The sequence below is a fragment of the Coptis chinensis genome, chromosome 1 (genome assembly GCF_015680905.1).
Source record: "Coptis chinensis isolate HL-2020 chromosome 1, ASM1568090v1, whole genome shotgun sequence".
In the NCBI taxonomy this organism is placed as follows: Eukaryota; Viridiplantae; Streptophyta; class Magnoliopsida; order Ranunculales; family Ranunculaceae; genus Coptis; species Coptis chinensis.
Window position 1 is genome coordinate 58181640 of NC_141456.1, and position 72089 is coordinate 58253728.

General features: G+C 38.0%; 1 protein-coding gene and 2 long non-coding RNA genes across 4 annotated transcripts; 2 read left to right on the plus strand and 1 right to left on the minus strand.

Annotated features, from left to right (window-relative positions):
* Positions 1-5895: 5895 nt before the first annotated feature.
* Positions 5896-30325, plus strand: LOC147524692 (anthranilate phosphoribosyltransferase). 2 transcript variants are annotated; one of them, XM_086604047.1, is made up of 10 exons: positions 5896-6747; positions 6817-7295; positions 9079-9236; positions 9498-9581; positions 9662-9714; positions 21218-21299; positions 22314-22421; positions 22555-22678; positions 22839-22924; positions 29996-30325. In XM_086604047.1, exons 2-10 carry the CDS (start codon positions 6884-6886, stop codon positions 30215-30217), a joined length of 1329 nt encoding a protein of 442 aa, XP_086460173.1. In that variant the 5' UTR covers positions 5896-6747; positions 6817-6883; the 3' UTR covers positions 30218-30325. The 2 variants fall into 2 exon arrangements, with proteins under 2 accessions (XP_086460173.1, XP_086460177.1); XM_086604051.1 differs by lacking the exon at positions 5896-6747 and having other exon boundaries at positions 6793-7295.
* LOC147524693 (uncharacterized) lies at positions 11328-14033 on the plus strand. Its single transcript, XR_015197085.1, has 2 exons — positions 11328-12553; positions 12627-14033. It is a non-coding gene; the product is annotated as an uncharacterized LOC147524693 (long non-coding RNA).
* A 2081-nt stretch (positions 30326-32406) lies between the features above and the next one.
* LOC147524694 (uncharacterized) lies at positions 32407-34004 on the minus strand. The gene is made up of 4 exons (XR_015220376.1): positions 33648-34004; positions 33085-33186; positions 32932-32996; positions 32407-32723 (listed from the first exon to the last, which is right to left on the minus strand). It is a non-coding gene; the product is annotated as an uncharacterized LOC147524694 (long non-coding RNA).
* Positions 34005-72089: the final 38085 nt, after the last annotated feature.

Sequence of the window (72089 nt, forward strand, 5' to 3'; positions counted from 1 at the left end):
ACCGCTCAGGTCGGTAGGGCTAGCTAGGAATGTGGATAGTTATCAACATGTTGTTAGTTTTATTCTCCAATACCCACACATCTACCTCTTTTAAGATGTAATCTCATAGAGGAGAAATTTTCTCATTTACACAAATTCAAAGACAGAAACAACTAAACACCTTGCTCAAGCCCAAGCTTAGATCTGGTTTAGATCCAGCAAAATATTGCTTTTGGACGTTTCTTTTTTTACCAATGTTCTACGAAATTGGAACCCCTGAATCTAACCCCAGTTTCCTTTACTGTCCTTTCAATATAAGGAACTCAACTTTCTGCTCTCTACTTTTTGATCGACCAGGGCAAAAGGGGTTTGTAAGTTTAGTTCTCTTCAAAGCTTCTAAAGTAAAAAAAAAAAACTTTGCTCTAGTTTTGGCCGAAAGGGGCAGCTGATTGGTTTTGATTAGTCATCATTTTCCCATCCGAACTCTTAAGATTTTCACTTTGCATGCTTGATTGTTTCGAACATGTTTTACAGGTTATCTTTTTCATTGATTAAGCACATCCTCCCACAGCTTAACCGACTGCCAGTGCTCCGCTGAATCTGCAATCTTTCTTAAGTTGATTGTATATTTGTATTGAGATGGATGGTGGAGTAAGAAGAGTTCTTTTTTTAAACAAATATGTATTACATTTTATATGAAGCAGAGTCATTTGTACCAGAAATCGTAGAAATCAGTCAGATCGTACCTGTGCAACTGCATTGAGGCTTGTTTTAGCCACGAATTGTCCATCGATTCTAAAAGTTGTTTAACAAGAAACGCCAATGTAGTTGGACTTTCCGAATGATAGGAAGTTTTCTCTTTTTTCCTTATAGCAAATCAGTCTTTCTTAGCACAGGTATTTGTGTTTGTTCTGTTTAATGTTTGTTCTGTTTAATGGAGATAACATCTCGAAGGTTCTAGAAGATCAAACAACTCAACACTTGAAGACAACTCAGCGAGATTAGTTATAACAAACTAACAATTTTTTGTAACAAACTAACTGATTGTGCAACTATGAAAACCTCTTGTATATATAGAGCATGTGATCTCAGAGAATGTAACTGAATACAATCTATTTTTCTGTTTTGAGTTCAATCTTCTTTTCTCAATTCTTGTCATGGTATCAGAGCCATGAAAGCCAAATGGCTATCATCTTCTTCTCTTCAAAGCTTCCGCCATTACACTTTACTACAAAGCTTCAAAATTAATAAGTTTCTTTGATTTGATCATTTCATCATCAACCTTAACTACAAATGGCTATTTCAAAGGCCACCAACACTACATCTCAAAACCAAACATCTCAAAATCAGACAACTCAAAATCAGAATTCATCAGTTCAACTGAACTAGACAACGAATCAAAACTCATCATTGATTCTTCAAAATATTGGAAATCTAGTTCCAATCAAACTCACTCGAGATAACTATTTGTTATGGAAATCGATTTTTTTACCTATTCTTCGAAATTTTAATATGTTTGAACTTGTTCTTGGAAGAGAAGAGTGTCCATCTCAATTCATTATTGATGATAAAGGAAATCTAACAACACAAGAAAATCAGGCATTTTATGATTGGGTGAAAAGGGATCAAACCCTACTTATCTGGTTAAATGCCACGCTATCTGCTGATCTTCTATCTTATGTGGTTGGTATCTCCACGTCAAAAGAGATGTGGTCTATTCTTGAAAGAAGATTCTCTACACTCTCTAAAGCTCATATCAATCAGCTGAAAGTCATATTCAATTAATCAAGAAAGGTAACTCAACTATATCTCAATACTTACATTCTATTAAACAAGTTTCAGATAGCTTGGCAGCTGCTGGTGATGCAGTTAAGGATGAGGATTTGCTGTGTTATGTATTATCTGGATTAACTGATGATTATGGACCATTTACTACTTCCATTCGTGTAAGATCAAATAATGATCCAGTAACACCTGACGAACTGCATAGTTTACTTTTAAGTGAAGAATTAGCCTTAGAACATAGAACTGCTCATATCCAAACTAATGTATCGTCAGAACCTACTTCTCATGCTTTTATGGCAACATCTCAAAACAATAATATATCAAATAGAGGAGGTTATCAAGCAAACAGAGGGGGTTATAGAGGAAATAACTTTCAGAATAGAGGTGGTCGTGGTAGAAATGGTTATGGCAGAGCATACTATCAGAATACTAGTTCTAACACAAGTGGAAGTTCTAACACAAATGGAAGAGGTAACAGACCAATGTGCCAGATCTGTAATAAGTCTGGTCACATAGCAGTGGACTGTTATAGTCGTATGAACCATTCATATGTTGGGAAAGTTCCACCTGCTTAACTTGCAATGATGGCAACTTTTCAAGATAATGCTTATGTCCATCAAGCTTATGGACCATCCTCATATAACAACAACTCAGCACCATTAAACAATTATGTAAACAATAACTCTGAAGGTTCTACATCCTATGATCCAGCTCATTATTCATCCAACAATAATCCAACATCTTATTTTGCTTCATTTGCAAATGCTTCTACCAATTGGTATGCGGACACAGGTGCTTCTCATCATATTACTTCAGACCTCTTTAACATCTCTCATCCTTCAGACTACAAAGGAAAGGAAAAAGTCATGGTTGCTAATGGACAAGGTCTGCACATACTTCACACTAGATCCTTTTTAGTAACTCCTCATACTTCTTCTTCCACTTTTAAACTAAGAAATATTCTACATGTTCCTAAAATGACACACAATCTGTTATCTGTTAACAAATTTGTTACAGATAATAACTGTTCATTAATTTTTGATTCTACTGGTTTTTCTATGAAGGACAATGCTTCACAGAGGATTCTTTTCAGAGGTAGTTCAGTCAATGGTCTATATCCACTGCCTTTCAATTCCACTGCATCAACCTCTTTTCCTACTACTACTGCATTCATAGCTGCTAAAGCTTCTACACTCACCTGGCATCAACGTCTAGGGCATCCATCTCATCAGATTTTGCATTAAATTTTTACAAGGAACAACGTGATTTCTGAAGATGTTCAATCTAAGCACATTACTTCCATTTTCTTTACTGATTGCCAACTTGGCAAAAGTCATAAGCTGTCTTTTTTGTCTTCTGTTGTCAAAACTGTAACTCCTTTACAAATGTTACATGTAGACTTGTGGGGACCAACTCCAGTTGCATCCATAAGTGGTTTCAAATATTTCACTACTGTTGTAGATGATTTTAGTAGATATTGTTGGATACTTCCTCTTACTACAAAGTCAGAGTTTCATCTTACATTTGTTTCATTCAAAACAATGATAAAAAATCAAATTGATTACAAAATAAAGTGTGTGAGAACTGACTGTGGTGGTGAATTCACTAATCAATCTTTCAACAATTATCTGGTTGACTCGGGCATTCTCCATCAATACACTTGTGCTCACACCCCAGAGCAAAATGGGGTTGTTGAGAGAAAACACAGACATCTACTTGATATGAGTAGAACTCTCATAGCCTAATCTCACATGCCAAGACAATTCTGGCTTGAAATCATTAACACATCCTCTTTTCTAATCAACAAGCTACCTACTGCCATTCTTAACAATATTTCTCCATATCAACAACTCTTCACACAAACACCTAACTACTCTTTTTCTAAAGGCCTATGGTTGTAGTTGTTTCCCATGGTTAAGACCATATGCCCAAAACAAATTTGATTTTAGAAGTAAACACTGTGTTTTTCTGGGTTACAGCTTAAACCACAAGGGTTATAGGTGTCTTGATCCTCTTACTGGAAGGATTTACATTAGCAGACATGTAATTTTTAATGAGAATCAATTTCCATTCAAAACAAAAGTTTTCTTTCCTTTGAATGAAAATAAGTTTTCTAGTACTCCATCATTTCTGTTTTTTCAATCCTTTTCTAAAAATCATGCATCTCATCCCAGCACTACATCTTGCATATCTCCTCTTTCTACTTCTATACATGATTCTCCTACTGTAACCCCTTCCATGTCACCTGCCACCTCTTCTGACAACTTAATCTCTTCTACTACTCCAATTCTTTCTTCTGATAATTCCATCTCAAATGCTCATTCAATGAAGACACGATCCAAGTGTGGGGTTTACAAACCAAAAGCTTACTATGCCACTAAGCATCCTTTATCAGTTGCTCTCATAATTTCTTTACAAGATATTCTAGCAACTCCTACTTCTTATTCACAGGCTGTTAAGGATCCAAATTGGAGAGCTGCTATGACTGAAGAGTTCAATGCTTTAATCAAAGCAAAAACTTGGATATTGGTACCCCCACATCCCTCTCAGAACATGGTTGGACACAGGTGGGTATTCAGATTAAAACAAAAGGCATATGGGAGCTTAGACAAACACAAGGCCAGATTTGTTGCTAAAGGGTATCATCAAAGGTCTGGTGTTGACTTCACTGACACATTTAGTCCAATGGCCAAAGCCGCCACAATTCAAATGATTCTAGCCATAGCAATGCAAAGAGACTGGGATATTCGACAGTTGGACGTTTCAAATGCATTCTTACATGGCCATCTCAAGGAAGAGGTATATATACAACAACCTACTGGTTTTATAGATCCTAATAAGCCTAACTATGTATGCAAATTGCAGAGATCACTCTATGGGTTGAAACAGGCCCCTAGAGCCTGGTACGAAGAGTTAGTACAAGCTCTTTTATCTCTTGGTTTTGAGTTTCCAAAAGCAGACCCTTCTCTGTTCATAAAAGCATCACATAATACCCTCACTTACATGCTCATCTATGTTGATGATATTCTTCTAACTAGTTCTTCCCCATCATACTGTTCCACAATCATCAGACAACTCAATAAACTCTTTCCAATTAAAGACCTTGGTTCATTAAAAAATTCCTCGGAATGGAAGTCAAAAGGAACTCTCAAGGTTTGTTTCACTCACAGACTAAGTATGCATTTGATCTTCTAAATAAGACAGACATGATTGGAGCCAAGTCTTGTATGACCCCTTGTTCCAGTTCTATAAAACTCGACCCATACAATGGTGAACTTATATATGATCCAAACAGAGTACGATCTATAGTTGGATCTTTACAAGATTACCTCACTTGGACAAGACCAGATTTGTCCTTCTCTCGTTAATCAAATATGTCATTACATGCAAGCACCTACTACAACTCATCTCACTGCGGCAAAAGAGTGTTAAGATATGTCAAAGGCACTTTGGACAAAGGCTTATACTTCACAAAAGGTCCCACTACAATGAATCGCCTTTTCTTATCTTTGTCAAGGGATATCCTAATTGACGACGATCAACTTCGAGGTATTGTGTCTTCTTAGGTTCCAATCTCATTTCATGGTGTGCTAAAAAGCAAACCACGCCTCTAGAAGTTCTCTTGAATCGAATATAGAAGCCTAGCACACACCGGGCCATTGAACTCTATTGGATAGGAGTTTACTCAAAGATCTTCACTTTCCAATATCCGCGACCACCTCTTACGTGGTGTGACAACATCAACAAGAATATCATTAGCCAATAATCCAATCTTTCATGCCAGAACCAAGCATGTAGAAGTGGATTATCAATATGTCAAAGAACTTGTAACTGCTAAGCAACTTGATATAAAGTTTGTGTGCACGCAAGACCAACTGGCTGATGTTTTCACCAAAGGATTGTCTAGTAATCGATTTAAATTCCTCATTTCCAAGCTTACAGTATGCAAATCTCCCTTCAGCTTGGGAGAGGGTAATGGAGATACTATTTCGAAGGTTCTAGAAGATCAGACAACTCAACACTTGAAGACAACTCAGCAAGATTAGTTACAACAAACTAACAGTTTTATGTGACAAACTAACTGATTGTGCAACTGTGAAAACCTCTTGTATATATAGAGCATCTGAGCTCAACTGAATACAATCTATTTTTCTGTTTTGAGTTAAATCCTCTTTTCTCAATTCTTGTCACTGTTACACCCTGAACATAAAAAACAACTCTTTTTGCGGTTTTAACTGTTTCGTGGAGAGAGATTTAATATTTCACAGCTCCATCATGCCTGTACTGCACGCTCTACGGTCAAAGCTGTAGCTAATACTGTAATCTCAGCTTTCCTCAACAGTGTTGGCCCAGCAGAAACTCCAATTTTTTCAGTTTATATACAGCATCTCCAACTATCCCAAGTTCTCCTGAAGATCTTGGAAGATCAGGTTCTCAATTTCAAAACCTTTAGTAACACTGCTTAGTCATCATCTTAATCTCTTACACGGTCAATAAATACGGTTGCAGATCTTTAATCATGTAACCAGTTCTAAAATATCATTTCTCGAACTAATTTTTTCCCATTTCTTCATCAAAACAATCAAAACCCAAAAATCTACAAATTTTTTGCAATGAAATCACTCTTAAATCCAATCTCATTTTCCCTTTCTTTAATCCAAAAAAACAAACCCCAACAAATCTCAACAAACTCACAAACCCAACTTTCTTTTACCAAAAATAATAACAACCTTAACTGTCCCATTTCACATAACAGAAACTTTTTCATTCCAAAAGTTGCATTAGACTCAACAACAAATGATAACGAATTGGGTCTATTTGAAACCAATCCTGAAATTTCAACATCTTATCGAAGTTTGAAAATACCAAAACCAAATCAAATTGTATTAGATGCCCAGGGTAAAGTTTGTACTGGACCAACTCAAACTAGACCACTTACTGAGGAACAAGCTTATAAAGTCTTGGACACCATTTTGAGATCAGGTATGAAATATTTTAAGTTAGTGTGTATTTTTTTTACTGTTTGTTGACTTGGGGTGTGTGTTTGTTTAGCTAAGGGGAGCTGAGAGATGGTGAAGAGATAGTTTCCAGAGCTCAACTGGGGGCGTTTTTCGGGGCAATGACGATACGGGCAAATGTGTTTCCTGAAGCTACTCAATGGAGTGAAGGGGAGAAGAAGGCAATGGATGAATATTGGCCGGTTTTGGTTAGGGTGTTACCACATGATGTGGTGTTTATAGCTGATCCGGAAGGTTCGATAATGGGATTTGGTAGTTCTATTGGACCTCAGTATGTTGGAAATGGAAGTGCTGAGATGAGATTAGTTGGTGCTCTTAGGGAAGTTTTGGCTGGTGGGCATCTTGGTTTTGATGAAGTGAAGGGAGTTTTAAGAGATGTTCTTCCTTTAGAAGATGAGATGGTGGGAACTGTGAGAGAGTCTTTGCTTTCGGCCTTTTTTATTGGACAAAGGATGAATAGAGAAACTGATCGCGAACTTAAAGCGCATTGCCTTGCTTTTGATGATGAATTAGGTAATAGTTTTTTCCAACTTTTTTTAAATTTTGTTTATAGAAGTGAATTATGATGTTGTCATGAACTCAAAAGTACACTTATGCACAATAGGATCCAAATGGATTAATGTTAGCGTCTTTCGTAGGTGCTTGCCTTGCGCCTAATGTGCTTGAATATCAATCTTGCCATTTCAGGGTTAGCTCTATAGTCTATGCACTTACTAAAGACAAGTGACAATCCCTTTAAAGTTAAAATTGTGACCCTTATTCATATATCTCAACATTCTATATTTGTTATGAGTATTTTAAGTAAATCCAGACAGCTATTGCAGAGTAAAGAATCAAACTTAGTTATGTATTTTGTTTGTATGGGATAACTGTATATACGTAGTCAAATCCTACTAAGTAAGCAAGTTGTTTGGCGTTACCTCTGCTGATGTTTCATATGGAACACATGTTTCACAAAGTAGTTGTACAGATATGCAGGTCTTACATGATGGAATGTTACATGCCAAAAGTCATACTGTTTGATAATCAATTAATAATTATTCTATGTGCTAGAAAATCTCCCCAGAATCAAACTTTAAAGAACTATTCTTAGAAAGATTAAATTTGACATGTCGCAGAGCAATTAACTAACTTTCCGTTTGTTGGTCACTAGAGTGTGATCTGTCGTAGCTGTATACTGTATCATTAGTACGAAATTTCTAATGCCATTTGAAATTTAAGTTACTTTTTGTGATTTCTTATATCTATAGAAAACATTATATAGTCTTGCATAGACTAAAGTATCAATATATAACTGTATTCTATTTCCTATAAGCATATAATATAAGTGTTACAATATATCATTATATTCTACAGGATACAACTGCAATATATGATATCTTCTAGATGATATATATTCTAGCTGCATCTTATAGAACATATCATATATTGCAGCTGTATCCTGTAGAATATAATGATATATTCTAACAGATAGTTGCTTAATCATAGTCATGTAAAGTCTATCCTTACAATCTTACTTTTCAATGCAGAAGTATGATCTATAGGAATCAAAATACGTCATATTTCACTCGCTCATTTAGGTTTCATATGGAATTTTATTTATCTTTTGTTTATTTTTTTTCCCAATTACATTTACATTCTCTTAGTTTTGTTTGTTTCTCATTTATCTTGAACTTGTTGAATTGCCATATTGGTATAAGAATAGCAAAACTAAAGAATGTATTGATCCATTTTTCCTACTCCTTTTGGGCTGCTGATTTCCTATTTCAGTTGCATTCTTCTTATTTTTGCTCTCCCGTCAGGTCCTCCAATTGCTGATGTTAAATCATTGACTCATTATGGTGAGCCTTACGATATTGCAATATATGATATCTTCTAGATGATATATATTCTAGCTGCATCTTATAGAACATATCATATATTGCACCTGTATCCTGTAGAATATAATGATATATTCTAACAGATAGTTGCTTAATCATAGTCATGTAAAGTCTATCCTTACAATCTTACTTTTCAATGCAGAAGTATGATCTATAGGAATCAAAATACGTCATATTTAAACAAGCTCATTTAGGTTTCATATGGAATTTTATTTATCTTTTGTTTATTTTTTTTCCCAATTACATTTACATTCTCTTAGTTTTGTTTGTTTCTCATTTGTCTTGAACTTGTTGAATTGCCATATTGGTATAAGAATAGCAAAACTAAAGAATGTATCGATCCATTTTTCCTACTCCTTTTGGGCTGCTGATTTCCTATTTCAGTTGCATTCTTCTTATTTTTGCTCTCCCGTCAGGTCCTACTCCAATTGCTGATGTTAAATCATTGACTCATTATGGTGAGCCTTACGATGGAAATACACGTTTCTTCCGGAGCACATTATTTGTTGCTGCTGTGAGAGCCTGTTATGGGGAATCTTGCTTACTGCATGGTGTGGAATGGATGTCCCCTAAGGTCAGCACAAACTGGTGTATTTTACATTTTGTCAAATGTATATATCTCTTACTTCTTATGCCCATTGGATTCTTTACCCTTAGATTATTATTGATACTTCCTTCCAAGGGAAGCTCAATAACTGTATTTTAGAGTACCAGTCAGACGTGTTTTTAACTGTATCTAGAGTATTTTTTCCACTACATGTATTCTTAGGGATTCTGTTTTAAAGTGTAACTGGAGTGAATTTCCTTTGAAATGTTGTGATGATAAGGTTTTCAGGGTGGTGTAACGGAAGAACAAATGCTGAGGTATATGGGAGCAAATACTCACTTATCCCCATTGCAGGCAAAAGTCCTTCTTGAGGTGCACTTTTGGTTCTCTTGTTTCTAAGTTTGCTGCAAGTCTACTATGTTCTTAACTGATTCATGTGGCTTCTAATTCAGGATGAGGAAATTGGCTTCGCGTACATAAGTCAGCGTGAAGCTCGTCCGTCTATGTAAGATAATCTATTCCCATCATCATCCTTAGCCTTTTTGTGTGTTTACCTATGCTCACTTCGAACTTTATCTGCTTATCAACAAAAAGAAGAGCAGGGGAGGGATTGGGGTGGTTAAGAGTTTGTTGGGAAAATGAAGTTAGAATAAAATTGTGCTTTTCTTCATGAACAAGATACCTTGTTTTGTGTTCGCAATGTTTTGACAGTTGTTTATTTTCTCCCAGAAATATTTGGCAAAAGAATAAAACATAATTACAACAATACTAATTAAATAATAAATGAATAACATCTACAAGTCTGGGGAAACTGATATTGGTGCTTTCTACTTTTAATACTTTGATACACAGTGTCACTGGTACAGGTTTGAACTGGATAGTGCAAAGAAGATGTTTTACTGTCGTATTTTTATGAATCTTTTGCCTCCTTTTGTTTGTGCTAAATGACCTTTTTCTTAATTAGCAAAGAAGGTAAAAGCACAGTAAAGATACGAAGCGACACCTAGAGAGGATTTTGAATAAAATTGAACTAGGTTGGCATCCCTAGTTGTCACAGATTGTGTGCAACTCTGTCTTTACAACTCAGGTCACAAGATATCCTTGTTTGCCCTCCATCACTTGCATGGGTTCTCACAATCTCACTCACTCTAATTATCATTAGCTAGTTACCAAAGACACTATAACTTTTAGGACAAGATAATTTAAAAGTAACTAAGCAGACAAAACCAAAGATTGTTTTTGTTTGTAGTCTCGACTTCCACATAATGGTATGGTGGATGTAGGGGATTTTTTGAGTTTTCTGTGATCTTTCTCTGTGCCTTGTGATCTTGGAACCTTTAAATGAATGGAGAAGGGATGAGATGATTGTGAGTTCATGGTTGAATTGTCTGACGGCTGCCTACGTATCTCCTTGTTTATTATGGAGAATCAAACCCTATCTTGCGTAGTTCCTAAAAGCGAAATCCCTCTGATTTATATAGGAAGAGCTTTGAGAATCCTAGAGTTAGGGCTGTCTTCATCGCTTGTGAGTTCCTTTCCATCTTTGGACTCTATCTTCTTATTAGGAATTTCCTCTTTATAGAAGTCTGAATCTAGACCATATCTTTATGAGAGGTAAGTTTCCTTGCTGATCATAATGTCCCATCGTGTATGGGAAGATTATATCTAAAAGATAACTCCTAAGATATGTCTTCACGATTTTTTCCTTATCATCAAAGATCGCCATCTTCAGTTTTCTTATGTTCAGAAACTATCTACATCAGTTCCTAATAACTGGGGTAACTGTTATGTTGGAAGGCGGCGGTCCATGTGTGCCCTGCGACACACGCCCATCAACACTTCGTGCTACGCACGAGATTACTTACTCACAGAACTGATCCGATGGTCCTCGTCTCATTCTGGACATCTATAGTCTTAGGTTATTTCCCATACACGTGTTATCTGTTCAGTGACGGGAAATCCCCCTATAGATGCCCCCTCTCGTGCCATCTAGTACGTAGGCGCTTGAAGCAACGCTACTTTTAGCGCGAGAATTCTTTTTCCAAAACTGTTGGGAACTGCTGACATACCCAACTAATTAAGGCTCAAAAGGCGGCCAATCGAGCACCATTATTTTAAAAAGATAATGATAGCAGTTCACCCCCGAAAAGACGCACCGCTTGGGCTCATCCTAACCGTCCATCTTATCTGTATATAAGAGATCTGGTGAGAGAACTTGCATTATCTCTTCTGCTACTTTTTTCTGCATACTGAATTTTTTGATCTCCCGTTATGGTTTAACCAAAGCTTGAAACTTTTTATCTTTTTCGACCATGAATCCCAATTGGTCACTTGTAAACTTCGGAGATCTTTCCTACCTGGAACTGATCCGCGCAAAATTTCACATCCCAGAAGATGTTGGCTTGGGTGATAGTTCCTGATCCCATCCATCTTTTTAAATATCTCAACATGTCTACTGAAGAATTGTTGCAACTTATTCCTGGCTCTTCCCCCTTTGGGATAAATACTGTGAATTATGGGCGCACAACACTTCCTCCTCCTGTTGATCAGGATGCCAGACTTCTTCCTCTTCCAGTTCAGGATGAATCATCTCTGATTACTAGAAAAAGAGGAAACCGCAAGGAGAAGAGTTCGGAGGCCGTTTCTAGTGAAGCTGCGACGTCGGGTTCAGTTCAGGAGCCTGCTGTTAGTGATGATTGTGTGATCACTGGCGGGAGGGGCCCTAAACTGCCTCATGAATTCTGGCGGCCAGCAATTTCAAAAGGGGAATGCGTGCGTCTAGCCTAGCCGTTCTAAAGTGAAGAGATTTGATACTGCTTCTGATGTTGCCATTTCTGGTAAGAAAACGAAGTTTCGCCTTCTCTTTGTTAGTGATGATACACTTTTTAAGGTTCCTGCTAGTATTCCCCCACCTGTTAAGTCTTGTAAGAATGTTGTTGTACCTCTACCAGTTCCAGTTTCTTCTCCTTCTACAGGTTATGAACAAACTAGTGATAATGTCTTTCTGACTGTTGACCCTCCCCTCTCTGATAATCGTAAGGGGAAGGGTATTGCTGAAACCACTGCTGTAACTGTCGCTCTTCCTCCTCCTTGATCCAGTGATAGGAGGGGGGGTGAGTGACGCCATTCTCTTTTCGCCAAGATCTCCATATTCCCATGAGAGGGAGATGTGGCGTTGGGGACGAACTGATGAACTACTTGTTACCAACAAGCACTCTGTTAAAGATGTTGATATCGCGCTTGGGGTTATGGAAGTTGCGCGTCTTCCTGTTGGCAAGGCTGAAGCCAACATAGTTGGGACCTTGGACCTGTCCTTTTGCTGGTGTACTGTTCACCTTGCCAAGGTAAGACTTTTTTCTCTGTTCAGTGTTCGGTTTTTCTCGTTGTGTTTCTTACACATCCTATGTTCTTCTCTAGTTAGTGAATAACTTATTGGCTATGAAAGACCCCATCTTTGCGGCCTCCGCTGATTCATCCACTGATGCCATGGTTATCGGTGAGCTGATCTGGGCGAAAGAGGTCGCTGAGAAGAGAACTGCAGAGCTGTAGATCCAGGTTGACCAGCTCTTGGCGAAAGATAAGAAATCTGATACTGGCTTTAGGAACATGAGAGACACTATCTCCAACCTTCGGAGCTCTTTGGAGAAAGCCCAAAAAAGAGCTGCTGATGCTGTCGTTTGGAAAGTGAAGTTTTTGGAACTGCGCGCCCACTTCACTACCCTGCAAACAAAATATGACAAAGTCTAAGGGAAACTTAACCGTAGGAACACTGAGACGAGAGCACTTGGGCAAACCATTGCCCATGCAAATGAGATCATGTCAGGCTATGAGAGGGCTCTAAAAGAGAAACGTCTTCGCTCTGATAAGAAGATTGGTGACCTCTTGGCAGAGACCTCTGAGTTCTATTTTCAAGTGGTGAAGGAAGTGAGGAAGAGGTCAGCTGAAAATGCCGTTCGCTTTGCTCTGAGAGTACTTGATGTTTCTCAAGAGTCGTTCGAGGCTACCAGACAAGTTAAGTTTGATGAGGCTATTGAGGCTACTGGATGTCTCTCAGTTGGATGCTCAGGGGCGAGTGACCAACCCTTTCATCTTGTTTCCTGATCTAGACACCAGTATCTCAACTATCCAGGAAGAACTTATGCCTGATGTTTCCTCATCCTCTGAAGAAGACACTGATGATGACATGCCTCCCATTCAACTTTCTTTTTTGGCAGTTCCAGTTTCAGTTGAGTGTTTTGTTCAGCCTTCAACCGTTCCAGTTAATCCAACCACACAGTCTGTTCCTGAGAGTGAAGCACGAGTTTCTAATGCTGGTGCAATAGCAAGCATTGATGGTGAACCAAAGTTTGACTCTACCCCTGGTTTATAAGCTTTTCAGTTGATGATTCACAAAAACAATTTTTAAACAATTATTCTATATGTCTGTAATATTGAGCTATGTAGCTCACATATAATTTACTTTACTAGTCTCTGTAGCTCTTCTATTTTATGCATGCTTTTTACTTACTGAGCTTTGCAGTTCTTCTATTTTATGTATGCCTTTGAAGTATTTTATGTTATATTACATATATTACTGTGCATATTCTACCCCTGTTGCCCCCAAAGTTTATTTGGAACAACAATAGGTGACCCTAGCAGGCTAAACGAATTAAGATGAGGCATAACCAGAATCTGATCAGGATGTTATGGGAGCCATTTCAACTTAACTATAACAGAGAGTTCGATCGCATAGAGGCACATGCCTTTGCGAAAGTAATTCGGTGCCATGAGCACAACACTGTGTTTAATAACGATAGGTCCAATCTATTTTTTAAAAAATAAAAAGGGTATCGCTTGAACAGCAATGGAGGAGTTTTCCTCAGTATCATCATGTTGATATTGTTCTAGGCCAATGATGGTGTGCTAGGATCTGGATCCCACCCAGATATTCCTAGCAACCCCTGCGTTTGATGTTTTGAGAGCACAGAATGGCGGCATACGATTCGGTTCGCAAGAACACTATCTCTTGCTCCAAGTCAAACCGGCATACGATTTCTTGAATCGGTTAAGTGTGGTTATATTTCCTAAAGGCTTAACCCATCGAGGATATTTGCAGTTTAAAAGAACCGCATTCGCTTCTACGCATTGTATCGAAAATGAACTGACAGTTTGACTTTCCCTTACTCAGTATCATTGGTTCCAAAACAAATTGGCATACAATATTCTTGAACAGATAGTGAGCAAATAATTCCCTAAAGGCTTAGTCCATTGAAGATAATAAAGAACGTGCAAAGAATATATTCGATTGCAAGGTGAAGAACTTTATTGATGATAAAATATGCATAACAAAGCATGAAATAACAATTTACTGATAGTACTTGCGAAGGTGCTGTCCGTTCCATGATTTGACAAGAACGTTACCTTCAATAGTACGTAGGTAGTAAAAACCAATTCGACCAACCTTGTCGATGATGTATGGTCCTTTCTAGTTAGGTCCAAATTTGCCGTTGGGCTCTGGGATCTCACGGAGGACCAGATCGCCAGTTTTGAAAGATCGAATCCGGACTCTCTTATCATATGATCTCTTCAAAGTCTGTTGGTTAGCAACTAAGCGAAGTGCGACACCTTCTCGCTTTTTATTTAGGAGATATATTTCTCTACATAACAGCTCCTCGTTGTCCAAAGTGTGCACAACATCTGACTTCTGAGTGGGAGCTACCAGTTTGGAGGTATGGCAGCCTCAGTTCCGTAGGTTAGTGAAAATAGAGACTTCACCACCGATCGCTTTGGGGGTAGTTGATGCGCCCATAGGACCTTAAATGATTCTTCACCCATAAATCTTTCGTGTCATCTAATTTACGCTTCATGTTATCCAAGATGACCTTGTTAGAGGCTTCAGCCTGGCCATTGCTTTGTGGATATCTTAGAGTTAAGAACAGATTGGTGATGTGAAACTCCTCACATAGTTCAAAGAACCCGTCCCTCTAGCTTAATCAAGCCCCATTATCCGAAATGATAACTTTGGGTATGCCAAACTCGCAAAACAATGTTGTTCCAAATGAACTTTCTGACGTCCTGTTCTCGAATGAAGATAAGGGGAATTGCTTCTATCCACTTGGTGAAGTAATCCGTTGCGACCAGCAAGAATCTGACATTGCCAGGAGCGGGTGGTAGGGGTCCTACAATGTTAGTTCCCTACTATGTGAATGGCCATGAGTTGGCCAATGGGTGCAGTTCTGTTGCTAGAGCATGGATAAGTGGAGCGAATCGTTAACACTTTTTGCACTTGCCGGCAAAAACTTGCGCATCCTTTTGCATATAAGGCCAAAAGTATCTTTGCCTTAGGATCTTGAGAGCTAGAGTTCTGCTCCCAGCATGGTTGCCACAAATTCCTTCATGAACTTCTCACATAACCTGTTCAGCTAGATCTGGGGAGAGACATCTGAGATGAGGTCCCAGAAATGACTTTTTGTACAGATCGTCTCCTACGAGGGTGAATCTTTGTATTTTTGCAAGCAGACACCTTGCTATACTCTTATTTTTAGGGAGTGTCTTTTCTTTGAGGTAGGACTTATATGGATCCATCCAAGTTGGAGTAATGGCTGGAACAACACAAACTGTTGTAACTGGGAACTGAATGCTAGATTTCTCCTCGAACTCGATAGGGATTAAACGAGACTCGCTGTTGCCCAACATTGAGGCAACATATGCCAAAACATCTGCGTGTCTATTGGCTGACCGAGGCAGCTGATAGAACTGAATGTTCTCAAACTTGCTCTGAAGGCCCCTTACCAGTTTCAGGTATTTTGCCATTCGCTTATCCCTGGCCTCGTATCCACTATCAACTTGAAAAACAACCAGCTGTGAGTCACTAAAAGCTGTGAGGTGTGTCGAGCCCGGATCAATGGCCGTTGTGGAGACCGGCAAAGAGTGGCTTCATATTCTGCCTCGTTGTTGGAAGCATTCCAACCTAACCGGATGGATTTCTCCAATCGCATATTGTCAGGAGTGACTAACACAGCTCCAATTCCTTCGTCTTTGTCATTCGAAGATCTATCCACAAACAACCGCCACCCGGAGTTTGGCTCCCAGGGATCTAGACGGTTTTTAGAGATTCAGGTTGGATGCGATCATCTGAACTGGGGGTAGTTGAGTCGTACCCTGTGTAGGTCATTGAGAAATCTCCAAAGAATTCTGCTAGTGCCTGACTCTTCTCTGAGATTCTGGAGACGTAAATAATATCATATTCTGATAGTTGTATAGACCATTTTGCTAGCCTCCCTGACCTGTTCGGTCTTTCTAGAACTGACCGCAATTTGTACTCTGTGATTACTCTGTTAGTGTGGGACTGGAAGTATGGTCGCAACTTCTCTATTGCAAAAACAAGTGCTAGAGCGACTTTTCGAGTTTTGGGTATCTTGTTTCTGCTGGAAGAAGCGTGCGGTTCAAGAAATAGACAGGTTTTTTAACCTTCTTTTCATCCATGCGTATTAGTATAGAATTGATACTGTAGTCAGACGAACAGAGATAAAGACCCAAGACTTCTCCCTCAACTGGCTTGGAAAGGATTGGTGGTGTCCCCAGGTATGTTTTGAGTTGATTAAATGCTTTCTGGCATTCTTCTGTCCATGCAAATGAGGTATTCTTTCGCAGTAACTAAAAGAGAGGTTTGCACTTATCTGAACTCTTAAAGATGAACCTGTTCAGAGCTGCTAATCTGCCCGTAACTTTTTGAACCTCTTATCTAGGAGTGCCCGGATTTAATCTGGGTTTGCCTCTATTCCTCTTTTAGTAACTAGATACCACAAAAACTTCCCTGATGAGACAGCGAAAGCACACTTTGCAAGGTTGAGCTTCATGCGATACTCCCTGAGAATGTCGAATGCACGCTTCAGGTGGGAGAGATGATATCCTCGTCTTAGGCTTTTGATAAAAAAATCGTCTACATACACCTCCACAATGTTACTTATCAATCCTTTGAATATCTTGTTTACCAATCGCTGGTATATAGTCCCTGCATTTTTCAATCCAAACGGCATGACCTGATAGCAGTACATGCCATCCTCGGTTGTGAAATTGGCATGCTTGTGGTCCTTTTCATGCAAGGGGATCTGGTTGTAACCAGACGACTCATCTGTGAAAGACAACAGTTCATGTCCAGCCGTTGCATCCACCAATTTATCAATTAAATTGGCGGAGGGTAAGTAGTCGCCCGGACATGCACGGTTCAGATCTGTGAAGTCGATACAGATTCTCTACCATTCTTCTTTCTTACTGGGACAATATTAGAAATCCAAGTGGGAAAATTGATTTATCTGACAAATTTAGCTGCCTTCAGCTTTTCAACTTCGGCTTTTACAGCTTTGGATATGTCAGCACCTATTTTCTTTGGTTTCTGCTTGACTACTATTGCATCACTGCAGACATTGAGTCGGTGGCATGCCACATAGAGATCAATTCTTGGCATTTCTTCAAACGACCAAGCAAACACGTCCTTGTGCTCTCGAAGGAACTGTATCAGAGCCATGCGCTCTTCAGAACTCAACATGGTGCCGATGAAAGTAGTTTTTGGCGAGCTGCCGCCCCCAATATCCACTTCCTCCAACGGCTCGAGTGAGGGGGGATCCTCCCTCTCGTTTGGGACCAGGTCCGGGAGAGGGGAATCCAATTGTAATTGCTATTTGGCGGGTTGTTCCACCTCCATTGGTTCAAAAGGGAGTGGGGACTGCTTTGTTGCCAAAACATAGCACGTCTTAGCGACCACCTGATCTCCTCTGATTGTCTCAATTTTCCCATGATGTGGAAATTTTAGATACTTGTGATAGGTGCTGGGAACGGCTCGGAGTCTGTGTAGCCAGGTCCTGCCTAAAATCATGTGATATGGTGTGTTAGCTTTTACCACAACAAAATTTATGATAAAAGTTACCGGACCAGTGGCTACAGGTAGCTGGATCTCCCCAATTATGAGGGCTTTGTCCCCACTGAATCCATACAGGTTGGAGTTGGTGGCAACCATCTCTGCATCAGGGATCTGCAACTTTTTGAATACATCATAGTAGAGTACATCTGCTGAACTGCCTGGGTCCACTAATATGCGATGCAAATCATAATCTCCAATAGGGAGTGTGAGAACCACCAAGATCCTCATGGGACTTTGGATGTTAAAGGCGATCGGCAATGAAAATAATGAGCGGATCTTTTTAAAGGCCTGCGACGTTGACTGAGCTCCACAGTAGTCGGCCGCTATTCATGATCCTCATCTGCTTGGCGATGCGCATTTGATATCGTGCACCCTTGTCAGTGACCTGTCCACTTCGTTTACTTGTTTTACCAGAAATTATATTTATCTGGAGTCGGACGTTGAGCGGTCTAGTACTTGGGGTCCCGAATCGACGTCTTTGATCTCCTCCGGTAGATCTTGCATTTGTGCGTTAGGTGTGCCACAAATTGCTTCAAATACCCCTTTTCAATCAGATCCTGTAGTTAATTTTTCAGGGTCCTGCAGGCTCTGGTGTTGTAACTCTTACTCTTATGGAACTTGCTTTGGTCTCTGGTACCCAGGAAACCTGGCTTAAGCGGAGCTAGCCATTTGAGGTAACTTTGATTTTTTATCGAGTCCAGAACCTCATCTGACATTTTGTTCAGAGGGGCGAAGTTTCTGTCCATTGAGGGAAGAGTTTCTTCTGCTCTTTCCACACGTGGCTTCTTCTGTTGCTTTCCATCAGCACTACTGGCTACATTTTGGTATTGCCCTCTGGGCATTTGTCCTTTTGATGGGGATTCAGCCCTTTGGCGACCACGATTACGGTCTCTCTTTGATTTTTGAGGGGAAGAATTTCCATTTCCTTCTTGAGGAACTCCAGGAACTGTCCGACTAGTTTTCTTCGTTTCTTGACGTCTGTTCAGGACATCTTCTTCCCACCCTGCATGAGTTTCAACCCTGTCAAGGAGTTCCTCTAAATCACGGGGTGGTTTCTTGGAGAGAGAGATCCGAATAAGGCGTGGTTTTCATCCAACCCTTGTTTAAAAGCTATTATAGCAGTCTGTTAATCACAAAACTCGATTTGGATTGAACTTTTCATGAACCGTTGCATGTAGGATCTCAATGCCTCTCCATCATTTTTCTTGATGTTGAACAGTGCATCGATCCGTTTAAGTTAATGTTTGTTGCATGAGTACCTGTCTATGAAGATCCTAAATAGTTTTTCTGAGGACCTGATCTGATGCTCAGGTAATCTGTGGTACCACTGGAGTGTAGATCTAGATAAGGAGGCTTTGAATTCCTGACACATGACATGATCATATCTCTCATATTGTCCCATAGTGGCACGATACTTGAATACGTGATCCACCGAATCTGACTTGCCACTAAAGACACTGAACTTCGGTTGTTTGTAACCACGGAGATATGGTTTCCACATCACCCGTGATGCGAAAGAGATCTGCCTGCCCTCATTATGACGGATTGAACAAGGGAGTTTTGCATTTTTCTCCCTTTGCCTGTCATTCGATGCATCTGACGGATCAGGTTATTCTTCTCAGTTTTTCATGCAGCTTCTTTGGTAGAATGCTTCTTGGTCTGAGCTCTTTTTCTGTGTCGAGGGTCAACATCACGATCCTGGTCGGTTGAGTTTGGTTCGGATGCTGTATCCGAGTCCTCATTTGAGTTGCTGTATTCTGACTCAGATGTCTCGCGTCAAGCTGGACCCCCACGCCTGGGGTTCTTTGCGACCACCTTCTGGAAGGTCTTCATCATCGAGATCGATGAGTGGCTCCTTCCCTGTGTCAGATTGATACAAATGCCTCAACAGTTGTACTTCTTGTTCAAGATTGCTCTTTTGCTGTTCCAGAGCCTGTACTGCCTGGCTTGCTTGAACAGACTCTAGGTTGGTGAGGATAGCATTCTCACCATCTTGACGCTCTTCTTGAGCGTTATTCCTAGGGCCTGCACCGGGAATTGCTAGTGCGTCGGTACTGGTCATAGGTCTTTGGAGGGGGTTGTTCGCGTCTTGGTGACCAGCGTTGCCCCCCTTTCATGTCTCATGCTCTTCTTCTCTCACAGCGACGCTGCGTGTGGTAGCTCCACCATTTGTTTTCTTTGCTCCTGCCATCACAACAGTAATAGGTTTTAGGCTAAATCAATCGTCTGAAACGAATATTTACCTGTTTTTGTCCCCACAGACCGTGCCACTAGATGTAGGGGATTTTTCGAGTTTTCTCTGATCTTCCTCTATGCCTTGTGATCTTGGAACCTTTAAATGAATGGAGAAGGGATGAGATGATTGTGAGTTCAGGGTTGAACCGTCTGACGGCTGTCTACGTATCTCCTTGTTTATTATGGAGAATCAAACCCTATCTTGCGTAGTTCCTAAAAGTGAAATCTCTCTGGTTTATATAGGAAGAGCTTTGAGAGTCCTGGGGTTAGGGCTGTCTTCACCGCTTGTGAGTTCCCTTCCATCTTTAGATTCTATCTTCCTCTTAGGAATTCCCTCTTTATGGAAGTCTGAATCTATACCGTATCTTTATGAGAGGTAAGTTTTCTTGCTGATCATAATGTCCCATCGTGTATGGGAAGATTATATCTAAAAGGTAACTCTTAAGATATGTCTTCACGATTCCTTCCTTATCATCAAAGATCGCCATCTTCAGTTTTCTTCTGTTCAGGAACTATCTACATCAGTCCTAACAACTGGGGTAACTGTTATGTTGGAAGGCGGTCAGTCATGTGCCTGACACATGTCCACTAAACACTCGTGCTACGCACGAGATTACTTACTCACAGAATTGATCCGATGGTCCTCGTCTCATTCTTGACATCTATAGCCTTAGGTTATTTCCCATACACGTGTCATCTGTGCAGTGACGGGAAATCTCCCCTATAGTATGGTCTTACTTGAGTAGATCATTACGTGGTTCCAGTGTCCAAATTCATCAAATTTCTTATTTTTCTTTTTGACAAATGCCTGCTAGTTACAAAACTTATTAAAAAACAGCCCTCCAAGTACTAACTTAGACTGTTACTTTTACAGGTATTCATTAGCAGCATTGAGAGAACACATGAAGAAACGCCCACCACTTGCAACAGCTGAAAAAGTTCAACAATTTGTTAGGGTGAGTCTCTCCTAATAATTTTAATACAGCTTACCTCTGTATGTATGTTTTGTTTCTGTATAAAAGTTGTATCACATGCAGATTTGTATGCTACAATGCTCTCAAGAATTTTGACGAGTTATTTGTATTGGAAAAGGATCGAGTCTATGGATGAAAATGAAGACGTAAATAAAAAAAAGCTCACACATACATATAAAGACCACTGACATCAGTGCTGAGGCTTGAAATTTTGTTTTTGTGATTGATAAAAGACAATATACTGATATAATGCAAAAAATTACATCAACACTAGGGGCTACTAACCTAAGACCGAATTCCCTTACAAAACAAAAGGACCAAAAAAGAACGAAAAGCAAGAAAAGCCAACAACAAAAGCAAAAAAGAATGAAAGATAGCATCCCAGAAGTAGCCACCAGGCTAAAACCAGCACCATCCAGCGCACCATCACCCAGTTCACCCTCTCCCTGTTCCCAACCTTCCAATTCTGTGCCCACTCCATCAATTATCCTATCCACCCTCTCCCTCCCCATCACTCTCGATTTTGTCAGAGCACTCAAAATCAAGTTTGCCTTCTTCGCCTTCTTCATCCTTTCTATCGACAAATTCCTGGGCACCTTCAGTTATGAACCCTATCATCTCTTCCTCCACCTTGCTTTTGTCAACATCTTCCACCTATTGTAGTATCTTTCCCTTGCTCTTTTCGACATTTACCCCTAGCATCTGACCGAAATCAAATTCCTAATCTGCTGAAGACTCCTTATAATAGAACAAATTATTTGAAGTACTTATACCGACAAGTTATGATAAAGTTGAATTGCAAGAACTATGATATCCTATTGGCAAACCGACTCTTCATATAGGTTGATTAGGTGTAAACGACGACTATGTATGTGTTTGTTTGTGTTCTCGATATATTTATCTTCTCCCAGTTATCGTAAATTACTGTTTCAATATCGTTTAATAAAGGAGTTACTCTTGGCCATTACTGCACTAAATTAGTTGCTTAATTGACAGGCTCGTGGCAAAGAAGCTATTGTTTCTGGATTTTATCATGAGGGCTATGAGGATCCTTTGTTAATGCTTATACGAAGAAGAGGTGTTCATTCAGGTCTGGTGGTGAAGGTTGGCATCTTGTAGTATATCAGAAACTTTAATGCTTATATGGCTCATGTTATGAATTTCCATAGACTTGACCTTTGGGTTGCTTAAAGTGAGTTTGCTGTAGTTGAGTAATTTCATTGTGCTGTTGGTGTAGGGTGAAGAAGGTGCACTCTCGATGACAACTAAACTGAGATCCGGAAGTGCATCGAAAGGTCTTCCAGTGAACTATTGCTCTGGTTTCCGTTCGTTGAGCTATCCATCTGTTTCTGGAGGTGATGGTATGAGTCATCCTTCTGCTTCGTTTGAGATTTTTTGTGCTGTAGCTTTTTCTCCACTTTTTGATGGATTATAACTGGATGACATTACTACATTATGGCATTATGCTAGTTGAGATACATTTTGAGCTGAATATGGCAAGTGGTCCTCATTGAATTGCAGGTGTCTCACGTGAGATTTTCAAAGTTGTGGTGAATCCTGCAGATTATGATTTTGAACAGACTGATACTCCTCGAACTGATAGATCGGTGAGATTTCGATTCTATTTGCAAGTTTCTCTTTGCTCTTCTCTTGCCAATGTTTCAATTTTTTAAAGTTGCTTCTTTTTAGTCAACATGCTGGCATACCACTTGTTTCTGTTTCGCTTATCAGTTACTTGACTCGCGCTTTCTCAAACTGACATGTCTACACATCCTAAACATTCCTACTTACACTATTGAATCATAAATGTGACTGGAAACTAGGAACAGAATGAGTTTAGTTGAAAAGATAAGATATTTGAGTTTTTTTTCCCTGTCAGCAAGTACATAACATATTTGGATTAGCCCTTCAAAATTTCACCTCAATACAAGATTAAGGGCATAGCAGACCCTTGCCTGCAACTAAAAAAGATAGAGAACACAAGTGATAGAATTAAGAATTCCCTTGTACTCAGAATGGGAAAATTACTATGGAGATGGGGTGATTGAAGCGCCAAGGAGCAAAGCGGAAAGCATGATCAATATAGTACATTATAGAAGTAATATGGAGCTTAGTGAAGAAACAGTGCTATGCTAGAAGTGGAGACTGACTTCGATTTCAAATTCTTCAGGATCAAAACTGTTACTTTGCAATTTTAAAGGTAGAGTGTGTTAGTAAATGCACTCACAGTCCTGTTATGCGATTATCAGGCTCTCACTTTCAAGAAATTGACTAGTAAGTAGTAAGTACTAACACAACTCAGTATGAGTTAATCAGACGATGAATAGAAAACCCAATCTTAGACAATTTCTAATAGACCCTTTTCTCTTAGAGAACAACCAGGACAACAACCCAATGAGTTTGTAGTGAGCTGAGAGCAATTAATCTTAACCAACACAATGCGCAACGGTCACTGAAGGAGTTTCTCGGTGGTGGAAGGGAAATCTTTTGAATTCGAATGGTGGCACCAGTCTTCCGGAGGTGAGGAAGTTACTCTACTGAAAGAGGAAGAAAGGGGGTGTTCTCTTGCAGTGCATCTTTGAAGAGTGCTAGATGGCTAGGTAGTATCTTATGTCAGTGTTCTCTGGGGTCCATTAATCGTGGCTCGCCTCTTACCTACTGGGACGAACACACGAAGATGATAGGGACGATTCACAACAGCACAAGAGGTGATTTCATCTACCTGATGGGTATCACCAGATCTAGAAATGGTAAACCAAAATCCTTATGTTTTCTGGCTGGAACTAATAATGAAGGGTGGGCTGAAGTGGGGTCCAAACTACTGAAGGTAATGGAATCACCGGAGTCCATTTCAAGATCAAGAGCAGAGGTGGTGACTCCTCCTCCCCTTGTTGGAGAAGGACAAACGATTACCTCAAACAACACCCAAAAGAATATATACAGAGGGGAGAGCCTGGTCTGTTAGGAGACCCACTATTCAGATCAGTTCTAATTGTATGGTTCTTAATGCTTTGTGGTGGTCCTCAACTATCTTTTGTTCGGCATCGAAGGGCATTCCAGATTGGAGATGGGTACAGCAAAATGTTCTAGCGGAGTTCGGTCAAGCTGATTTGAGGATCATGGATGATTTGAACTCCGAGTCAGAAGCTGATAGACTATCAAAGATGCTGCCTCTTGAGTTCTGGTGTGGGAATATCCGTTTCAAAAAGTGGAATCCAGAAGTGGGAGCTAATACTAGAGAAGCTATAATGTGGAAGGAGGTGGTTTGGAATTTTGTGGGGGTTCATCTACATCTTAGAATAGCAGACATTGCAGATTCTTTGGCTAAAGTGTGGACACGTGAAGGAGTTTGATGACGTGCCCCTTGATTGCTGTAGATTCAAAATTAGAGCCAAGGTGCAGGTTGCCGATCTGGGCTGCCTCCCTCGCATTATCAACATTGAAGAGTGAGGATATGTTTTTCCCATTTGGGTAGAGCTGAGTTCAATGCCGGTGTTGCGTCTACAGAAGAGGAGGCGAACTCCAATGATTCTGTTGCGACTCCGGTTTCTGTTGGTGATGATGAGGTGTCAAGCTCTAATGAAATGGAGGGAGAGGACATACATGTGTCCCCTTCTGCTATTGACACATACCAGGCTGATGCTACAAGCCATGTAGATGTGTGTTCTGGACCAAGTCAACCACCTGGTTTTCAAAACGAAGTGGAGGAAACCCCATCTATTTGTAATTCGAATTTCGAATGTGCTGGTGCTGATTATGACCTTCCTCTCACCACTCTTGCCAGTGACCAACATGCTGTCAGTGTGGATATGACCTCTATGGCTGATATTGTTGCTCATCATGATGCTGAATATGAAGATCGGGCCCCAGTATGGTTTCTCATATACAGGAGGCTGTCTCTGCCTATTCGGCCCATTCAAAACCCAAGATTCAGAAGAAGGGCCCATTCATCCACGGGTAGACATATGGGTACAGATAAGGGCTGGACCTCTTTTGCATGCTCCAATGGGCTTATGAGATGGTGGAATGTGGTTAGGCAGAAGATGAAAAAAAGATGAATCATATGAAGTCCAGTGGAAATTTTCATGAATCAGGTCCTTCGAGGGTATTTGCAGAATCTCTTTCGTCGACAAACACCAGTATTCAGTCTCTTTCCACCTCAACATCGAATATATTTCCTTGTTCTTCCCCACGTACACCCATCCACATAGGCGGGAATACTTTGCTTTTGGCTGAATCTCAGAGGCATGGATGAAATAGGTGAAGTGTTAGCTCGATTGACGCGGGCAATTTGGCAAGCAGACTTTATAATTGCCAAAATGCGGATGACCTCAGTGTCTGTAGACAATTCATGGTAGTGCCTATTGCAAGAAATTTGGGAGTCTCCTCTTGGTCTGGTGAGAATGGGTTGGTCAGATTATTTGGAGAACTAGTCACAGAGAACACGAGGGAACAAGACCAAATGGGTGTATCAGGAAGAACTCAACAAAGAGTGGAACTAAGTGAGATAAGGGAGTTGAATGACGACAATGTCGTTTAAACTAGTGTCATGGAATTGTAGGGGTCTTGGTAATGTTGAAACTTGTAATAACATATGGGTCTTTATGAGCGAGTACAAGCCTAGCATTGTGATGTTACAGGAAACTAAATTGGGGGAAGTTTTGAGCTACTGGTTGGATGATTTCTGGCGCCACCCATGGCAATATACCCATGCTCCAGCAATTGGTCTCTCTGGAGGTATGTTAATTGCATGGAATTCTGATTTTGTGGAGGGTGGAGACCATCTGCATGGGGCTTATTCTTGTTTAGTGGAATGTACTTTGAAAGCAAATGGGTTTACCTGGTTGATGAAAAATGCATACGGGCCAAATGACGACATTTCAAGAGTTCACTTTTTAGAGGAATTGGAGGATGTGCGGGGGTGGTTTCTCCTGGCATGGTGTTTGGGTGGAGATTTTAACATGATACGTTTTGGTTATGAGAGGGATGGAGGTTGTTGAATCACTACTCTGATGTTACAGTTTGATGAATTTGTGAATAGGAATGGTCTAGTTGATTATCCCTTGTATGGTGCACTCTTTACTTGGTCAGATTACAGAAGCCAGAGTCGTATTGACAGATTTTGGCATCCACTGATTGGGACGATCAATTCCCAAATGCTAAGGAGATGACATTTCCCAAGTTTTTGTCAGATCATAGGGTTATTGTGCTAGACTGCACTCAATCTAATAGGGGGTCTATCCCTTTTAGATTCAAATTAATGTGGTTCGAGGATCAGGATATAGTCAACCTTAAGGAAGAATGGTGGCAGTCTTTCTCTTTCGACGGTTCTCCCAGTTTTATATGGTGGTCAAAAGTCAAAGAATTGAAAAAGAAATTAAAAGTGTGGAACAAAGAAACCTTTGGGAGAATTGATTTGCTTATTAATAGCAAATCTAAGGAGATCAATGATTTGGATATCAAGGAGGAAAGTAGAATTTTATCACCAGACGAGGAGGTGCATATGGCATATCTCAAGAGTGAATTACAAGAGTTGATGTAGAGGAATGAGATTTCTTGGCTGCAGAAGTCTCAGTCAAAGTATTTTAAAGAGGGAGAGAGCAACACAGTTTTTTCGCAAAACAGCTAATGCGAGAGCTAGAGTCAATAGCATAAACAGCTTAGTGATTGATGGCAGCGAGGTGACTGACAAAGGCCAGATTAGAGACCACATCGTTGAGTTCTATGAGTCCCTTTATTCCGAAGATCTGGTGGTTAGACCTGAATTGGATGATTTGGATATGGAGCTCATAGAGGAAGGTATCGCAGAGTTGAATGCGTTGGGTGGGGATAAAGCTCCGAGACCAGACGGGTTTCAAATGGTTGTTTTTAAGAAATGTTGACACTTTTTTAAACAAGATTTCATGTCAGTGGTCAAAGAGTTTCAGGACAACTCCTCTATAGACAGAAGAAACAATTCCACTGTTGTCATCCTCATTCCAAAGAAGACAGGTGCTAAGTGCCAACTCCTTAAAAGACTACAAACCAATTAGTCTTGTAGGGGGTATTTATAAGGTGATTTCGAAGATGCTAGCAACAAGACTCCGTGTAATGCTACCTTCTATCATTTCAAGCCAGCAGAGTTGCTTTGTAGGGGGAAGACAGATCCTTGACGGGCCGTTAATTGAAAATGAGTGCATCGATTACTGCCTAAAGAATAAGGAGAGTGGAATTCTATGTCAGGTGGACATCGCAAAGGCTTATGACCATGTCAACTGGGAGTTCTTAGACTATTGCCTTAAAAGAATGGTTATAGGAGAGAACTATAGGAACTGGACGGGTCTCCAACAGGGTATTTTCGAAGCCAAAGAGGGAAGGGTGATCTCATTTCCCCGTTCCTTTTGAATGTGGTGATGGAGGCTCTTTACAGATTGGTTACAAAAACTATGAAATTGGATTACATAAAAAGGTTTAGACCAAATTCAAATGAGTCTGAAGTTGTTATACTTCAGTTTGCCGATGATACCCTTTTCCTTCTTGAACCATAGGTACCACAATTGCTTGTGATCAAAGCCATTCTCTTAGTTTTTCAAGCTATTGCGGGGTTCAAAGCAAATATGGCTAAGACTTCTATCTATCCTGTTGGTAGGGTGGAGAATATGGAGGACTCTGCGAGAACTATGGGATGTGAAGTTGGGAAACTACCTTGTAGGTATCTAGGCCTGCCTCTTGGTGCTACCTTTAAGAACAAGAAAGTCTGGGACCCGATTCTCAAAATGGTTCAGAGGAGACTAGGGGGTTGGAAGATGAGATTACTCTCAAAGGGGGTGAGGTTGATTCTGGCTCAAAGTGTTTTATATAGCCTACTTTATGTCACTCCTCACCATTCCGAAAGGCGTAGCTAAAGTTATCAAACGATTAATTCATGATTTTATATGGGGATCAACAGTGGAGAAAAGAAAATATCACTTGATTTCTTGGGAGAAAGTATGCTCATCTAAGGAGGAAGGAGGCCTTGATCTTTGGTGTTTGGTACTTAGGAACAAGGCCTTGTTAGGTCGATGGATATGGAAATATATGATGATGTGCATTCTTGGTGGTGTGATGTGGTCAGTGCCAAATATGGTGATGATGTGCATTCTTGGTGGCCTAAAGTTACTACACAGGCTTACGGATGCAGCTTATGGAAGGGCATCCTCAATGTTATCAGTGCCAAGTATGGTGATGATGTGCATTCTTGGTGGCCTAAAGTTACTACACAGGCCTACGGACTTATGGAAGGGCATCCTCAATGTTCTTACAGATGTCAAGGGTGAGATCTCTTTCAAGGTTGGTGATGGACGCAAATGCCTCTTTTGGTCAGATAATTGGGTGGCAAAAAACCCATGGCATAGCAATTCCCTCTCGTTTACCAGGCAACAACAAACAATAGAGGTAAAATTCTTGAGTTTGCACACTCCGATAATGATTAGATGACATGAAATTTGTTTCTAAGAAGAGAGACCAATGATTGGGAGTTCCAACGATATGTGGATATGACATTAATGTTAGATTCAGTGAGACTATTGAATGAAGAGGATAGGTGCATATGGAGTGGTACAAAGGAAGGTGGCTTCACAGTAAAATTCTTTGACTAAATTCTAGTGATGCAAAGTCGAAATCCAGGCACACAACTTCGATTTTTCCCTTCTGGGTTGGTGTGGAAAGTCCCCATTCCTTTGAAAGTGAAATTCTTTTTCTGCGGCGCCATTCATGTGTGTACTTTGACTGCGGATGCTCTCATTCATAGGGGCACAATTGTATCTCCAACATGTGCTATGTGTTCTACACTGCCCTTTCGCCTTTCAACTCTGGGCACTTATGATGCAGCCTGTGAAAGTGGCTTTTCCTGTGTTGGCATAGGTCGGATTGGTGGAGGACTTGCTGTCAAGATGGCCAAGGTCCCAAGGAGGAGGGGTAACAATTTTGGTGTGATCTTATGGTGATTATTACCATATGCTGTAATGTGGGTGCTGTGGAAGACGAGGAACAATCTTATCTTTAAACACAAAGCACCATCCATGATGAAAACGATACTCGAAGTAAAAGGTTTGTTGTGGTACTAGATGTCATCATCTTTAGATAGAAGGAACTATCATTTTGGAGATTTGGTTGTGTACTGGTCTAGGGTGATCTTGTGTCTATGAGTGATTCTTGATGTAAGGGTTTCTTTCCGTTTTGGGCAGATATGTAGTCTTGTGTGAGGAACTCACTCACTGATGTACTGCTATATCTCACCCTTTGTAAGTTTCTCTTGTGCTTATGCACTTTTCCTTAATAAAGTTTAACTTATAAAAAAAAAACCATTACTAAAACTGATCCAGTATAATATAATTCAAGTTTTACAGCTTTCAAACTTTCTTGTTGTAACATGTCAGTGGTCCAATCTTCAATGAGCTTTCTAGTGCATCCCAGCATCATTCTTAGAGTTGCACAACATTTTAATCTGCGGGACAAACAAGCTTTTATTCTAATTTTTCTTAAGTAACCATTAAACCTTGTATTACTCCTTTAGCCAATATAAATTGTTCTGTGGCCTTGGGAATTAGTGTTAATCTTGTGATTATATTGACTGCTTGCCTGTTTCTTCTGTTCTTCCAATCTGTTTGTTATATTTGTATTTCTCTTTCTTTTTCTATAACCACGTTTGTCGATTGTAGGTTTTAAAAAATATAGAGTTGGGTTTAGCAGCACTCCGTGGTGAAAGAGGACCAGCTTATGACCGGATAGTCTTGAATGCTGGAATGGTGGACCACTTGCTAAGATGTGATGGAGCAGAAGACATCTCTTCAGCATTTAACAGAGCCAGAGAGGCAATTGATAGTGGTAAAGCTACAGAAAGGATTTTGAACTACATAAAAATTTCTCAATTTGTAAAGTAAACCTTACAGGTGATGCTTTTCTATCTTTCTCCGTGTTTGTCAGGCTGAAATGCCTTGTCCAACTTGCATCAGTTATCACATGTTAATAAAGGGGACGAGTAGAAAAAATCGTAGTATTACCTTGTCTTTGTATATTATTGGGTAGCGAAAAGCTGAGTGCAGATTTCTATTATTGGATGCACATCTTATTCATACCACGGAAAATGTTGACTGGACTTTAGGGCGTGAAAAGAGAGTCAGGAACTTTGCAGCCACCATACTAGCGTGCCTCATACTAGAGGATATATTTATAAACCAGACAATGGGTTTAATCTCCCTGGTACTTAAATTGGTTGCACAAAAAAACCCTATGTAAGTGAACAAATGCATAAAACTTTTCTATTATTTAAAACATAACATCAAAGCCAAAACAGACTAAAATATCCCTGTGAAAACCGGGCTGACGTTATCAATTTTTATTTATAATTTCAGCTTAAAGACAAACTGGGCTGACGTCATCCTACGTAAATTTGTATTTACATATGACAATATAAAATTACACAGTCTTTTTAACCTATTTAAATTTAAATTTTCATATAAATTTTTTTTTCATAGAAAAATTTAAATTTATATTCTGTCTGGTGTCGTCGGAAAATTTTCAATCCCAAAAGTTATTATGTAAATTTAAGTTTTCATAGCTTCAATGACTATATAAATATAGTTTTAGATATATATGACTATGTAAAAATACATTTACATATATTCTGTCATGTGTCGGGAAATTTAAAGTTACTATGTAAATTTAAGCTGAAAATAAGGTGTGCACCAAGTAAATACCTACCACTTTTAAGAAATATAAAAGTAGAGCTGCTCCAGCTTCTGCCTTGACCAAGTAATATATGTTCTCTTGCTTTCGTGCGAAAAGAAAAAAATTAGTTTATTCTGGCTTAAGCTAGAGGCAGAGAGAGGAAAGGGCATTTAACCCATGTGATTCCCAAGGGAAGCTGCATGGATACTAAACTAAAGGCCGAATCTTAGGGTGGAACCAACAAATTGAGTCTAGGTCACTACAACCAGTACTTCTGAAGATAGAGAAGTTTTTAGATCATCGAGGTTGGGAGAGATGGAGGTTCTTTGAGCTGACGATACATGAAAAGCAAAACTACAGGAAGCCATCTTGAATTCTGAATTGATTCTCCTTCCACTTTTTAAAAAACTTTTAAATCTAATCTGTTGTGTGAAAAGTACAACATAACATTGCATGGGAGGTACAAGAATTTAAGCATGCAAAATTGTAAATACACGAGTAAAAGGACAAAAGAGCATCTATTGGTTATGTTGGATCCGTTCCTAAAGTTAAGCATTTAGAATCAACACAAGAAGAAAACAGTAAGAACTTAGAAATGACGAGAAATTAAGAAGACCTGAATTATGAAAAAGTTAAAGGTCATAGAATTAAGACAATAAGTAAATGATAAGAGATTACAATAAAAATAAATAAACAAAGGATTGCACCAATTACCAAATAAGGGTTGCTTTTTTCTTTAAGTTTGGCATCAGACATCAGCTCAAGATTAGGACGTCAAGACTAAAATTCGTGTCATCTAACTTAAATGGAATTTGATTTGGAGGTTATTATATATGGCTATGTGCAATTAGTCAATTGACAGAAGGAGAGACCGAGGGGCGCGGTAATAATCCCGAAAGACGAGCAGGGATTAATGGAGTATATCTCAAAAAAAATATTAAAAAAACTAGGGATGTTACGTTAAAAACAGTGCTGTGAATTGTGTTGTTACGTTATTACCAAGGATGGAGACGGCTCCCCCACAATTTCGAAAACCATTAAATTACACTACAATCAGTGGAAAATTTTCTTAATGTATAAGGCTCGCCCCTCCAAATTTTTTGAGGATAGTGTACTACTGCCCCTCATATACCTTGCCCCCTAACCCAAATTCCTGGCTCTGTCTATAAAGTTTAAGCTGACATATTCGTGCTGTGGTGTTGTACTTTGCTGTCTTAAAGCTTCAAGAAATGTTTTAGTTACGGCTCCTAGAAAAATGGAAGGTAAGAACACTAGAAATATAAAGTCATAAACGGACTGCTGGCTGTATATCTCACCCATGTTGGATTTCTAAAGTGTTAGATAATCATAATGCATGTGGGTGTAGTACGTAGTGGAATAGTGGACGTAACTAAGACTACTCTGTAAATATAACTGCTAGATAGATGCAACATACGATAATTAATCCTTGCACTCTCCTTTACTAGTCTCTCTTCTTTTTCTTCCCTCTTCTTCTTCTTCTTCTTCTTCTTCTTCTTTCTTCTTAAACTTCACTTGATCATTTTTATATCCGATCCATGCTTACAAACTCGATCAGACTGAAAGAAGAAATACTGTATAAGGAAATATTATTATGAAATTACAGACCTCAAACTTATAGTCTCCGTGTTGATTAACCACACTCCCAGTTGACAATGTACATCATTCAGCACTTGTCCCTAACTGTAACTTGTCCAAACCCTACAAAAAATTAGGTAAAGAAATAATGATATCAATTCTCACAAGCTTATTTTTCTAAGGAGTCTAAAATTGTCTATTGATATAACATTATTAACACATATTATTGAGATCAATGCATGCATCAAATGTGTCTATCATATATTTTTACTGTTGTGGATTTCACTGCAAAATAAACTGAAAGATGATATTTAGCAAATAAGATCTTAACCTGTGATTCGAGAAGCTTCAGTGTACAGCTTAAACCTTCATAATCTCTCTCCAATTGAATAGTATCTGCATAAACGAAAACATTAATTAAGTCCCTGTAGACCTAGACTACTAGCATGTGCGCGAACTCACTAACACCAGAACAACCAACTACCTTCAACATAAGTACTTCTAAGAACCTTTATATCATCAGAAATCTTTGCGTTTTTAGCCTCAACCGCATTCAGTTGCTCTTTTGCATCTTTCAAATAGGCATCTACATCAATATGGAAAACAATTAAAGCAAGTTAAAATAATAAAAGCAAGGTTCTGAAGCTCATCTATGTATCTCAATTCTCAAATACTACTTACCAAAGAATCAAAATAAACTAATAAGACTTTAGTAACAAATGTTTGAGACACAACTTTAATTGGTAGAACTTTGGTATGGTGACAGTGATACCATGTCACTATCCCTCTATGTTTTCCATGCTTCTTACTTCATCGTCGCATTATATTTTCGTATGTCTCGTTACAATTTACAAGTCTTTTACCTCATACATTTTTTCTTTTTACTCTTCCACAAGGTTAAACATGTCACAACTTTGGGGCAAATGTGGTTAAACTCATAAATTCAGTGTGTGTGTCTGTAAATCAATATTGGGGACACCAAACAAACAGTATTAAGTGAATGTATACTAAAAACAACCTAATAAATGGTCAAGGGATAAAATTTACCTAGCTCCTCAGACGTCAATGAGTTGAAATTCGAGAACCACACTTGCTTAATTTTGCTCTGAGAAATATACAAACACTTATAATCACAAAGCATACCTTAATTGCTTTAATGGAAGCATACCTTAATTGGAACTCGAGAGAGAGTGAAAGGCTGTAATGGAGTCAAATCACGATTTGTGAGGAGTGGGGAAATCGAGTTTTGGCTATACCATAATGTTGGGTTTTTTTTTTTGGGATTAAAACCGAGCGGTTTCGGTGGGGTTTGGTCGTTGGTTGAGTGCTGTCAAGAGAGCTCAGGTGGTCGTTAATGGCGTCAAGAGAACTCTCTCTAGAGCGATGGAATTGGGTTTTAGTGAGAATTTCGTGTTTTTCGTTTTTTAGTTTTTGAAATAGTTTGAAATTTTGAAATTTCGCAATTTTTATTTCGAACTAGATCTGGTGATCTCATGAACAGATCTGAGGGACCAGAAGAAGTGTGAGATAAGGGTGTCACTATAAAAGTGGCACTCTAGACAAACCGATATATATATATATATATATATATATATATAGCTAAGGATGAAAATAAAGTGTAGAAGCAAAAGTAAATAACAAGGTTTTCTCTAGTTACATAATATGAAGACTCTATTATCTTAGACTTGTCCTTTTTGAATATCCATTTCCTTCCTTCTTAAACCATCTCCTAATCCCCGCAACACCTAATAAAGACCTCTAGCTCAATTAGGAATAGGTTAGTGTGATAGTAAGTGGCAGATGTGTTAGCTATATATATATATAGCTAAGGATGAAAATAAAGTGTAGAAGCAAAAGTAAATAACAAGGTTTTCTCTAGTTACATAATATGAATACTCTATTATCTTAGACTTGTCCTTTTTGAATATCCATTTCCTTCCTTCTTAAACCATCTCCTAATCCCATGAACACCTAATAAAGACCTCTAGCTCAATTAGGAATAGGTTAGTGTGATAGTAAGTGGCAGATGTGTTTGATCGACTCCGAACTCCTTGTTGTCATTGAGATTGTAAGGTAAAGTGTGCCCACGCACCTGTTCGGAGTAGCAAAACTTGAGTGGAAAAATCGAGTGTTGTATCTTGACTATTATTGTGAGAACCTACTTAAGGGCTATCCCGAAGTTTCAGAAAACGAACCCTGCTAGGCATTTCATAGTATTACTCATTGTATATATGTTTATTGTAGATGATTGGTTATTATGCATATATTAGCTTAGGTTTCGACTTGACTACTCTATATGCATTGCTAGTGAGAGGTATATTTAATTTAGAGCATGAATAAGAAAACAATAGTTTTATTTCTTAGTCGTTGTAGTATAGATGAAGTTTGTGAGTACCTTCATTGGAAAACTCTCACGAGGCTATAACTTCGTTCACTAGGGAATTCCTAGTGGTTTAAAGGCCTTGTTGCATATATCATTGCAATCGCGACTTTCGAAAACGAGAGTAGATAAAACTCCATTTTTGGTCACTTATTCTAATTTCTCATCTTTGCTTGAGGACAAGCAAAATGCTGTTTGGGGGTGGTTTGATAAGAGCCCAAAACTATAGTTTTAACCCTGTAACAGTCATACTTTTAGACCAATTATGTGAGTAATAATTAAGAGTTAATACTGATTACGTGTTTTTATGCATTTCAGGCTTCAAAGTCCATTATGTGCAGAAATGAGCCACTTTAGCGAGATAAAGGAGCAAAGGTTGGTTGCTAAGGAGTTCTGTGATTAAAGGCCAAGATTCAAGAAGACAAAGCCTTTCTAAAGCCCGGTCAAAAAGCTGAAAAGTTGACGCTGGCGTAAACACAACACAAAAATCGTGAAACTTCGAAGGCCGTATCTTTGGACTCAAACCTCGGAATGGGGCCTACCTTATGTCAAAACGACCGGCTCGGAAAGAGCTTTCCAATGGTCTAAGCCTTGATCTAATCAGAGGAGCAAAAGTTGACGAAAAGTCTGTTGAAGCCAACTGCAGCTGAAGAGGCCTTTTTGGACTGAAAGAATTGGGTTTTGGGCCTGATTCTCTGGCCCAAAACATGGATCCAAGCCCATGCACGATTTTTGGATCTGAACATATAAAAACCAAAGCTTAGCTCTTTGTTAATGGTAGCTAATTAGACCTAAAAATATAGATAATTCTAGATCTAGATTTAATTGTGTTTAATTTAGTTTAACTTCAATTCAATTCTTGTTTTAGATTAAACTCTTAGAATCATTATTCTTAATTAGTTTGATAAATAAAATAGCTATTTGTCAATTTCAATTCTTGTCATTTACAATTGTTTAGATCTAAATTCCCTTATTACGTAGATAGTTAGACCTATATTAGTTAGATTATTAATTTAGTATTTGAATCATTATTTTATTATTCATTAGATTAATAAAATAGTGTTCTCCATAATCTACTTTCATTTCCATTGATTGTTTAGTTTCAATTCGTAGATTCAATTATTTGTCAGTATTAGTTTAATTCAATTATTGCATGAGTAGTTTTGAATTGAGTTTAAACAAGTAAAGTTCAAATCTTTATATCATGTCATGTTTGAATTCCATTGGGAATGATAAGCGTGATGATTCTCGGCTAAACCTCCATTTGAGGGGTTGAGAAGCCTTGATGAAAGCTTGATCCCGATTATCGTAGTCGCCGTAATTTTCCTTTTCCACTCTAGAAATGATTAGTTCACCATGAGAATGGGTGTAATCGTTCACATGCTAGTTATGAATTGGTAGAAATGCCATGTGTAATTAGGGATTAGGAGTAACCAGTTGTTCTCCGGAGCGATTCAATTCGGATTACTTACGATTAAGTTGTTAGTAGGTTTAAGTCGAAGTTAAGGTGGAATCAATCCCCCCAACTCCTTATCATAGAATCGACGTGAGTTGCCATTGTTATTCTAATAGTCGATTAGTTGCATCTTGTGGGTAGTTGCATTGTAGTTTAGTTGCCATTTCGTAATTCTCTCATTAGACTTAGAGTAGAGTAATTAGACTAGAAAACACAGCATGCGGAAGGACTAGGAGTGGAACGAATCATCTACTCCACTATATCTCTTAGGATTGAGAGTAGAAATCTTTGATAAATCTAGACTCATATTAAGTTTTAGTTTACTTACGTTTTGAGTTTCATCGTTCATTTCGTAGGTAAATTATCTTTTATGTTTTATCACTAGGTATCATAACAAGAAAGGTGTTGTGACCCAAAATGTGTTAGTAGCTTGCACATTTGACATGAGGTTCACCTTCGTGCTAGCAGGGTAGGAGGGATCGACACACAATGGATGGTTGTTGAGGAGTGTTGTGGCTCGTCCAGGGCATAAGCTTATTGTTTCAAATGGCAAGTACTATCTTGCGGATGCTGGATTTGCTTTAGTGCCAGGGTTCCTCATGCATTACCGTGGTGTACGGTACCATCTTAGAGAGATAGGTGAAGTTCAACCTCAAAATCATAAAGAACAATATAACTTTCATCATTCATCTTTGCATACTATTGTTGAAAGGACAATCGGTCTCTTGAAAAAGTGATTTGCCTATCTAAGGCATTCAGTTTTCCACGATGTCAAAACACACACAAAGGTTATCCTTGCCTGTTGTGCATTACACAACTTCTTGCGAGAAGAAGATCCTGATAATACATTAAGTGACGAGGAGCTCACTGATGATGAGGAAGAGGTTGACAACTTTCTGAATGCTCCAAATATGAATATTGATATGCAACCAAGCACTGGGTGGACTAATTTTAGGGATGAGTTGTCAATTGCAATGTGGGAGGATAACGAGTGATGTAATAGATATTATGATTATATGAGTGATGTTTTTGTAGTAGACTTATGATTTTATTAGAGTGTGTTTGTAATAGACACTATTATGTTTCAACTACTTATAATGTTTTATTCATATGCAATCTTTCTTATTTGTTACCGTGATATGTTACTATGCTATGTTCTTTGTTGGTCATTGCTTCAAACTAGGTATGGCTGGAAACCAGAAAGAAGTTGTGAAAACAAGATCACCCCAAATTAGATGGTATCCCAACATGGAATCCATCTTGATAGAGGTGTTGTTAGAGGAGTTAGCTACTGGGGGCAAGATGGCAGGTAATGGGTGGAGGAAAGAGAGCTTGAAACGTACTGCTGATGAGATCAATACATGACTTGGAATGAATTTGGTTTCAGACAATGTCAGGTCGAGGTTGAAAACAATGAGACTTGCTTGGCAAGTTGCGAAACATGCAGTTGAGGCTAGTGGGTTTGGTTTGTCTTTCAACAAAGAGACCAAGAGAATTGATGCAGATGAGAATGCATGGGAGAGTTATGTAAAGGTAATAAAATAATCTCATTTTTTTTTATTAGGATTTGGTTTTAGATGTCATATTAATTGGTATATTGTGGGATGACGAATGTTATCTCATTTTTGGAAATGATTATGCAACTGGAGAAGGGGGCAATAGTGGGTTCGATGATGACATGGTGGATGGAGGTAAGTTGATTAGATGTAAATAGAGTTGAATTTTGTGTGTCTAACTAGTTTTGAAATTAACTTTTTGTTTCAACTTCTTGTTTAGATGATTTTAGGCAAACCCAAGGAGATAGGGGTGACGATTCTGATGCTGGTGAGTCCTCAGCTTTTGGTGCTCCCTCAGATGCTAGTGGGGATACTTCTCAAACCGAGAGTGGTCCTAGAAGCACTACACCTACTGCTAAGAAGACTAGGAAGTCTCGATTCTTTGAGGATATACTTGAACCCCCTTTGTTTAAGGTGTTAACTGAAGCGGTGGCGAAAATTGCCGAGGCCCTTAAATCTGAACCACGAGAAGAAGAAGTAGACCAAATAGATTTATTGAAGGATGCTTTGCAATCTCTTCCTGATATGAATCTTAAGCTTTTCTTAAGGTCGCTTGACTGGTCGAGAATGATAGGCTTATTAAGGTCTTCTTGGGCCATAAAGAGGATATCAAGGTTTCATGGTTGTTTAGGAGGCTAAAACAAGCAGGGCGTTGATGCCACATTGTTTTTAGGTTTATTTCTATGTTTGAACTATATGCTTTTGTGGCATTGTTGTTAAGTGGTGGACCAATATATTATTGTTAAGTGGTATTGTTGTTACTTTTGGATATTTTATTGTGTGTGCTTGTTGAGTCTCTGTGTGCGTGTAGTGGGCTGGTGTAGGTGGTGTGTGTGGTGGAGTTGTGGTGGAGTGGTGGTGGTGTGATGTTCTGCTTAGTGCTTTGGTGCTACTTTGGTCTTTGCGATATTCTTCTTTCTGCTGTCTTTGTCTTTGATGTTGCTACTGCTGTGGTGCTGATTTAGTGTTTGTGATCGATGTTGTTGGTGCTGCTGTGTAGTGTGTGTATGTGTGTGCTGATTTAGTGTGCTGCTGGTGCTGCTGTGTGTAAAATAATAGACATGCTATTTTCTGTGACAAGAACACATTCATAAGATCTCGTATTTATAGGCCAGTTTAGATAAAGTATACAGGTTTATTCTATAATTTAGTCATGTATGCAATTTTTCTGCACTTTGAGTTGTGGTTATGCCTCTAGGGTACGATCTTTTCCTTCATCTTCATTGTGTTCAATAGTGTCTCCTGTAGCATCCTAGAAATATGGAAATCCAAATGTGAATAGACTAATTCACACAATCAATACAAACACACATTTTTTACCACAGAAAATTCAAGCATGAACATAGTAATACTGCTAAGCAATATAAAGATTCAATATCTTCAAAGATTGTGTTATTTATTTACTTAAAAAATCATCCAAATGTCAACTCTGCATAAAAGTAGCTTTTTGAGTTTACAAATGAATGTGATCGTAGCTTGATTTATCTTGAGAGACATATAAATGCATTTCCCTTTTGGACAAGGAGTGTGATCCAAGTCCGTCTAAGTGAAGGTCTTGTTTTTTAATCAATCACATGTGTCATCTAACTTGTTTTATGTGATATATACAAACAAGGGTTTGAAGGTACATGGTTTTTTGGTGGGATTTTATTGTTTACAAACATGTAAAGTGTTCCAGATCCCCCCTTCTTTTCCTCCCTTCCTGTTTGGGGTATTACAAACTAGCATCTATGAAAGGGTATTTTGTGAAGTGAAACTTTTGACGATTTCTTTAGTCTACTTGTTTGTTGAGTTGCTCCTGTTTTTCTGCAAAGGGTCGTGCTCTTCTTTGCTAATTTTCCGAGTCAATTTCTTTTAGCCCCAATCTAGTTCTTCTGCTATAATCATATCCTTGGTAGGCATTACTTCTTCTTTCAGGTACTACTGCTTTAGTTTGTTTATTCACAAACAAAATTACATTTCATCTTCCTCTTGTCTATAATTATCAGTCTCTTTTGGTTGCTTTTGCATTCGTATCATTTGTGTGTGTGTGTGATTCTTCATATGGAATTATTGAAGCAGCGGCTATGATTGATTTGTATGCTTATGTATATTAACTCGACTTGTATGCTTATTAATTAGATATGGCATGCAAATGGACAAATGCGATGGACAGTGTTTTTATCGATACATTCCATAGTGAGCTACTTCTAGGTCATAAGAATGAGAATGTATTTCTTCCAATATCAAAAGAGCGTGCAAGGGAAACACTCCAAAACACATTTACATTTGGTATCGACTTGACTATTAGACATGTAACTCAACGAATGAAGGCCTTACGATGGGTAGCACGCGATATTGCTAATGTAACTATGCAAGAAGGGTTTGAATGGAGTTCTGAAGAACAGAAAAATCATAGCTAACAACGATGTTTGGGATCAAGCAATATCAAGGAATCCAAGTATGGGAAAGTACAAAAATATAATTTTTCCAAGGCACAATGACATTTTATATGTCTTTGGATAATAATAGTTGTTATGGTTCATTGCACTCTCACTTTATTTTATGGTTATTTGAGAAGACATCTTATGGATACTATTAAAGTTGAGTTGTATTGTATTTAATTGTATTTAATTTTATTTTTTGTTATAGTTCATTGAGTTTGAAAAAAAAAAAAAAAAAAAAACTATCTCTAAAAAGTTGAAATATCATTTGCCATTGGAGAAAAACCATGTAAACAAACACTAGCAAAACTGACAAATCTTATATTTTCCCACTATAAATTTTTGCAAACAAACACTCGCAAACTGAAATTTTCCCACTATAAATTTGCCTGGCAAATATATAATGGGAAAATACTGGCAAATCTTATATTTTCCCACTAGAAGTTTGCTAGATAAGAAACACACCCTGTGATTATAGATATTGTGAATTGCTTAACTAAACTAAACTAAACTAAACTATTGAGAATTTATAAGAGAGGGAATTCAAGAGATTATAATCCACCGATACCTTTAATCTGTGACCTTCTACTTCATGGTTGTTCTCACAAGTATACTACAATTAAGCAATTGAGCAAGTGCTGATGCCCTCTTGGACGAAACATCGTTAACGAATAACTCTACTTAAGGTTGTTCCTATGTTTATGCTATTAATATATTCTTTCCTTTTATGTAAACTCGGGCAGCCATTCAATGTATTATCGGGAGCAACATCAAGGAGTACTTCTTAATAGGGTGGCCATTTAATGAATCACCACTTAAGGCAAACACAAAGAATACTTCCCATAGGCAGCCACTCCCTGAGCTACCCCTTCTAGGGCAACACAAATAATACTTCCCTAACTCTAAAAAACTACACTACTAGAAGAAAAGTAAAGAATACTAGCATGATATTATTATTGCAAAACATAAACCCTATTCAATACTTCCATCCCCTGGTGTGGGCAATGGAACTAATAACTAAAAACATAAAAAAACTAACCTGATTGGAGAACACCAAGAACCAGTAGAATCAAACCTTAGGCACCAACTTCATCTTTTCCCTTGAAGGAGAAGATTAGCCTTCCATAAAGAAGGAAGAACACGAGGAACGAGAAGAAGAAGAGTCGAAGATCATAAGACTAGAAAGACTAATTTATTAAGACTTGACTAGTGAAAACCGAATATTTTATTATTAAAGGAGACAAGAATGTAAGTGAATTTGCGAGTTTCATGAGGCACTTAGGTCCTCTATTTATAGGGGTTACAATGAGTTCTAGAAAGAGGTGGCTTGTTTCCTATTACAACTTAACTTCTTTCAGAGTCCAACTTCGTTTCCAAAATAGTAAAAGAGGTGGGCTACAGTGTCGGTTCATGCGTCTAGATACACGAGCCTTGCATCACAGACGCAAGAGTCGCATCTGGACGCACGGGCCTTGCGTCTTAGACGTAAGAGTCTGTTTTTCCTCTTTTGCTCCATCCTTCTTTCCTCTTTTGTGAGCTTTGGTCCAAACAACGAATCCTTTAGCCTTAGGCTTCCAAGTAGGCTTTAAAACAGGTCCAAGTTACATCTTTCATAGCTTCAATTCCTTAGCATTCTCCATGATTGTCCACGGGCTTCCCATGTGATCCTTAATGCTCTGAATTGCTCCATTTTGCCCATTTACTCTAAAACATGACTTACAAGCACTATTAGTCCACTAAGATGGCTAAACAAGAGGTATAACCAAGGGTTAAAATTAACTTTTTGAGCACTTATAAAACCTAAAAAGATAGTTTTCCTCTAGTTACCCTTCTTGAGCCTTTACCCTTTTCTAAAAGCCTTTTTATTCTTCACCAAAAATTCCTAACCCGTTACAACACACAATAAAAAGCTTATCCAGTTGACGAGTTGAGAACTGGATGGATATAAAAAAAAAGAAGAGAAGACCTTGTACAAAAATAAAACAGTTAATTGCTTCAAAAAGAAAAGAAAAGAAAGAGAAGAGAAGAAAAGAAAGACCTATCAAAAACTAAAACTCCAAAAAAATCAATGGAGTCAAAAATTGAATCTCCCAAAAGTTTAAAAATCAAAAGGAGACAATATCATAAACAAAAAAAAAAAAAAAAAAGCTAGAACTCCTAAAAATTCAAAATCATATGGAGTCACAAAGCCAAAAGGTTAAAAGAATGTATCACAATTCAGAAGCAAAAGAACAAAATGAGGTTCTTCTCTGGTTACAAGTATCATGAAGACCCAGTTCTCGACTTATCAGATTTTGTTTTCCCTTCCTTTTTCTTTCTAAACCAACACCCTAGCCCCATAACTCCTAACAAAAGACCTCTAGATTGATTATGAATAGGATGGTGTGATAGTAAGTGGCAAGCATGATCAATCGACCCCGATTTCTTTGGACGTCATTTGAGTATGCAAGGAATATAAGTGCATACTGCACTTGAGAGAATGAACCTTGAGTGAATCTATCAGAGAGTTGTGATTGCAAGATATCCCTGTGAGCACCCACCTTAAGGACGCTCTTTAAAAGCCTCGGAAATAACTCTGCTTTTGCATTTCATTTCTTATGTTTTGTACATTTATCTTTAGATGATTAAATTACTGTACATATGTTATTCTAAGTTCAAAGGAGCTTGTCCTTATTCACCGCTAATGAGATGTATGAACTTCTGAGAATAAATAAGGAAGTAAAACCCTTTGTACTAAATAGAAGAAGTTTGTGAGTACCTTCACTGGAAAACTCTCATGAGGCTTAAAGCTCATCCACTAGGGAATTCCTAATGGTTTAAGGCCTTGTTGCATATGCTCAATGCAATCGCACTCTGCGAAATGAGATTAGTATAACTTATAATGAATCACTCATTTATGATCTTAGTTTTTTCTCTCATCCTTACTTGAAGACAAGCATGGTGCTGTTTGGGGGTGGTGATCAGCTCCCAAATGTGTGTTTTATTATCCTTATATTACTGCATTACAACCTTTCTTACGCTTAACGAAAAGATAACTCATAGTTTTTATTGCATTTTTCAGATTTTGGAGTATTTCAGACCACTTATCATAAAAGCTGCATCTTAGCACCAAAAGAGCCTTAATCATGCTTATTATGAAGACCAGAAGCTGCTATGGAAAAGTGCTGAAAAAGTCAAAGTCAAAGGTCAAGATCAAAAGTCAAAGCCTTCAACTGAGAAGGCCAGAGATGGAGACCCTTATCTCAAAATATGACATTCTCCTAAAACCTACCTTGGTCATGAAGAAATCAAAAAGCAAAAACAAAAGTGAAGTGTGAGGTGTGAGGTGTCTCATTTGTAATGGAGAAGGGCAAATCTATAAAGGTAAAAGTAGGGGTATATAATCTAAAAGTAGGGGAGAGAGAAAGCATCCATTGTCTTAGGATCCAAACCATTTGTTTTATTTAATTTATTGTCTAGTTTTTCAATTCAAGCTTTTACTTTATTGTTCTTCATTTCCTTTTAATTAAAACTTGTTATTTTCCTTTGTTCTTATTTCAATCTTCAATCTTATCTACTTGTTCTTATTTCAATCTTCAATCAATCTTTCTTTTAATGTTTTTATTTCATTTCAATACCAACAACTAAAGCTTTTATGTTTTCATTAGCTTAAAACCAATCTAATCTATACTAAGAGTCTACCTTTCTTCTTCACAACTCCAACACTCAAACTCTAAACAATTTAGGATGAACCTCACTTCTAAACAAACTCTTTGAATTAACACACCATTGTTCTAAAACTTCACTAAGTGTTTGTCATGTGGACGTGACTAGATTGGCTCTGCTTGGTTGATTTTAAAATTTTGTTTAGTCAATGTAGCATTTGAATCACGCAACGTCCGTTAACTAAAGTGGGGATTAATCCCACTTGTTGTTTGTTATGGCCTGGGTTTAGACTTAAGCATGTAAAGTAAATACAATACTAAATTTTAACATGGAGTCACGCAAGCATGCTTTTGTAAAGAGTTTATGACTATTTAGTACCACGTACTTTCATTTTTTTTTTCCTAAATGGCACTTGTACTTTGTTTCTCGCCTATTAGTACCACGAACTCTTAATTTGGTTCAATTTAGTACCTCCGTCTATTTTCCATCCCAATTCGTCAAATTTGTCTAACAGGGACCTCACGTGTTTAACCACGTGCCAAAGTAAAGATGATACATACTATGTAGCATACCATTTTCTGGATGATACATACTATATAGCATCCTGTTGAGCCTCATTATCACTTGGTTCTCACAATTCTTACTGGAAGTTTTGGTCTACCAAAGTAAGGATGATACATACTATGTAGCATACAATTTTCTGGATGATACATACTATATAGCATCCAGTTGAGCCCCATTATCACTTGGTTCTCACCATTCTTACTCAAAGTTTTGGTCTGCCAAAGTAAGGATGATACATACTATGTAGCATACCATTTTTTGGGTGATACATACTATATAGCATCCTGTTGAGCCCCATTATCACTTGGTTCTCACCATTCTTACTGTTAGTTGTAGTCTGTCAAAGTAAGGATGATATATTCTATGTATCATCCTTACTTGACAGACCAAAACTTATCATCCTTACGTTGGCACGTGGTTAAACACGTGAGGTCTCCATTAGACAAATTTGACGAATTGGGATGGAAAATAGGTGGAGGTACTAAATTGAACCAAATTAAGAGTTCATGGTACAAATAGGCGAGAAACAAAGTATAGGTACCATTTAGGAAAAAAAATGAAAGTGCGTGGTACTAAATAGTCATAAACACTTTTGTAAACAACCAAATATCCTCTGACTGGGAGTTGTGAGGAGGTTAAGAGATTACCTCCCAAGTGTGCGTACACGTACTTGGGGATGGAGATGACATGGTAGGGTTTAACTAAGTGTTGGGTGTCTTGATATGTCAAACCCACCGTTCGAGCTTTACGTTTTTTTTCGGTTACAAAATTTCTAAACTAAACCCACATTTTGGGTTGGAATGGTGGAAAAACCAATAGGTTTACAAATTTACCTTCGTGGGCTCAATAAACAGAAATGTAAAGCAAAAGGTAACTAACTTAAAATTCTTAACTAATCATGATTTAACTATTAACTATGTGATTATGAAAAAATAACAAGAATTGTCAAAGATTGAATCTTTAATCCCCAAGTTGATCAAATATCCAACACCTGGTAAGTTTGTCAAACTTTAACCAAAAGACAATTACTTCCTATTTTAAGCCTAAGTTGATATTATCCAAATTTTTTTTAATTATCCATAATTAATAATGATAAAAGCAAAATATGATATTTTCTAAGAAAAAACTAAACTTTATCTAATAATGATAATAAACTAAGTTGTTTTTATTTTCTTTAGTTTATTTTTTTTAGTTTATTTTTATTGTTTTTGTATTTTTTTATATTTTTGATTTTGAAGAACACTAAATATTGAAAATCTAACTAGTTTCAAACCATTAACATTTGAACAAATATGGGCTAAGGATAGAAATATACTGAACAAGGACTTCAATCTGAGCCAATGATTTGTCCAGGTGTTGGAAAGTGAGGGGGCGGGTCGTAGGTCGCACGGGGCAGGCGCAAGTCGATCACGGGCAGTTGCGGTCCTCGTTTATGTAACTTTTGACTGGCTTCCTCCTGTTGCTTCACGAAGTTGTCTTCAACCCCGAGTGTTGCCTGAAATCATAAAAAAAATGGATCAGTAAGATTCAACAACAAAGAAAACTTGAAAATAAGGGAAAACAAGTTGAAAAGAATTAAGAAAAGAGAAAGTTACTCCCCTTTTTGATTCATCCTTCTTCTCATATCAACAGATCCATGACAACGGTGCCATTTGAAGCAATAATATAGTGAAAGTAAGTTGGGGTTTTGAAGTTGTTCATCTTAGATCTTTTGTGAGTAGAAGTGTGATGGAGAAAACCCAAACTTTTCTTTGCTTTTCACTTGTTTTTAGTATGGCTTTTGGTGTATGAAGATGTAGAGAACTAGTTATTGAGGGTTTATGATTGAAACATGAAGACTAGTGTTGGTTTATGTGTAAAAACATGAAGATTAGGATAAGAAAATGGTAGCTTGGTTAGCAAGTTATACTCATTTGATTAATTCAAATGAGTATAACCAACTTTGATGTGTTGAATGAATGAATAAGAAGTTGTTTTGAGGAACTATTTTGATAAGTAACAAGATTAAACACTTTGAATGGACGAAAACCAACTAGATTCAACAAAGCTTGAAGCTTTAAAGTAATGAAAATGGAAAACAATGAAATAAAATTAAATAAAAACAGTTAACTAAATTATGATATCCTACTCCTACTAGAGTCTAGCTATTAGTTAACTAGCTCCCTTATTTTGTAGGCATCTCTATACTTATATATGTGTATAGATGTACATAATTGCCCTCATCATATCTTATCCATCAAGCAACTTAATCTAGAAGCTTCTTGTGCCTTCTTTTGGTGGACAGGGTCAAACCTTTTTGGGCCCAAGCCCATGTCTTTGGGAATTTGATCATTTGGTCTTGTGAGGCTTTTGTGCTTAGCCATTGGCTTGCAAAGGGTTGAGTCCTAGGTCCTTGAAGCCTCGGAGTGTTTCCTGAGCTTTTGAGTTTTTGGACCCTTAAGTTTACTTTGGCAGTTGACTTTGACCTTGACTGCTGATTTTGACCGTTAATATTTTGGCACTTTTTCTCAGTTGTCCCATAAGGTCACTTTTAGGCTCCTTTTGGCTCTAGAACACGTCTTTTGAGATATTTGGTCCAGAATAGACTTGTATCCTAAAAAAACATTTAGAATATGAGTTTTCTACATTATTGATCATATAATTTGACTAAATTGACTCATTACAAGGGGATAAAAATGCATATTTAAGGTCGGATCAATGAACAATGTTAATACCTGGTCTTGAACAACCGGGTAACAACATTGATGTGTATCTTGCACCACACATTAGTGATTTGAGAACTTTGTGGGATAAAGGTGTTGAAATGTATGATGCCTATAGACAGGAGTCCTTTGTTTTAAAAGTTGTTTTGTTATGGACAATTAGTGACCAGCATTGGGCAATTTGGCCAGTTGTCCTATCAAGGGATACTATGCTTATCCAATTTGTGGTGAAGAAACTTATGCTCCAAGACTTAAACATTGCAAAAAGCACGTCTATTTATGCACCAGAAGATTTCTACCGCTTAACCATCCGTATCGAAAGAAAAAAAAAGGCATTTGACGGTAAGCTAGAGTTTCAAACCACTCCGAAGCCATTGAGTGGTGATTGGATATGATTAATAGTTGAAAGATTAAATTTTTATGGGTAAACAAAAGAAAAAGCCTAAAAATTCATAAGGCATGAAGAGGTTGCGAGATAAAGTTGATAATGATGGTAAATATCCTTGAAGTTATTGGAAGAAGAGGTCTATATTTTTTTATCTTGACTATTGGGAGCATTTGCTTGTTCATCATAATCTTGATGTGATGCATATTGAAAAAAATGTCTGTGAGAGCATAATTGGAACATTGCTTGATGATCCTAATAAAACAAAAGATGGATTGGAGTGTAGGCTAGATTTGGTGGAATGGGTATAAGAACTGAATTGGCACCTGTGATTAGAGAAAAAAGAACATATTTGCCTCCTGCGTGTTATAGATTATCAAGAGAAGAGAAGAGAAAATTTTGCAAAACATTGGCTGACCTCAAAGTCCTTGAAGGATGCTCTTCAAAATTTAGAAGTCGTGTCTTTAAGCAAGAAATGAATATGAGTGGTCTCAAGTCACACGATTACCATACATTAATGCAACAACTACTTCCAGTGGTTATTCACTCCTTATTGCCTAAACATGTCTGATATGCTATTAGTAGATTATGTTTCTTCTTCAATGCAATTTGCATCAAAGTGATTGACGTGTCAAAGTTGAGTGATCTACAAAAGGATCTCATGATCACGTTATGTCTTCTTGAAAATTACTTCCCCCCGTCATGTTTTGACATAATAGTGCATCTCACGGTTCATCTTGTTGAAGAGGTCAAGCTATGTGGTCCAGTTCATTTTCTGTGGATGTATGCATTTGGAAGGTGAGACTTAATAATATTAGCATTATATTTATTTAACTTGAAATTTTTGTGGCACTAACTTGATTCTTTTATGTTTGAAGTTCATTCATATTTTAAAAGGTTATGTAAGAAATTTAGGACATCAAGAAGGTAACATTGCTGAAAGTTACATTGCAGAGGAAGCAATTGAGTTTTGCACATAGTACTTGTCTGAATGAAGTAGAACCGATTGGGATCCCTTGTGGCAAGAACATGACAATGAATGGTGATAAGTGCAAATTTGAGTATATAATGCAATGATATGATTTACAACACAACATAACACAAACATACACTTACATCAACACCTTACTCTCAAAACACGTTGGAGCTGAAATTCGAGTAAAGATTCATTCCCATACTTAGACCTTGGGCACACGTTCAAGTTACTGGACTACAAACTAGAGAATCTTAGTGAGAGACAAGGTTTTTGACGGTTGATTTATACTAAAAATACTTATCTTGATTTTAGATTACTTAAATTACAAGTTACGTAAATGACTTTGGATAGAGTACTGGTATGGGTTTTGTTGTTCATCTTAAACTCATATAGTGGGAGGAATGGTTGGATGGATTGAAACAACTCTCTCTACTATTTTCTAGACTCTCTTACTATTTTGTTCCTAAGTTCTAATGGTGGATACACTAGTTCTTATCTTAACTTGTTAAAATCTTAACACACTCATTAATAAAGACACATGTATGAAAATGGATTGGATGATTGTATTACTCACAAAGCTATACTCATTTGAACTTGTCAAATGAGTATGACTTGTGTTTGTGGGATTAAGCAATATGAGATAAGTAGAGAAACTTGTATATAAGAGAGGATGAAAAACTTGTATTGAAAGAACTAAGAACTTGTATTAAAAGATTAAGAACTTGTATTGAAAACACTAAAACTTGAAGAACATAAAAATGGAAAATAATGAAATAACAATTTAAATTAAAACATTTAATCTACTCCTAATGACCAAAGATTAGCTCTAGGGTAATGTTCATTCTCTACAACTTTGATTTATATAGGACACCTAATTACATCTTTGCCCCTTCTAGAAATAACCTTGTGGGATTTTGACCTAAGCCCATGAAATAGAATTCTTGATTTTGGCTTTAGGTCCCTGAGTCCATAGCTTTCAGCCTTAAGCCATTGAGTCTTTGACATTGATAGTTAACTTTGACTTTTGACTTTGACTTTCTGGCACTTTTGCTCCTAAGCTGGAATCTTCCCATGCATCGTAAATAGCAAGCCTTTTAGTGCTAAAATGCACATATTAGAAATATGCGTCCTAAATGGCATGTATCCTGCAAATGGTAGCAAAAACTATAAGTTGTCTATTCATTAAGCATAAGAAGGGCATAATTGAAGTATTGTAAAGGTAATAAAAAGCACAATTAGGGACTGATCAACTACCCCCAAACAACATTTTACTTGTCCTCAAGCAAAGATGAAAGGGAAAAAACTAAGATCACAAATGTGTAATTTATTATACTAGTCTCATTTCGCGGAGTGTGATTGCATTGACCATATGCAACAAGGTCTTAAACCACTAGGACTTCCTTACTGAACGAGCTTAAGCCTCCTGAGAGTTTCCAGAGAAGGTACTCACAAACTTCCTCTATTAAGTACAAAGGGTTTCGTTTCCTTACTTATTCTCAGAGGTTTATACATCTCAATAGCGGGGGAATAAAGAAAAGCTCCTTTGAACTCAGAATAATATATATACAGTAGTTTAATCATCTAAAGATAAATGTGTAAAACATGAGCGGTGAAATGCAAAAGCAGAGTTGTTTCTGAAACTTTTGGAGAGCGTCCTTAAGGTGTGTTCTCACATGGGTATGTTGCAATCACAACTCTCTGATAGATTCCCTCAAGTTTCATTTTCTCAAGTGCAGAGGGCACTTATATTCCTCACATACTCGAATGACGTCCAAGGAAACCGGGGTCGATTGATCACAATATCCACTTACTATCACACCATCCTATTCCTAGTTGAGTTAGAGGTATTTTATTATGAATTACGGGGCTAAGGTAGTAGTTTAGAAATAAAGGGAAGGGAAAACAAACTTTGATAATTTTAAAAATTGGGTCTTCAGGATATTTGCAACTATAGAAGAACCTCATTTTGTTCTTTTGCTTCCGACCTTGTGATTCATTCTTTAGCCCTTTGGCTTTGTGACTCCATATGATTTTGATTTTTGGAGTTCTAACTTTGCTTTTGTTTCTTTTGAATTCGACTCCTTTTGATTTTGAACTTTCAGGAGATTTCGATTTTTGAATCTTTTCTTTTCTTTTTGAAGCTTCTAACTATTCTATTTTTGTACAAGGCCTTCTCTTCTCTTTTTACTGTTCATCCAATTCTCAACTCGTCAGCTGGGTAAGTTTTTTATTGTGTGTAGTAACGGTTCAGGGATTTATGGCAAAGAAATAAAAAGGCTTTTAGAAATTGGTGAAGGCTCAAGGGGGGTAACTAGAGGAAAATTATCTTTTTGGGTTTTTAACGTTTTTTTGGCTATATCGATTCAAAATGGGCCTAAATTCTCTCCTAGGATATGGCATGGTGATCAAGCAAGTGGACGTGTTATCTTTCTATCTGGACATCCTTGTGTCATCACTCAATAATCATTAAGATGAGGCTTTTGGCTAGATTCTCACAGGATATGGAACTTAATTGTTCTAACCTTGGTCTCGGAAACTCACTGTTATATACAATCGAATGCTGATGCATGTCATTCATGAAAAGATGCAGAAACTGTTGTATGTATATTAGTCTGAGTTCGAAGAACGAATCTTTACTCTATTGTTATAATGGGACTTATAAACCTTTTATTCATCATAGAAAAAGGAAAACAAGACTTTTAGTACTAAACAGAAAAAATAATTTTGATCTTTTCTAGATATTTTAAGAAAGAAAGAAATATACCAAATCTATCTAATATAAGAAATGTTATATATAAGAAATGTCTAGTTTTTGCAGAATGTTACTATACCACCCCAAACAGAAATATACTTTGTCCTCAAAGTATGAAGAAAAGGAAAGAGAGTACCATAGGAACATGAGCAAAAACGGCAGTGACATGTACTATGTTTTTTGTTTTGAAAATATATCATCCCTAAACAAGTTTGGAGCATGGGTTGATAGATATAGAACGAGAAATACATGGTTTATCTAAAAAGTAAAAAACGTAATTATTCTAACATGAAATTTTTGGCTTTTTTGAATTTTATTTGTAAAAACATGCATAATGTAGAAAATAAGAAAATTTGGGCATGATGTATGTGTATGTCATTTTGCTCATATACTGCAAATCCTTATATATTCCACAAAATACAAACATACATAACAAATAATACTAAAAAAAACAAGAAGTGCAAAAAGTAAAAAGATGTACTACAACGAAAACAAATATATCTATCTATGCGGACACTAGGGAGCTGCCTAGTCAGAATCCTCGCGGGGTAACTAACAACGTCGAGACGAACTCAAGGTACTCCTGTCTTTTCCCTCTCATCGAGCTCCCTTAGGTGTAGAAGCCTGTGGAACAAACTCATCTCGCATCTCCTGAAGCATCTGGAGAGTGCTGGCCTGAAAGGTGCACTGCTCTTTCTGAATTGAACTCAACTATTGATGTAGCTGACGTTGACCCTTATGAGTGAATCGCAAAGCTACCAAGGGACGCGTGAACTGAGACAGAGCTCATGCAACAAAGTAGTCGATAGGATGTGGAGGTGGAGCTTCGTCATCGTCGAGACTATGCTCGATCTCTTGTACAGCCTCTGGGGACCAATCGTGGTGAACGCAATGAAGGTAGACAAGAGTGAATGTGGCAGACTTGACTACCTCAAAGTCACTCAGAACTGCTGCTCCTCAACTAAGCATGAGCTTAGTTACAAGGGTAGGAAGGGGAACAATACTCCATCTAGACTGAGAAAGTTGGTCCCATAGGAAAGAAGAAATACATAACCCATTGTTCTGGGTCTGTAAAATCCAAATAATGTGAAGGATCGACTTACTTATATCCGAAGGTTTCATCATCCCTACTAGGTTGTGTGCAATCCACGTTGCCACTGCCAACTGGTTTTTCCTCAAAGAAGTCTGCCTTGTGTAGGTGGAACTACTGACGTACTCGCCCTCTAACACAGTCGTATGCATCAAATTAAACACTAGCTGTGCCAAGGAACTGCTGACTCTCGGGTACCTCGTGTTGCACTTCGATACCCAAAAATGAACCAACTGCTTGCCTAGTCAACACATGAAAGTGACCCCCAAACGAAATGGTAACCAAGCCTTCGTTATCGCGAGCTAAGCCGTAATAGAAAGCTTGAATAAGAGAAAGGGAGGAAGAAAAGAAGTTTTTGAAATTTTGGGCTACTTGAAATTTTGTAGAGTTTTAGAAAATAGGGGGAAATGTTTGAAAAATTTGTACAAAGTGAGTCTTTTAACATCAGATTCTCGAGACAATAATAGAGAGGTGCATGATAGAATTAAACAAATCATGGTTTCACTTTGGGTTACATTATTTTTTTAATTCTAGAATTTGAAGCCTAGTCGAGTTTTTTTTTTTTTTTTTTTTTTTTCTTTGATGAGGAATTTTATAATTAATTAGGACAAGCGTGCAACAAGCTGCGCCGCAAGTCCTTTATGAATAGGAAATTCTATTCTTCTAAAAACAAACTTGTTAGAACCTGCTGTCATAACGCTACTGTCCATAACTTTTTGAAGTCTCTTGAGAAGCTTAACAACCTATTGTTCTAAGAAACCGAAAGTGTCGAAACTAAACGGAATAAAACAATGCTGGTTAGCCGTGCAAGCTTCCTCATGCTTCTCCATCTTCCCTATCGCTGCTATCTTAGCTGCTTCTCCCACCTCAAATACTCCATTCCCAAGCCCTACCAACGGAGAGGCGCCAGTTACATCAACACATGCATGTTTCCCATTAGACCAACTGTATATCAATATATCTGCAGGCTGAAGTGTAGATCTTCCCTTATTCTGATTAGTGAGAAAATTCACGGGCGCCTCTTTCTTCACTTATACCCCAGCCCTCCAAAATGCATCACATAAAATATCTCTGACATGATCATGTCGGTATTTGAAACCTAGACAATGTCTACAATGTGCTGCATGGTCCCCGAAAGCATCTAGTCTACTCTTTTTGCAAACAGGGAATAGACCACCATCAGAGTACAAAGGAATCATGAGACGGTACAGGAGAATAGAACGATATTCCACCGACGACATACGCTGTCCAAGTCCCTCCATTGGAATAGCAAGTAGAAAATCCTTTGCGTGTTCTGACTGCAAACATCCAATGATTGCTTTCTGACGAGCAGATAACACAAACTCCCTCTCAAGACCAGCAACAATCTTACCATAGAATGCTTCTGCCAAAACATTTTGTGGTTTTGAGGGGACGGTAGCCACAACCATAAAACTGAGGTCAAAATTGGGTAGACAAAGACTCAATGCACTGCTAGAAACATCTAGAATCTCATTCAAAGGCACTGGCCCATAACTCCTAAGAATGTGGTTATGAAGCTCAGATATCTGACAACGGGAGGCCATAAACGCAGAAATAGAGATATCAGTGGAACAATAAATACCTAACTGATAGACGTGTAAAAATGAATAACTCTACTTACGCATAAATGATAAAATTCAAACGCAAGTAAAACTAAAACTTATACGAAAACAATGTTTATCAAAGATTTTTACTCTCGATACTATTGAAATAGAGTTGGAATAGAAGATTCGTTCCACTCCTAGTTCTTTAGCATTCAATGTTTTCTAATATTGGGAATCTATCCAAAGTCTAATGAGAGTAATGGTGGGATTAAACTACGATGCAAATTCAAATAACAAGATACTAACTATAATGATTCAACTACGAAATGCTACGGAATACTAAGATTTGAATCTAGATAAAGAATTAGGGGGGATTGAATCCACCTTAACTCGACTTAATCAACTAACAAAGATTCTTCGTGATCCAAATTTCAATGCTTCGCATATCAAAATGGTAATTCTAATCCCTAATTATACATGACATCTCTACCAATTAATAACTAGCATGTGAAGCAACCAAACCCATTCTCATGGTGAACTAATTACTTTCTAGAATTGAATAGATTATCACGACGATTTCTAAGTTAACAAAGATCAAGGCTTCTTCAACCCCCTCTAATGGAGGTTTAGCCTAGAATCATTATGCTATCATTTCCATATGAAATTGAATTACACATAATATAAAGATTCTAACTTTATTAAATTCAACTAAACAATAATGGAAATCTAAATTAACAACTAGGATATCATTAAATAACAAGAATTAAAATTAAATCTAAGCAATTTTAAATAACAAAATTGAAATTATCAAGAACTAACTATTTTATTTATCTAATGAATGATAAACAATGATTCCAATAACTAATCTAAAACAAGGAATGAAACTAATTAATGGAATGAAAACTAATTAATTAACTAATTCAAAAACTCAAAACTAGATCTAACTTATTCTCTAATGGCTACCTTCTATCTAAAGCTAATTGATACTTAAGAGCTAAGTCTTGTGTGTGGAAATAGAGGAGACCAGATCCACATTTTCGTGCATGGGATGAGGATCCATATTTTGGGCCGGAAAATTGAGCCCAAAGCCCAATTTCTTCAGTCCACAGGGCCCTTTTCAGCTGGCTTTTACTTCAACAGACTTTTAATCCACTTTTGCTCTTTTGATTGGGTCAAGGTTTGGACCATTGGAAAGCTCTTTCCGATTTGGTCGTTTTCACATAAGGTACGCCCAATTCCGAGGCCTGAGTCCAAAGATACAGTCTTTAGAAGTTCTGCTGACTTTTGTGTGCTGTTTCTGCCCGCATTGACTTTGACTTTTCAGCTTTTGACTAGGATTTACAAAGGCTTTTTCTCCTTAAATCTTGGCCTTTAATCACAGAACTTCTTAGAAACCAACCCTTGCTCCTTTATCTCACCAAACTGGCACATTTCTACACATAATTAACTTCAATGCCTGAAATACATAAAAGCACGTAATCAGCATTAACTCTTATTTATTACTCGCATAATTGGTCTAAAAGTATTATTGTTAAGGGGTTAAAACTATAGTTTTCGGCTCTTATCACTAACCCACCCAGACATAATGGGAGTGTCGATAAACACTACTGTAAATCACCGAAGTTAGGACCATCAGAAACTACAATACCCTGGAGAACACTATGGAGATGCCGATTAAAAGTTTTAGCTGCCTCTCTAAAAAGGGATGGTGGACAAGTACGAATCGCAAAGTCCAACTTAGAGAGCCTATCACAAGCACGTAAGAGAGCTAACTCACACTATGGATATTCCAATATAGCTAAACAGTCCATCAAAGCCACAACCTTTTCAACACGCTTGCAAGCAAGTCCCATGACAAATGATGAATCAGTGCTGACCGCACCTCCAAGTAACTTGACTCCCTGCTGAGGATGGGACAAATCTGAAGGAAAGAGACCAGGAGTGGAGCGACATGGATCTAGTGATGGCCAAAATATCTCAGTTTTAGCCACATTAAGAACCATCCCGTAAGAAGGTCCTTCTTCCTGAATCATACCCAAAGCTGTCGCCACCTGTTCTATATCTTCGATCAGAGTCCCATCATCTAGATACCAAGCCTGTAGCAACAACTGACAACTAGACTGGATCTATAGAATCAAGGGATGCAACACTAGTGCAAATAGAAGGGGACCCAAAGGGTCACCTTGCTGGACCCCAGTAGCAAACCATATGTAGCCATCCCCCATATATAACCTCGCAAGTTGACAATACAAGTACTCAACCCAAGGGGCAATAGCTAGGCCACGGATACGAACCTCTCTCAACATGGTAGCCCGATCAACCATGTTAAAAGCATTCTGAAAATCAACAAGCAGCATCAAAAGAGAGGTACTGTCACTGTTAACATACACAATGCGGTTGATAGCGTTCAAAATCGCTTCTATTCCACCAGAAACACCAACCCTATACTGAAAATCCTGCAAGTATCCTACCACATCTTGGGAAACTCCTATCATTGCAATCTTGGAGACCAGACGATGCCAAACCATCCCCACAGCTATAGGATGAATACTATTATCCGGCTTAAGAAGTGGAGTAAGCGGAGCACTCGCAATGAATTCTACTAACGGCTGTGGACATCATCCCCGTAACCAAAGATTCACCACAGGGGTCAATGCATCTAGCAAATCAGACGATATAGCTACTGCAGTACCACTCATGGCATTCAACAAATGCTAAGCTCGAAGACCATCACGACCACAAGAAGTACCTTTCAGAAATGACATAATACATGATAATAGGGCATCTCTCTCTACCACTAGAGGGGGCTCAACAAAAGGAACAGTCGGTCTCACAGGTGGTTGTTGTATCGGGTGCTTCTCCTCTAATGCACATATAGTCTCCGTAGTATTAGAGGCAACTCCTGATAATGATAACACTTTAACCGCTGCAACAAAATGTCCATTAGTAACTTTCTGTAAGTAGCGACGCACATTCTGAGTGGAGGCATATTTCCTAGTTGGCTGGATTGAAGGAGGCTCTATTACAGACTCTAAGAGACGAAACATCCCTCCAGGCTCATTCCATGTCGTCAAAGCATGGCGAATCTATTTTTGCTGAAAGTTTTTCCTAGTTCTAGAACGACATTCTTGACGATTCTGTGGTCAGAAAACTTGCAGAGTGCAACGTGGCAACAGGAGGAGACGAACCCAAGGCATAACTGAACTAGGATCAGTTGTAATATCCCAGAGAGTCGATTTTAGTGCACCAGAAAATGCCAATCGACAAACATGTGGTATACTTTTCACGGTTCGAAAAGGCATACGAAATGCATTATCCAGTAATTTCTCATTAAGAGAAGAAGGAACAACAAGCGGATCAGGGGTATCACTACCACCTCTCTATGTCGTGGATGCAAGATCTATAGTGTCGGGCTTAGGAGGCGGCTGTGGTATGCCCACAATGAAACATGGGGATTCCCCATTCTCCATCAAAATGGGTGGCGATATGATAGCATCTGGATGATGACATGGTATACTAAGTGCGTGGATACCAAGATAACGACCACACATCAATTTGTCTATAGACTTTAAGGAATTCTCCAATAACAAATACAAATCACAATCATCCTTAAGTTCATCCCGTACCCTATCAATACTCAACTAACTACCTACGTGTTGTTTATCAAAATGCGTGAGAAAGTAGGGAAGAGTAAAACCATTACCGTTTACTCTATTAGTGCATCCATGACGATCTCAGAAAGGGCAATGAACATGTTTCTTAAGAGGCAGGGCAATAGAACCAGAAGAAACAACTTTCTTCTTTCTCATATCCAAATCTTGTCAACGACTCAACAAAACCCCAATCCAATCAAACAAAACCCAAAATAAGCAAAACCCAAATCATATCAGCAAAACTACAAATCCCAAACCTCATCCAACCAACACACAAAACCTAATCCAAAACCTCTCCGATAGAACAAACTAGCCTAAAAAATTTTATCTCCGACAGCCACAAAAACCAAACAAATGAGTTCGCTAAACCAACCCAAACCTAACAAACCTAATACAAGTCATTTCCTACCCCAAATCACTGCTGGTGTGAGAAGAAATAGAGAATGACTTGGATTTATACATCATCTCCGCTGCTACTGGTGTGAGCAGAAACAACTAGAGAAAAAAAGATGTTGTTGGGTGCTACAAGGGTGGAAGGGCTCGGGTGGTGGGTGAATGGGGCAGTGTTGTTGTTGTTAAATGGCGGTGAAGAAAAAGTGAGATGCGGTAATTTAAATCTCTTTGTGGGTTATGTTGTGGCGTGTTTGTAGATTAAGTGGGATGATAACCGAAGGTGTGTTAGTGGCAATGTAATTACTTCCTGTTCAAATAAGAAAGGGTGGTGGTGGTGTTGCACAAGTGGTGTGGTAAAGGAGGCGTTAGTGGTCAATGGGAGATGATGGATGGGGATGGTATTTTGGACTAACGTGGTGAAGATTATGAAGGGTGGTGGTGGAGATGATGGATGGGAGATGATGGATGATGGTGTATGGTGATGCTAGTAGCCTATGGTAGTGGTGGTGGTCGGGGTCTGGTTTTGATGGTGGCGGAAGGTGGTGGTTGGGGTATGTTTTTTTTTTTTTTTGGTTCTTGTTTTTCTTAAAAGATTTTCTAACAAGATAGAGGGTTTTTTCAAGAAAATAAAATCATACGTTAATCCAGTATCATTTTGGTTACTCTGGGTCATAAGATTTTAATTTTCATATCCTCAAGTTTTTAAAAACTATGTAGAGATATATATAAAAGACTCGTACAAAAGTAGTGATTAAAAACATACCATAACAGATTATCTTAGACAACTTTCATGTCGGTTCGAGCGAACCCAATCTAGACAGACAGAGCTTTAGTTATGCAAATTGGGGGATTTACTACGTAAAATATGGAATGTCCTGACCCGTGCAAATAACGCGGTGATATAGGCGACCCTTAATAAGCAAAACTGATCTCAAACCGCCCTTAGATTGCATTTTTCTAAGGGTTGATTCTTGTAGAATCCATTTCCCATTTTGAAACAAAAACACATGACTAGAAAAACCAAGAACTTTTATAAAAGGGTGAGAGAAGGGTTTTTCTTTTTGGCTCTTTGGGTTTTTGTTCCTCAATTACTTAAAACAATAACAGAAAGAAAAAGAAAACTACTAAAAAAAATCACTATGAGGAGAGTGATCCTCCCAATAGAATGAAAAAATGTTTGAAATTAAGTGATTCTAATTGAGAACCTGCGTGGGGTTTGGCTTGCCCTAGATTGTGCACTTTCTTATTTTGCAAGAAAGCGAATCTAGTGAAGAGGACTAGCTCTATTGCTAGATACTCTAGTCTCTCCTTTCCTAATCTCTAGTTAACCCTATTTTGTAGCTATTCCAACCAGAGAGGAAGACGAAGCTCGAAACAACTAGAAATCGCTCACAGAAGGAAAAAGTTTTTGACATAAAATGGTTCAAGTTGCCAACCATCCCATGGTTTGGCATGCTTATATAAGACGAAACATGCTAAACAACCATGAGAGACAACCATAAGACACCTTCACTCAATCCCCATCGCCCTTTACTATGTTTCATATCTCCTCTTTATAGAGGAAAGACTACCAAGCATCAAATGTGAGATTGAAAGAAAAATGCTTATGTAAAAACAAAAAATAGGGAAATGATAGAAAGTAAGAAATGTAAAGTAAATGACAGGAAAATAAAGCTGTTTTAAAAAGAAGTGTAAAATAAAGAAAAAAAAATTGTATAGTTGCTCCATAGGCGTACACTACTCAAACTACGAGTAAAAGTGCTAATATACAAGTATACGTGGACTTAAGGCTCCGACACTTACAACCACACAGTCCAAGTGGAGTGATCTGGTTACCTTTTCTGATGTACTCCGTAAAATAGATGTAAGGGAATGAAAGGGTTGGAAATACATCACGTAATAGAAAATTTAGGCTCTTGTAGCTTCCAAGGATGAGTTTGCTTGTTTAGGATTAGGAACTGCTTGTCCTAAGAACACACCTTTCTGTGCTTTCTCTTGAGTTAGGTGGCTTAGAGATTGTTGTATGGACACCAAGATTTGAGATTGTTAATGCATCAAGGATAACATCATCTCGGATGTTTTGTCTAATGCGACATTAGTAGGTTGGGCAACTGGAGCTAGGTCTCTTTGGTTGTTGATTGATGAATTTTAGTATTTATGGTTAAAGTTGGATGGAACTATTGCTTTATTCTGATTATTGTAGTTACCTTGTCCTTGTCTGAACTGATTGAATGTATTTTGTGGTTTGACATGATTTGTGAACCTTGGAGGTGGTTGAGTTTGTGGATCAGTATTCCATTGAAAATTTGGGTGTTGCCTCCATGGTGCAATTGGTACATTGAAAGCATAAACTTCTTCAGGTTGAAGTGATGCTATGTTATTGAGCAAGGGACAATGGGTAGATACGTTATTTAGATCTAGACAGAAAGTGCATGGTGCTATATTGATGTTCATGACTGGTTGGGGAGTATGGTCTTTTTGTTTGGTTGCAAGGGCATTTATCTTCTTTGTGAGGGTTTCGATTAGTGTTTTTATCTCTGGTTCAAATTTCACCTCAAAGATACCATTGGCTTTAGAAGTACTAGGCTAGGATGTTCTGGAATTGTTTGTGTCGCCCCAATGAGTACTCTTTTCTGCTTGGTCTTCAAGAAAGGTTAGAGCTTCTGTAGCACATTTATCTAAAAAGTTTCCATTACTCATGATATCCAATGTGACTTTGTGTTCTTGGAGAAGACCTTTGAAGAAACATTGGACAAGAGTGGATTTTTCTAGTTTATGGTGAGGACATGAATGGAGTAGGTCAGAGAATCTATCCCATGCTTCGGAGAATGTCTCACTTGAACTCTATCTGAAGAACTATATCTTGTTTACTATCTCCTCTATTTTCTTCGGTGGAAAGTACTTCTTCATGAAGGAGAACACTACTTTTTCCCATGTATCAAACGAATTGGGCTTTTGCAATAGAAGCCATGCGTGGCTTTTGCCAGCTAGAGTGAAGGGAAACACTCTCAGTTTAACCTGAAAATTAGAAATGCCCGGATGATTGAACGTACTGCAGACCTCATGTATCTGGAGTAGGTGTTCGTACGGTAACTCGTATTCGAAACCGTGAAAGACGGGTAAAAGATTGAACACGTTCAGTGGAATGCAAAAATCACTATTGAGCTGTGTGAGTCGTATACAAGATGGATGTCTATCTTGTAATAGTGTGTAGAAACTAAAGAGAGGCTCTTCAGCTTGAACTACTTCATCCACCATCCTAGTAGTTGGGGGATGAGAAATAAGAGTATGTCGAGATCGACGTGCTCTTCTACGTGGGTAAGTTTTAACCGCACCAAGCTTTGTATAGCCTGAGCGTAGTCTCATGCATGATTGTGAGACTATCTACTTATATTTGCACACAAATGTATTAGATGCCCAAACAGCGAAATTCGTTTGTAGCTTTGAAGTTTTTTTGAAAAATTTGCATGTAATGTTTGTAGATCAGATACTATGCCCTGTTTAAATGTAACAGTGGGCGCGTTACTGGGTTTTGAGAACTACTCGTGTCGAGGGAGAAGATCACTACTTCACCAGATGGTGTGCCATCAAGGGTCTCACCCACGGTATTTCTGAGGGAAGGGAGTGAGGAAGGTGGTTAGTCCACTGGAATCTGGTAGTTTACTACTCTCTTTGTTCATGTTAGATGTTTGTCCTAATGGACATGACTAAATTGGCTCTGCTTGATTGATTTTATCTTTTTAATTTGGTCTATGTAACAAACATTTCACGCAACGTCCATTCTAAAGTGGGGCTTAATCCCACTTTTTGTTCTTTTAGGGCTCAGATTTAGCCTTAGTGTTAAATGTAAAGACGAGACTGAAATATAAATCACACAATCATCCAAGCATGTTTAGTAACACACAAGTATCCTCTTATACTTTGTAGCGAGGATGATTAGAAATTACCGCCCAAGGTGTGCGTACACGACCCTTGGGGTGAAGGCGGCGTGGTGTTTGGTGTCTTGCGTGTCAACCCACCATTCAAGCTTTTCTTTACGGTTACAAGTTTAATCTAACTAAGACCCACAAGTTGGGTCGAAATGTTGGCAAAGCCAATAAGTTACAATTAATTGCCTTCATGGGCTTAAAACAAATTTGCCTTCGTCGGCTTAAAATTATGAAAGCGGTGAACATGAAAATTAACTACGTTTAACTAAATTAACTATTCACTTAATTAAACAAAATATGTAAAAGTTTGGAAAGTGTTCGTCAAAGATTGGAACTTCAACCCCCAAGTTGGATTGTGATGTGCGCGCGTGGTACTACTCTTTCATGCCTCGCACATCCAACCGGTCCAAGTTGGTTGAATCCCCAACTCTTGGTAAGTAAACTTAAACCAAAAGACTAAACTTCCAAAACTTAAACAATTTTGTATTTATCCTATTTAAGTTTTTTGTATTTTGATTTAACTATATGATATTATCTTAATCTAATCATGCATAAACAACAATTAATAAAAAAATAAAACCTAAACAAGCTACTAAACTTAATTTTTATATTTAACCTTGCTGATGGATTACTAATTTATTTTAATTAATAAAAACTTTTAATTTTTAAATTGCTTTTTTAATTGATTTTTTTGGTTTTGAAAACTTAAAACTTTGCAAATCTATTTACTTTTTATCTACTAACAGTTAAATTAAAAAGACTTTGGGGAATTAAAGTGAACTTACACATGAAGATTTTGAGCCAACGGAATCTTCGTCGGAGAAAAAGGAGGCACGGCGCGAGTGAACGAGGCGCGGACGCGTGTCATATGCAGACGCGCGTGAACTTACGGTTCGTGGGTGCATGTCATACACGAACGTGTGTCTGACATACGCGGATGCGTTTCGTGCGCAGGCGCGGCGTGGGTTCTTTTGCTCTATTTGGGCTTTGTTTTCTACAGCAAGTTCCAGTGATTCGTCTCGTGCTATTCTCGGGCTCCATTTGATAGAAATGTACTAGAAACATACGAAAAAGAAATATCAGTAACGAAATCAATAAAAAAAACTAAAAAAATTTGAAATTGAGAGTGAGAAGATGGGTTTAATGAGTGTTGCTTTTCTCCATCTTCCTCTTCCCATTGGAATCCATGATGGCGGCGCCATTTGACTTGGATAGAATAGTGGTATGGATTTTGTTGTTCATCTTAAACTCTTATGGTGGGAGGAATGGTTGGATAGATTGAAACAACTCTCTACTATTTTCTACTCTTTTGTTCCTAAATTCTAATGGTGGAAACACTAGTTCTTATCTTAACTTGTTGAAATCTTAAGACATTCAATAAAGACACATGTATGATAATGGATTGGATGATTGTATTACTCAAAAAGCTATACTCATTTGAACTTGTCAAATGAGTATGACTTGTGTTTGTGGGATTAAGCAATATGAGATAAGTAGAGAAACTTGTATATAAGAGAGGATGAAAAACTTGTATTGAAAGAACTAAGAACTTGTATTAAAAGATTAGGAACTTGTATTGAAAACACTAAAGCTTGAAGAACATAAAAGTGGAAAACAATGAAATAACAATTTAAATTAAAACATTTAATATATTCCTAATGACCAAAGATTAGCTCTAGGGTAATGTTCTTTCTCTACAACTTTGGTTTATATAGGACACCTAATTACATCTTTGCCCCTTCTAGAAACAACCTTGTGGCTTTTGACCTAAGCCCATGAAATAAAATTCTTGATTTTGGCTTTAGTTCCCTGAGTCCATAGCTTTCAGCCTTGAGTCCTTAAGTCTTTGACTTTGACAGTTGACTTTGACTTTTGACTTTGACTTTCTAGCACTTTTGCTCCTAAGCTGGAATCTTCTCAAGGAGCGTAAATAGCAAGCCTTTTTGCGCTAAAATGCACGTATTAGGAATATGCATCCTAAATGGTCTGTATCCTGCAAACGGTAGCAAAAGCTATAAGTTGTTTGTTCATTAAGCATAAGAAGGGCATAATTGAAGTATTATAAAGGTAATAAAACACACATTTGGGGACTGATCAGTAAACATACAAGAATTTATAACTAAAAAGGGAAATTGAGAGATAGAGATGTTTGGAGAGTTAAATCCACTCATAGAAAGGAAAACCTCACTGATGGAATCCAGTTCATTGCATCTCTAATCTTTCTTAGAATTCATGGACAAACCCTAAGAAAGAATCGAGTTTCGATCCCCAACAGTATAATCTTATCTCTAAGATCATACTGCTAGCATGATAAGTTTAAGTGATAACTCATCTCTGAGAAATTACTTCAACTCCTGACTAGAATTTACACAAACTACCATTTTGTGTAGGATATAAACTCTAGGCTATTTGTCCTAAACGATTAACTAGAACACCATTAATAGAATTTGTTCCTCACATAAGCTTCATTAACCTTCCACAAAGAATGGTTTTAGTTCATGATCCTAAGATTTATAAATCACAAAACAATGTATGTAACATAAAGAAGTAATTGAAGAGAAGTGCTAATTTAAGATTAATCTAGAAGAAATTTTTTTTATTAGAAGATAGAAGTTTATTTCATGAAGGTTTTGTTCTTACAAATTCTTAAACTCACAACTAGAAAACATGGAAAAATGAAACTTGGAGAGAAAAAACAGAAGTAAAAGTAAGTGAAGACTAAAACTTCAAACTTGGCATATCAAAAGAATTGATCTCTACTTCCACGTGAATCATCTATCTCCATTTATTTCCATCTTATCTATATTTGCAATCAAGAAAATATAAAATATTATGTGCACAACCCAAGAATTGAGATCAATTTTATCATGCTTTCTTAGATAGATTTACATTATTGTAATTTATTTTCATGTCTTGTTATTTCTTTTATTTCAATCTTATTGCTTTCCTTTATTTTCAAGTTCTTCATTGCATTCAATACTTGTTTTCAATCTTGTCATTTCAATCAAAAACTTGTTTCTAAACTTTCCTTGTCATTTAAATCTAAAGAACACAAATTACACTCATTTGAAGACATCAAATGAGTGTGACTTGGTAACAAAGTTATCTCATTTCCTTTCTTTTCACTTCATGCTTTAATCCACAACTTGTCTTTAATACCCTTTAGATCTAGAACAACAAATAAGAAAAGTTCAAGAAGTTACTGTTTTTACTCATCAACCATTTTTCCCACTTAAGATTTAGGATGAACTTCAACTCTTAAAACGAACTCACCACTTTCTACTTCAACAAATGGTGCCGCCATCATGGATCTGAGCTTGGGAAAAAGATGAATACAAACAACCATTTCTAAACTCTTCTTCTTCTTTATTCTTTTCATTTCTTTTCAAGTTTTTCAAGTTTTTTTTTTATGTTATAGCACCTACTAATTCATGTTTTATGTTTTTACTGTAGATTCAATCAAATGGAGACCACCACTGGAACACGGCGGAGTCCCTGAAGAGGTCGTCAAAAGCTCTGATAAAAAGGAGCAACATCAGTCATGACTGCGCCTCATCTTGCTGTGCCCGCGTCCACGCATAACACCACTATCGCGACCGCTCCTCCTCTTTGACGGAACGAGATTCCTTAGGTACAAAATCTTTTTCATTTCCATTTGTTTAATAATCTAGGGTTAGATTAATCAAATTGTTAGCTATTTGAAACTAGTTAGATTTTGAATGTTTAATGTTTAAAAAAAATAAAAATAAAATATTTAAATATTTAAAAATACAAAAAAAAAATAGTTTATCATCAATATTAGATAAATAATAGTTTTAGGATAATATCATGTTTTTGCTTGACCATTATTATTTTTGAAAAAGATATATAAAAAAATGGGTTAGTTAGACTTACCCCCCCATTACTAGTTGCAATTAGTGTTACCCCCCCCCCCCCCAATTGCAAGATCCAACGGTTATGAGATAAATTTTTTTTTTCAGATGAAGAAATCTGATCGTTGGATCACTCAAATGGGGTATCACTAATATTTTTAAAAACGGGGGTTAAGTCTAACTAACCCAAGTAAAAATTAGGATAATATCAACTTAGATAAGGTTTAGGGTAATACCAACCTTTTTCCTAAAGTGAAAAGTGACTTGTCTTTTAGTTGAAGTTTAATAATTTACCAAGTGTTAGAAATTTGATTAACTTGGACCATTTAGATGCGTGAGGCGAGTAGTGTAACAATACACTAATACATCTGAAATTAACTTGAAGATTAAATTTCTAATCATTGACATCTTTCTTTTCATTAATCTTATTAAGTAGTTATATAGTTAAGTAGTTAGTATTTTATTTACCTTGTGTTAAGTTAAGCCCTCGAAGGCAAACTTGTAAATTATTGGCTATGCCACCATTCCAACCCAACTTGTGGGTTTAGTTAAACAAAATTTGTAACCGAACAAAACGCTCAAACGGTTGGGCTAGATTCTCAGATCACGCGCCAACCACCGTTGACTCCACCTCAAGCAGCGTTTAAGCATGACTTGAGAGGTAATCTCCTAACCTCCTCGAATCCCCTGTAAGAGGATACCTTGAGTGTTACAAATATGCTTACCTAATTGTTTGAGTTAAATTTTTGCACTGTCTTTTAAATTTCACGCATAAGGCTAAACCTAAGCCAAATAACAACTATTGGGGGTCATGACCCAATGTAGTAACCGGACGTTGCTTGTTACTTGAGGCCTAGACAAACAAAAATTAAAATCAATCAACTAAAGTCTAAAGTAGTCACACTCCTCTAGAAAATGACAAAAATATAGCCATGAGGATATAGAGTAGATAATTATCATATTTCGGTGGACCAATTACCTTCCTGTGAGAACACATCCCTGTGAGAACCCACCTTAAAGACGCTCTTTAAAAGTTTCAGGAAAGACTCTGCTTTTGCATTTCATTGATCATATTTGTGAATTTATCTTTAGATGATTTAATTACTATACATATGTTATTCTAAGTTCAAAGGAGTTTGTCCTTATTCCCCGCTAATTAGATGTATAGACTTCTGAGAATAAATAAGGAGACAAAGCCCTTTGTACAAGATAGATGAAGTTTTTGAGTACCTTCTCTGGAAAACTCTCACGAGGTTTAAGCTCGTCCACTATGGAATTCCTAATGGTTTAAGGCCTTGTTATATATGGTTAATGCAATCGCACTCTGCGAAATGATATTAGTATAATAAATAATAAATCACTCATTTGTGATCTTAGTTTTCTCTCTCATCCTTGCTTGAGGAAAAGCAAAATGTTATTTGGGAGTGGTTGATCAACTCCCAAATGTGTGTTTTAGTACTCTTATATTACTGCATTACAACCCTTCTTACGCATAATGAAAAGACAACTCATAGCTTTTAATGCATTTTTCAGGTTACAGGCCATTCCGGATCACTTATCATAAAAGCTTCATCTTAGCGCCAAAAGGAGCCTTATTAACGCTTATTATGACGATTCAAGCTCTTATGAAAAAGTGTTGAAAAAGTTAAAATCAAAGTCAAAGTCAAGGACTCAAAACCAAAGTACTAAAAGTCATGCCCGGCTTTAACTCAGAATACTAGAGATGGATGGCTTTGCCACAAAAGAAAACTTGCTCAAAACCTAGTTTGCTCAAGAAGATATGAAAAAGCAAAAGCAAAAGCATAAAGCAACATGGTGAGGTATCTTGATTGTAGAGGGAGAGGGCAAATCAGTCTTTTATAAAAGTAAGGATATAAGAACTTAAAAGTAGGAGGAGAGAATCCACCTAGACTTTTTTTAAAACAATAAGCTGGGGTTAGGCTGACCCCCACTTGCATATATTATCCAAAACGTACATATCTGGTACCTAATGCATCCTCCTCTACGAGATTACTAAGTTCGCTACCTATTGGAGGTCCATAATGCATTAGCTCATTACAATGAGAAGGGGCTAGTCCTGCAAGGTAATCTGCAGGCCTATTAGGGGAAAAACATGTGAAAATTTACAACGCATGAATTTCAAAGAAGTGTCTAAGATGTGTGCCAGCACATTCTAGCAATTCCACGACGGTTTAGCTATCTTTGTTGCTATCTGAATTGCTGCGAGAGAATCAGATTCCACTTCCACTTTTAGGAATCCCATTTCCTGACAAATGCAGAGACCAACCTCTATGGCTTTCATCTCTTGGTAAATAATGGATTCCACGCCTCCACTTCCTCATGAACGCCCGACAAGACTCCCTTTCTGTCTCTGATTACACCCCCGTGGCCCATACCCTTCTCTGACAAGGACCCATCAGCATTTAGCTTCACACTACCCTGTTCTGGGCCCTGCCAATATACACTTTGTTGTTTAGCTCGTTCAAACTCTACCTAAAGCCCTATAGCCTGGCATAATCTTCTCGCTGCTATTGTATCTTCCATAGATGTGATCTTGAGTTGTACATACCCCTTCATACTTCTAAGAGTTCTCTTTAACACCACTGCTGCAGGTTGTGCGTTATTCTTGAACCGTCGGGCATTTCTTTCTTTCCAAATCGCGTCTACAACAGCACAAATGTAGACTTTGACAATTTCGGTTACTTGGCTTGCTCCTCGGTAGATTTTCAGTATGAACGACCATTCTCTATTTGAATTGCGGTGATTTGAATTAATTCCCAGCACCGACATTATTCCCACAAGGATTACCCAAGAATAGTCACACTCAAAATAGAGATGGTTGGAGAACTCTCTACTTTAATTACAAAGGCAGCAGGACGAATGGTTAAGGATTCTTTTGTACACTAGCCGATCTTGAGTTGACAAGCTGTTGTAGAACAATTGCTAACAAGTAAAGGAATGTCTTGGAATGACTAACCTTCCCCAAACTAACCTCTGCCATCGGACTTTCCCTCCATGTCTTCTCAAGGCCTCATATGCGCTGCTTGACGTGAAGTTTCCACTCTGATGTGGTTTCCAAAGGACTTTGTCTTTCTCTAAATGCCTCTCAATTGCCGTAGACCTGATGTCCTCCCTTAGCCGATTACACTGAATATTCTCAACAATTCCATTCCATTCTCCACCTGATATTAGCTCACTGACCTTTGCATTGAGAGGGAGTTGAATACTCATGACAGCTTGATTGTTAGCCAGAAGAGGGCTGCTATTACACCATAGATCATGCCATAGAAATGTGTCTTCTCCATTAGCTATCGCATAAAGGATATGATCTTTCGCATGTTTTCGACACTTGAGAATGTTCCTCAATGACCAGGAGCAATCTTTTGGTACTACCATGGTCCACAAATAGCTGTTCTTGAGCTGATTCTTCCATATCCAATCAACTTAACCCACAGAGTGTTTTCTTTACTCGCTATCTTGAATAGTAGTCCACATTGCGCACCAGTGTTCCATGTCTCCATATTCATAATGCCCAGCCCTCCCTCTTCCTTTGCTTTGCTGATAGTTCCAATACTTGCTTGGTGCACACACCTTTTGATATCAGTCCCACTCCATAGGAACGTAGCACATATCCTTTCCACATGTTCTAGAACAGATATTGGTAAGATGAAAGTTCTAGCCCAATAAATATGAAGAGAGCTAAGAATCGATACAATCAACTGGAGTCTGCCTGCATGAGAGAGCAACCGTGCTTTCCAATCCTTGATTTTCCCAGTTACTTTTTCAACTAGAGGTTGGCAATCTTTGATACCTAAACGAGCTGAAAAGAGTGGGAGACCAAGGTATTTCACTGGAGGTATACCCAGGATATGAGCCAAGTCAAGAGAATCTTGATGCCCCATAGCCCCAGTCATTATGGTAGTCTTATGGGAATTGATTTGGAGCCCTGTAGCATCATTAAAGGCAAGCAAACAATCTTTGAGGGCTGCAATAAATGAAACTTCCCCCTTACAGAATATCAGAACATCATCCGCAAAGGTCAGATGGGTAAGAAGACTCCTCTTGCATTTCGAATGAAATTGGATCAACTTATTATCAATACTCTCTCTAATCACACAGCCCAAAATCTCCATGATTAAAACAAAAAGATATGGGGACATGGGGTCGCCCTGTCTTAGACCCCTGCCTCCCGCAAAAAACCCCTCCGGTGAGCCATTTATAAGAATAGAATAGTAAGGTGTGCTTATACACATCTGTATCCATTTCTTCATCTTTGGTGGAATGAGAAATTTATCCAACATGGCTAGGATAGTTGACCAACTTACCATATCATACGCCTTTCTAATATCCACCTTGAATGAGCATCTTGGGGTACCATGTCTTCTCTCCTACCTCTCAGCACTTCATGAGCTAGAAGGATGTTATCTTGTATCGATCTCTCGGGGATAAAGGCCGATTGATTCTCATGTACTAACTCTGAAATAACCAGTTGCAGCCGAGATGTAATCACTTTGGAAACACACTTGTACAAAGTATTGCAAAGTGCAATAGGCCTATAATCTTCCACCTTAGTCGGATTACTCTTCTTTGGAATTAGGCATAGAAACGTAGCATTTGTTCCCCTCGCATCTTACATGTTCAAGAAGACATTCCCCGATAGCATTCAACACATCCCGCCCCACTATATCCCAAAGAAGATTTTGAAGAAGAAAGGATTGTACCCGTCTGGTCCTGGCACTTTGTTATTCTCCATCGCAAACAATGCTTCCTTGATTTCTGTATCAGTGATATCGGCGTCTAATACCTCTCTCATGGCTGAATCAATCACATTTATAACTTTCAACCCCATGAAGAACTCTCCCTCGCTGATTGCTGGAGCTGCAGTTCCCACTGTTTGGGTAAAATACTTTACAATGCACTGTGCTACCTCTGTCTGCCCATATACTGTTACCCCATTATCATTGGAGATGGCCCATATTCCTTTCTTACCCTCTTTTTCCTTCAAAGAATTGAAGAAGTAACTAGTACATCTATCCCCATCTGTACTCCATTTCTCCTCTGATTTCTGTTACATATCTATCTCTTCAACTCGTGCTAGCTTGATATACTTCTTCATGGCCGCCCTTTCTCTTTCCCCTACATTTACATCACTTGAGTTATTCTGGAAGTTTACTTATGCGTCATGTAGCTCCTGCCTAGCTGAGTTTACTCTCTCATGAAGATTAGAAAAATTCATCCTTGCCCATGGCCTTATTCTTGTCTTTAGCAACTTCAGTTTCTGTACCAATATATACATCGGGTTATTGTAGATATTGGTGCTCCATACTTCCTCTATCATGGCCTTGAACTCTGGCTGATAAACCTAAAAGTTTCGAAATCTGAATGGAGTTGGAGTTCTGGAATGATCAACCCACGTAAGTAGCATTGGCGAGTGATCTGAAACTCCTAGAGGTAGGAACTCAGCTACAGAATGAGGATAACGAGTCAACCACCAACTGTTTACTAGGCATCTGTCAATCCTTGACATGATTATGGCTGTACCCACAGACTTGTTCCACCAAGTGTAGAAAAATCCAATTGAATTGATGTCAGATAGTCCCTTATTCTGAAGACAAGCATTGAATTCAACAGCTTCATTCGGATGCATTGGGTCAGCCCCCACTCTTTCATTAGCCACCTTGATGTTATTAAAGTCCCCAGCGACACACCACGGCTCTTTAACTGATTTATGAATACCAATCAAGTCCTTCCACAATTCGAGTCTCACTTTAGAATTATTACTAGCATAAATAACTATGAATAAGAATTCTTCCGCTCTTGGAAGGTATTTGACTCTACAGTGTATGAATTACTCAGAGTCAGCTAACTTCTGTACATGAGCAACTCCAGGATTCTAACAAACCCATATACGCCCTGACTGACTCTTTTCATAATTGTTTACATGCTCTCATGAAGGACAACAAACCCTCCTAATGATATCATACTTTGGTCTTTTGACTTTTGTTTCCAGTAGGCCAAAAACACATAGCTTTTTATCTATTCTCACCTTATTTATTTCTGCAGCTTTCAACAAATCATTTGCTCCCCTCACATTCCAAACGCTAATAGGTTTAATCATTGATCCTATCGTTTTTTGTTTTTCGACCCC

What these genes read in the sequence shown, in the direction of transcription:
- LOC147524692 (XM_086604047.1), top strand. Translation starts at nt 6,884, where the DNA reads ATGACGATACGGGCAAATGTGTTTCCTGAAGCTACTCAATGGAGTGAA. An exon ending in ATCTGTTTCTGGAGGTGATG is followed by an intron (nt 22,679 to 22,838) that starts GTATGAGTCATC and finishes ATTGAATTGCAG; the next exon opens with GTGTCTCACGTGAGATTTTC. An exon ending in CTCCTCGAACTGATAGATCG is followed by an intron (nt 22,925 to 29,995) that starts GTGAGATTTCGA and finishes TGTCGATTGTAG; the next exon opens with GTTTTAAAAAATATAGAGTT.